Source organism: Musa acuminata, chromosome BXJ1-5 (assembly GCF_036884655.1).
Source record: "Musa acuminata AAA Group cultivar baxijiao chromosome BXJ1-5, Cavendish_Baxijiao_AAA, whole genome shotgun sequence".
In the NCBI taxonomy this organism is placed as follows: Eukaryota; Viridiplantae; Streptophyta; class Magnoliopsida; order Zingiberales; family Musaceae; genus Musa; species Musa acuminata.
In genome coordinates, this window is record NC_088331.1 from 28,177,997 (window position 1) to 28,250,085 (window position 72,089).

General features: G+C 40.2%; 1 protein-coding gene and 1 non-coding gene across 2 annotated transcripts; both read right to left on the bottom strand.

The window, feature by feature from the left end:
- Positions 1-1,727: 1,727 nt before the first annotated feature.
- Positions 1,728-38,088, bottom strand: LOC103974327 (uncharacterized). Its single transcript, XM_009389125.3, has 8 exons — positions 37,571-38,088; positions 36,671-37,012; positions 36,070-36,335; positions 7,103-7,244; positions 6,345-6,716; positions 6,076-6,207; positions 4,499-4,627; positions 1,728-4,343 (listed from the first exon to the last, which is right to left on the bottom strand). Exons 1-8 carry the CDS (start codon positions 37,691-37,693, stop codon positions 2,001-2,003), a joined length of 3,849 nt encoding a protein of 1,282 aa, XP_009387400.2. The 5' UTR covers positions 37,694-38,088; the 3' UTR covers positions 1,728-2,000.
- Positions 38,089-39,027: 939 nt separating this feature from the next.
- TRNAS-GCU (transfer RNA serine (anticodon GCU)) lies at positions 39,028-39,109 on the bottom strand. The gene has a single exon. It is a non-coding gene; the product is annotated as a tRNA-Ser (tRNA).
- Between the last annotated feature and the right edge of the window lie 32,980 nt (positions 39,110-72,089).

Below are 72,089 nucleotides of genomic sequence, written 5' to 3' on the forward strand. Positions count from 1 at the left end.
AACTCTCCATTTGAATCTTAAATTTTAACTCAAAATCTAACTATTTATTTTTTTAAGATAATTCAATATCAACCAAAAAAACAATCCCAAACTGGTCACAAGGTTGCTTTTTAAAGCTAAAAAAAATGTGCCATCCTCCCTAATTTAGAATATTTTATATGATACTAAATTTACAATTAGGTCCAACTTAAAATATGTAATCTATTTTTTTTTTTTTCAAATAATTTCAAAGGGTTTTTTGAGAATTTTTCAATGTCATCAACATGCATCATTGTGCCAACATTTGGCACATTGATACCGGGCAACATGTATCGTGACATCAACTGACCAACACATCGGGTCAGATCAGTAAGTCAAATTTCGCTGCACGAGCTATGTTTACTTTGAAAAGACAATAAAATGTAGTCGAGTTCAAAAAAATTGATAAAAAGTTCAAATGTGAACAGGCTGTAATTAAATCACATATTGCGCAAGAACTCTGCAAGAAATACTATCTGTAGCAGTCCCACTTTCATGTGCCACTAATCTTATGCTGCTCTTCTTTTTTTATCAATAGCATGGGATAGTTGATGGGTAAATTGTTTCCATGTTATAGATTTACAAAAAAATAAATAAATAACAGGTCTAGTTCACTTTGTCAAATACCAAGTTGTGCTCACGAAACAAGCCAAACAGATCAAGCTCGACAACAAGCGTTCAACACTTTTGAATCCTACAATCTGAAGTCCCAAACAAACAGGTCACTGCCAAGAACAGATAATTGAAAGTTACCCGGTGGAATTTGTAGATACGGCCAGGATAAGTATATATATATATATATATATATATATATATATATATATATATATATATAAATTCCACCGGGTAACTTTCAATTATCTGTTCTTGGCAGTGACCTGTTTGTTTGGGACTTCAGATTAATCACAAAGTCTAAACTTCAACAGGGTACAAAATGACAATATCATGCAATGATCAGTCAAGAAACGATCTACAATCAGGTGAGAAGCTAGACCCGACTGATTCAGTTCATGATCAACATCACAGCAAGACACCTACACTTTACCAACCTGTGAAGATACTCAAATAGAAACATGCCAGGAAAAGGCTAATGGAAAATTTAGTTCCAGACAAACATGGTTGAGAGATCCACAATAAAGCAAAAAGGCATCAGAAGTACGGTTTTGGATGTTCACATATATCATCTTAAATGAACAACCTGAAGTGGATCAAATGGAAGATTATTTTAAGCAAATGCATCTGTGATCTGGGAAAAATCTCGAAAGACAGTATCATACATCCAAGTAGAAGATAAAACTCAAGTGGTAGCTGATACAAGTCAACTGACAAACAGGAAAAGATCCACTTGAGTGATCTGGAACTAGTGGTCGGGCAAACTGAGTAGTGAAAATTTTATCTGCATAAAGCATGACTCTGTGTGAACAGAATATTTTCCTTTGAAATGCTTGTATGGATATCTAAATCAATACTGGAAATCAACTAAGGCGCATATCTAAGCCAAAAGAAGACAAGTCAAATAAACAATCAAGGACAAGCTAACTATTTATTTTGCATCTTCCAGATTTAGAAAAGATCTTCATAGCTTGTTGATAGCTAATACAAATGCATCTTTAGGTAGAACCACTCAGTGATGACAGTGCTAAGATGACCATGAGCTCCTACAAAACAATGTTGGCTCACCAAGAACAAGTCTTGTGAAAGGAACAAGCTCTCGGTGCTAAGAATGTAATACTAGTAATCAAATATTCATCCATGATGGAAAATTTATCTCATTCAGTAGAGGTTTGGAGGGAAAAGGAAATACCCCACTATATCACTCACGGTTCTCATTTTTACAATCTGAATCAAGCACAAATTGTAAACACCAACAAATGAAGATATGCTAAAATTTTTCGCAAAGATTATTATAATGATTCCAATTGCTCACACTTTCACAACTGGAGCAGGAAAAGTCTGAAGGCATACCTGCCTGATGACCTGCACTAAAAGAATGAAAATCTTGTACTATTTCTAGAAGAAAATAAGCAATATTCTTCAACTTTTATTTCCTCTTTTGAGCAAGGCTGAGCATGAGTTGTAGTCAAGTTGGAAACGAAACCTCCAGTAGTTTCATCTTCCAAAGATGGAAGTTTCCCAATGAATTCATCATTAGTTCCAGCCATGGGACCACCGAAGTGAAACAAAGAGAAGGATGAACTTCCATTGTGTGATTTAGCACAACATTCAGCACTGCCATTTTGCTCTGCAGATTGTTTCGATGGTAGCTGTCTATCTGAAAATGACCTTTCAAGAAATCGCTGACTTCCTATTGGTTGAACAGAAGTGTTTAATTGATGAAACCCACAAAAACTGGGATGCTTGTTCTGATCTTCTGAGTTTCGAACATTCATTCTGTTACCTGTCTGATACATGAATTCTTTCCTTGCATCAAAAACAGGAACGTTTAAAGGTTGTACAATGTTGTAATGCATGCTGAGATCTGATAATCTGTTTGCCGGCAGACCACAGCCAAGAGTTGGGAGCAGATAATGGTTGGCCTGGGGAAATGGAATGAACCCATTGCAAGGAGAAGCTGCCCAAGAACTTATATGTTGAGTATGGTAGCCCACCATTGGTGAGGAAATAACTGGCACATGTATGCTATTATTTCGCATTGGTAGCATGCAATTTGGTGGAGGCGACACAACAAATCCAAATTGTCCATTATTAGAATCCTGAACATTCTTTGATCTCCCTCCTGACAAATCACATTCTACAAAGTTCTCAGCTAGAAATTCAGAAGTACTGTTTGCAAAAGATCCACCTCTATTAGTCATAATCTTTTTATCTGGAAATTGATCTAGATATTCATGGAAGGAATCATTATTACATGCATCTCTTGCACAAGATTGTTGGCAAGCATCTTCTGAATCTGAAGATAATGATGATTCTGCATTTTGAAGACTTGAAGAGCTGGTGCTGCTATCCCCCTCACTAATACATGAAAAGCAGTTATCTGAACTAGAAGAGCTCCTAACTGTATGAGAACAATTGATCTTAATGGGGCTGAGATTCTCTTCTATACCCTTGTTTGAACAATACTCTGTCTTTTTTACTAGGCCAAATTCATTCTGACAAGCAATATTGGTATCCAGACAATATCCGTCTGGAATATCATGATCCTTGAGAACCTGACAACCAATTAAAGTATCAACTTTGCCTGAACTGGTAGAGTGCTCAGATGAGCACATATTACCAACTGATTCAAATTGATTAGATTGCTGACACCCATTTTCACCTTTGTCAAAACAAATCTCTTTGGAGGATTCAACCTTACTAATGCATCTGAAGGTGATTTTAGAATCGGAGTTGCTTTTAGAGATCTTTTTGTGTGTATCCAGTGGCTCCCAAACCTGCTTTGTATGGAGAATCTCTTTGCCTGGAGTATCACCAACATGCTTTCCTTTTGGAACGACAAAATTATCTGAAAAGTAACAACCATTATTGTATCTAACATTGCGACTGGAAGACCTTGGCATATCCAGTTCGCGTTCAATTCTACTGGCAGTCTTCCTCTCCCTACCTGATCTAATCGTAGAAATGTGATACCCATCCTTTTCATTGTAATCATCCCTTTTATTACAGCTACAGCTACAACACTGAAAGTCGAATCTACCTTGAACTCTGGCATGTGCACAGTGAGATTTCTCATTGAATTTCAGAGCACATTTCCTATGATTGTTCATTACAAACCTTTCTCTTGATGGCCAGTGCAAGCCATTTATGCCCCTGGAACAAGACGTACTGATATCAGTTTCATCTTGCTGATCTCTGTTCTCATTGCTAATATAAAATCGATGTCTATCATAACAGTTGGATGACTGCTCTAAAAAGTTCTCTTTCCTAGATCTCAATTTCCGCCTCAATGATTTTGTACATTCAGAGGTAAAAGACAATCCACTCTTTGTATAGAATTTTCCATCAACATCAGATTGCTGTTGTAGACTATCATCAGTCTTCATATTGATACTTCCACCTGATGACTGTTCATCTGTAACATCAGGAAAAACAGGAAACTCGAGCAGAGAAATATCTCCTGTTACACCAACAAAATCTGCAGAATCAGGAATGATAATTGACTCCTCATAAGTACTTGGGGATGATTTATTTTTAGATTCAGGCAAAGCAGCATGAAGTGACTTTGATTCAATAAGCTTCCTTTCCCTCCCTTTTACTTTTAGCCTCTCCTTTCTTCTAAGCTTCTTTTCCCGTTCTTTTGTCCTCCTCCTCTCCTTGCGTTCTTCTTCTTTGCGTTTCTCTTTTTCCTCTTCCTCAAGAAGCTTAGTCTGAAATATTTACTAGATGAAAGTTAAAATGTAAGATAACATTGCCACTTCACATGGCGTTCCTGCCATTGTCGTTGGAAAAATGTGGTCTTAATCCAAACTGTGGAAAAATGTGGTCTTAATCCAAACTGTATAACCCAGCAACATTAGATTACCTGCTTTTCTAATGTAATAATTTCTTTGCAAGCAACATGAAGACGCTCTTCCAGCAATTCTAGGGCAAGACAAACAAATGTACAGTGTGCATTTTGCCGTGCCGTACCTTCTCTAAAAGCTTTTTCCACCTGGAAGAACATAATATGTTAGTTTCATAGGGACACTTGGATTTCGTTACATGTAAATTAGGGGACTTGGTACAATGTAATATTCATATTTTTTTCCTTCTTTATTTTTTCTAAGAATATACTTAAAGGGGTTTATCCGGTCAGACTCAGATCAAAGACTCCTAGGATCCCAAATCAGAATCTGACACAATGAGCTATTCAATCCAAAATGAGTACAATCTATAATCTAAAATAAGGATCCACACCCAAAATTCCAGGTCAGATTTATATTGTTCTTATAGATTCCATGAACACGCATGTATAATTTGCTAAGGTTTAAGTTCTAGCTACAAGGAAAAATAGAGATAAAATGCCTTCAGTGTGATACAGCCTAGGATTCGCGATGCTACAAAGTTATATAACATGTTCATTCCACTGGATGGCTTTTAAAAAACAAAGATCAATAATATGACAGGCACATGTACCACACAAAATTGAAGTAATAAATATAAGCATAAACTATACCTGCTTCAATGACTCATTATCCCAGAATTCTACTTTATCATGACCCCCAAAGAACAATCTCTTTTACCATAAGCATGGATTTCCTACAAACAAAAGTTTGTTTTGTTTCGAGTGCCAGTGGAGTCGATAGGCAGAGAATGCCACAATTAACCATAATCCTCAAAAATTACAGTTTAAAAACTTTCAAAAGAACTGTTTGCCATATTCGCAACTTATAACCATCCAAACTCCACCAAAGCCATCCACCAACAGTCTAAACTACAGTTCTATGCTAATATCTCAAAACCTTGACTTCACTATTTTTCTTACCCCAATTCCACCTATAAATGTTGCTAACATTGGTAAAATTTTAAGCAAAGCAAATAAGGAACTCATGCCATGTTTACATGAAGTGGTACTTTCTCTATTATATCACACGTTAATTGCCTAGTTTGCAACACCATTGTTACTTGGAGCTTCATGTTTTTGCATCCATGTATGCAGAAGAGTGAATAATGAGTGGTGTGTATGTGTCTCGGTTGAAAAAGATGATATCTAGAAGAATGTTTTCTTAAGTTATGAGGAATTCAAGTTTTGTCATCAAAGAGAATCTCATGCCGAGATGTGTTTCATCATACTTCATCAGCACCAACTATTTTCTACTATAGCTAGGCACTTCTGGCCAATTCAGGCCAGAACAGGGGTTGTGTTGACATATCATGCAAAGTTGTATTGTGCCAATGGAAATCCCATGTCATCAATATTTAAAACCTTGAGAAAATTTGATAGCAATCAGAGTCTCAAATGTATAACAGGATCCTAGAAAAACAACTTATTAAAGCTACTGCATGTCAAAGAAGTTTTATGATGGTAATAAAATTAAGGTTTCAGAAGCATATGACTAATGGAGAAATGAACCCCTAAACAGAAGAACCGAATTGTATGATATGACAACTGAGACATACCTGTTCCTTAAAAATAACGGTTGCAGCATCTAAAAGAAACTCTCTTGCAAGTTCAGGACTCTTAGCATGCTTCTGCGATCGGGAATTATCATCATCTAGTTCATTTTCATCCTTGTCCATTGCATCATCATCCTGTTATTGCACATAACGAAAGAGCCAGGCAATATAGAACATAAGGAACAAAAATAAATTTCATAAATATTAATAGTATCACTAACAAATATTTTTCTTCTAAAAATAATAAACATTAATTTCCCAGTGGCAAATACCTCTTCTTCCTCAGCTTCCTCAGCATGTTCAAAAAACCTTCTAATACTTTCCCCCTCAGTAATTGTCACAAAACCATCCCCTACTATGAGTCTACGATGGACACAATGTTGTCCCTTGAGTGCATGAGCCTTTACACAGAGTTCAATGCAACGCCCATCGAGCTTCCAAGCTCTCAATGTAATAAAGCATGCACCCAAACCACCCAGATTAAGTCCAGTTTCTTCAACTTTTCCATTCATGCCGACGTCTTTGAAATCTAAAATGTCAGTTTGTCCTTCTCCAGTCCCAATTGCCCATTCAAAATGGTGATAAGTTCCAACCATATCAGTAAAAGACTGGTTCCAATCAGCTTGAACAGTATCCTCTGACACCTGAACGTGCAAAAAATGTCAAATTCATTTGGTGCCTTAAGTAACAAAGAATACTCCAAAGTTTTTATCATGGATTAACATTTCAGGTACCAAAGCCATGCTGGTAACAGGCCGGACCAGTAGTCCGGTACACACTGATACCGACATATGGCATGCCAACATGTACCGTGGAACTTTATTCAAGTATATATGGTGTCGGAAGACGCATGCTGCGGTCTGTGTCACCGGCCTGACAGGCCATCAAACCAGCATGTACCGGTCTGGATGAAACATATAACCATGGTTTTTATATTGGTCTATGTAACAACCATGTATCTAACATGACACTTTGAAAAGGCAAGATAAAGACAACATAGATTATCACTGATGATTCTGGCAAAACAAACCTCATACTGGAATGCTAAATCCGCAACACAAAACCACCTAGTGCAGCGAGGTTCCTTCCGCATGCGCTTGAATTCCTTCAACTCTTTGAATTCACGGATGACATTTCGTCTACAATCTCTGCAAAACCTTTTGTTGTCAAACCTGCATCATTGAGATTGAATTTTACAACACTAGGAAGTTAAAGAATACTCAAAAAGGTGACTGTTGTAAGCAGGAGAGCCAAGTCCCTGCATAGTGCAAATGTGATTCACATTTAAACATTGTAAATGTTACTAAAAGAGCAACATCTAGTACCAAATAAAAGAATACAATAAAGTTCAAATAAAAGTAATAATAAGCAAAATTAATCAACTTGAATGATAAATAATAAGTAACGATCTAAGAGATTCATACTAGATCTATGCACTATTTCAAAATTACAGTTTGAAATATTGTTCAGACCCATATGTACCAGTCTTTACCAATCCAACCAAGAATATGCAGTATACCAACATCAAAATTGTCATTTATTGGTCAGATCAGTACATACCAATCCTTATCAGTCAAGATTAAGGACCAGTATCTGATCATATAAGTTGGCAAGCTTTTCTTTTTTTGGATGATACCGGGCTAAACAAGTCAGTGTACCGCTGGGTCTACCAGTTCCGTAAGGCATTCATATTTAAAATCACATATATGCTGCCTGGTACTTACGGTGTAATATATGGTTTATAGACCAGATAGAATAACAATGCTGAATACATCATATGAAAGGAAATCATGCAGCCACAGACTGTATATTAACACATTAGTCTTCCATATCCACAAACTCATTCAATCAATATATTGCAGGAGTTATTTTGGAAAGTTACAAAGATTTCAGTATTGATTTAAAGAATAGATTGCAGAGCTTGTAGAAGGAATCAATTATGCATAGACCACTTCACTTATAAGACCCATGATCAGTTAACATATTAAGACGTGAATTTTCATCAAACATCAAAGACTCTCCTCTTACATTCTTATTCATATCCCTCCAATTCTTCTCTCTTCTTCACTTCTTTCAAACTCCTTTCTTTTGAAATGTATCCAGATATTGCAAACAGATTTCTGTTGGCACATCAAGCTAATATGATAAAGGAAAATATTGAAAAGACTTCTAATATGAACATGAAAGTCAGAGCAGGAGTTAGTCAAATGTAAACTCTAAAAATATAAATAAATTAGGAATTTTCTCAATAAAACAAACCAGAAGATTCTTTTATCAAAAAAGCTTGAGTACCTGTTTCATAATTCATATCTCAAAGCATGGTTTTAAAAGTTAGTTTTCATTTTAGATATATTTCAACATTAAGGAGTCTTTATTTTAACCAATGGAGACCAAGTTTTGAAGTTTAGGCCAAAAGTCCAGAAAAGCAAATGAAGGTAAAAAAAGAAATAACTGGAGATCATTCTTAGCATGTTGAGTTTGCTAGGATCTAGTTTTGAAGTATAATTATTTATAGGATGAAGTTAGTTTCAAGGCATCAAATCGACAAAAATCATATGGAAAATGCATTATCAAAAGTTTCCATTCTACATATAAAATTAGGATCGCCATGATGAATGAGGAACATGTTCTAGTCTCAAGTCCATATTATTACGGACAAACTTCTAAACAAGATGTTTGATATAATGCTTATGTATGTCCGTGTCTTTTGGTATGTTCATACTTTGCCTAGCATGTAGAGGGATAGCCGAAGGCTTAATAGTCCCATTTTAGTTCGGTCTGTAATGGATCATTTTACCCTTTATTGTACAACTGTTCAGAGCTTGTAAAGTCTGTTTGTAATTTGCATTGTCTATGAAGTGTTTTCAGAAATGTTTGCTTGTGGATCCCGAATGAGGCGTTTTCTCTAACCCGTTCTCTCTTTTGTGGGTCCTAAGGGACATGGGAGGCTTCGGGGAGGCTAACCTTTGCGGACGGACACGCAAAGGTACCGCACGACTTAGGCAAAACCAGCTAAGTCCGTGACAGATGGTATCAGAGCGGGACAAGCACTCATAGAAACACTTAGCATGCAAATGTGGGGGACCTAGCGGGGCTGCGTTGAGGGCAGTCAGCACACGCGTGACCATTCGGGGGAAAACGGGCATGGAGATGTAGGGAAAAGGAGTCGCTCGGAGGAGCGGGCATCTGAGATTGACATTCAAAGGAATGGCCAACCCTTTGCGCAAGAGGCACCACGAGAACAGGTAAGGCTGGAAGAATACGGAGCGCACAAAGGTTGGGATGGCTGAGTTTGAGCTACGGCTCATCGTTGACAACTATACCTGATGGTGCTCAAGACAAGCGAGGCGCTTGGTAAAGGATGAGACCATCCAAGGTGGAATGAGTTGCTCAGCGACCGAAAGAGTTGTGCAAAGCTCACAGAGGTGAGGGGAATTGCTAACTCAATGAATTCGGTACTCATGCATGGGCTTGTATGTGGACGATGGAATGTTCGCAACCATCCCAAGGTGATCAAAACTCGGCGCCATGGAGCATTGAAACTTTCTCTTCAGCATGTGAAGGATACGTCCGTAGGAGGCTGAAGTGTGCAACGAGTTCAGCATGTTGCTAGGCCTTGAGTGGTGCAGCGGGGGCTATATTGACGTGGAGTCGCAATCTAGCAAGGGTGTTTGCAGAAGGCAGAACAATGCACAGTTTATTCAGCAGATCGGAGTAGTCCAAGGGGATGGTCTCCGAAACAAAGAAAGATGTTGCTCCAATGGGACAGTTATCCAAGAGGGGATAAGTCTCGGCTCTCCAGAGGGAGAATCATATGGGACGGACCTCACATGTTGAGGAGTACCTCAACAAACAACAACCCCACGAAGCTCAATGGACTGAGCAAGCGGCGAGGAGTCGTCGCATGATCTCATTCGAGAGAATGTATTGGTGGATGCATTGCGAGATCAAGTGGGGGAGCGACCCAAAGCAACACAAATAAAGGCACACTTGGAGTCGATATGGAGATCAGACTCAAGGGAGGGCTGACCCGTGGAATGGTGGGCACGAGGGCCACCATCAACTCTATGCAAAAACGAGGAGCGGAGCAACTTGGGTGTAACTTGACGATGTACCCAAGCCGCATGAAGGGAGCCAACATAGAAGATGGAACATGGAGCGGAGGCATAGTGCTTTCCTTGGACAGAGGTCAAGGACATGAACTCTTGCAAAGGCAAGAGCAGGATCATGTTGTTCCATGGGTCATTCATTCTGATGGAGCGGACTCATCTTACATAGTGCCAAAGACAAAGGGAGCTTCTAGGCACATGCACCTTATCTCGGAGGAGCATTTGATGGAGGAACTAAGGCGACTCAATTTGCGGAGGCGAAGTTGGGTTCAGAAGGCCTTAGCACGGGGCAAGAGGACTCAGAGGCGGGTACTCTTGAAGAATATGCCACAGTGTTGCCATTCAAGTTACTATGAAGGAAGCGGTGCGCAGCGGAGATTGTGCTGGTAGGGGCAGAGGCCCAGGATCCAGACAATGGTGCATTAATTACAGCGAAGTCGGTGAACTTCGGGAGCTACTAGGCGATGGACTGTCCTAGAGCGGGGCTTCATCTAGGTGTGACCTAAGAGTGGGTGGATGAAGGTCGATTGCCAAAGGAGCGAAAAAAATCGAAGGTGGAAGAGACCCTGCAATGTATTGGCAGAGGCCACACATGGAGGGATCACAATTCGAGTTCATCCCACAAGGATCAGAATGCAATAGAGATGTCACCAGGAGGCGACATGGTGCAGCAGATCGTGGTGGAACAGTTCGTGGCAAATGCGATACACACGATCTATTCCCGTGAGGGACTAGATCATATGGAGGTATGATCGGGAGCTACTGAAAGCTCCACTTCGGTGAACAACACGACGGCAAGAAGGGGTATGGATTCAAGGAGTGAAGCCCATGGTACCGTAAAGGCGAGTCTTCCGTACGTGCATTGAATTTTGCATCGAATGAAAACCTTGGTCATCAGCATATGGGCCACACATGGAGGGATCACAATTCGAGTTCATCCCACAAGGATCAGAATGCAATAGAGATGTCACCAGGAGGCGACATGGTGCAGCAGATCGTGGTGGAACAGTTCGTGGCAAATGCGATACACACGATATATTCCCGTGAGGGACTAGATCATATGGAGGTATGATCGGGAGCTACTGAAAGCTCCACTTCGGTGAACAACACGACGGTAAGAAGGGGTATGGATTCAAGGAGTGAAGCCCATGGTACCGCAGAGGCGAGTCTTCCGTACGTGCATTGAATTTTGCATCGAAGGAAAACCTTGGTCATCAGCATATGTGGGCTGGGTTCCACCAAGGGAAAAGTTCGAATGCAAGTACCAGTGAGTCCCATGGGAGGGACTTGATCATACAGAGGTATGATCGAAGCAGCTGGAGTGTTGGACTGCTCCAGAGCTCATATTCGCTTAAGGGAGCCCGGCATGTCAGAGGACAAGGTCGAGTAAGCGAACGTTGCTACCAAGGAAGCTAAGGAGAACAGAATCGGTGCAAACCCTATAATGCGATGGCAGAGGCCATGCATGGGAGTTGCAGTCTGTCTTTCCATCGACCAAAAGGAGCTGCTTGGAGAACACAGAGGTGTTGAAGCAGGGGGTCGAAAGGGGCGAGGAAGCGACGACGAGTCCAGAGGGACTTAGCTACCCAAAATCAAGCATCAGTTAAAATGGAGGTGGACTCGGAGGAGTGCCACAGAGGCATATCTACTGATTGTGAAGAAAAGGGATGCAGATGCGAGGCGACGGATAGTAGTGCCATGGGCATGGCAGCGTCATGGTAACGCAGAGGCGAGACTTCCGTGAAAGTCATTGATCCCTTGCTCTCATGGAGGGAGAGCGCTTGGTAGTGAAAGGGGCCGAGGAGGTGGAGCATGCAGAGGCAAACTCCTAGTACCGAGACTAGGCTGAAGGGCAGAGGCAAAGGAACTTCGTAAGACCGGTGTCAACGAGCTTCTCATCAAGATAGCCAAAAGTGAAGGACTTCGGGTCAGGCAAGAGTGTATGACCAAGGAACGAAACAAACAGTACGCGGTGCTGTACTTTTGCTACTCAATGGAGTAGGCGGCAAGGTTGATGGAGAAGATGGTACAATCCCAGAGACGACCAAATCTATTAGAGAATTACTCCAAGTTGGGGTGAAAACTTCTTGCATTCCAGAAGTCCGATGGCATTGAGAAGGTGAATCACAGTAGCTAACTCAACGCAAGGAGTGCAAACACTTCAAGTGCTTCAGAAGTGTGAGTAAAGAGCAGGCGAAAGCCAGTAACCAGCTCGATGCATGGAGTACAACCTCGAGGAGGCGGGCGAAGTCAAGTAACCTTTGTCTTCTCAATCCTTAAGAGAATGGGCGAAACCGAGTACCTCAATTCTCTTATCTATCCAGCAGAGGAGCTCTGCACAAGTTCAAAGACTCTTCGAAGATAATGAAAGACAATAGTTGTCAAATCCTCACCAACGATGATCAGTGCTACTGAGAGTAGATTGTCCGCTTTATTTCCCAACGAAATGTCAATCGAAAGCGAAAGTGATGCGAACCTACTTGGAAGTGACAACTAAGTGAAAGAAGAGTCAATGGGCAAATTTTGTAGAGGAAGGACACAAAACTTCAGAAGTTTGCGAGACGATGCTCGTTAAAAGCTCCAACAAGCATCCATCCAGTTCAAGCAGCATGAGGCGTTTGAGAGACTGGCGTAGTAAGGATGGTCTTTTCCTTCATTTGGAGGATCCGCAGGAATCAACAAGGATCAACACAACTCAGCCAACCCCACACCAGAGTCAGAGTCATTGGTGAGTTGAAGCAGCATGGCGGATCAAAGGTTCGACTACTCAAAAACAGCAGCGGAGAGCAGCTGGGAGCCAAGAGGCGCATTGTAGCTGGAGCAGAAGATTGAAGACTCAGCAAAGACGAGGAGTTGCAGTGTCAACAAAGGCTTCAACGAGGACGTCGAAGGAATAAGTGGGGGAGAATGTGACGGACAAACTTCTAAACAAGATGTTTGATGTAATGCTTATGTATGTCCGTGTCTTTTGGTATGTTCATACTTTGACTAGCATGTAGAGGGATAACCGAAGGCTTAATAGTCCCATTTTAGTTCGGTCTGTAATGGACGATTTTACCCTTTGTTGTGTAACTGTTCAGAGCTTGTAAAGTCTGTTTGTAATTTGCATTGTCTATGAAGTGTTTTCATAAATGTTTGCTTGTGGATCCCGAATGAGGCGTTTTCTCTAACCCGTTCTTTCTTTTGTGGGTCCTAAGGGACATGGGAGGCTTCGGGGAGACTAATCTTTGCGGACGGACACACAAGGGTGCCGCACGACTTAGGCAAAACTAGCTAAGTCTATGACAATATGGTATAAGGCACAGACATGCACAATGTTATGCTTGTGCCAATCATGCACCTATGGAAATGCCACAATTTATATGTAAGTAAATCAAGCATTAGTCAGACAATTAGTGTCAGTAGCACACCAACCAAACATAGCATCACATGCATGAGCAATCCTTGATATCTGATAAGCTTTTATAGAAATTCATGCCCTTTAAGGCACTTTATTTAGCTCAGAATCATATAATGCGAAACAAAGTCAAGCATGCATCATCTCGAACTGTCAACTATCAATTTGAAAAATGAAAAACTCTTTTCAACTAAGCTAGTTACATAAGGAGCTTTTACAATCTTGAACATCACATTTCTCTTTAAACATCTGACAAATTTGATGACTGAAAATAGTTAGCAATCTCTAGTGTAATGACCGTAAGTATTTGATATGATCTACATAATTTGAATAAATGGTAAACTTAAATAAGTCAATTCTCAGGTACACAAAAACAAGTCAAAACCAAGCCACCCTTAGTTCCTAGGCTTTGAGGAGTGAAAAGTAGCCTATTATGAATAAAACTAATAAGAGAACCTTCCAAAAGTAGCTTAAGTGGGTTTGGGCAGAAACTGACAGGAAAAGAAACCTAATTTGACATTCAATGCAATCTAGACCAAAACAGATCAGTTTCCACCAAAATTGTATGACATATTCCTCAATTAGATTGGATATGATTTGAGAGGCTAACCAGCCAATTTAGCTGTATTGCTTTCAAAAATCATTTGAGGTACAAGTGAAGCTTCAATAATAAAATGCAAGTTTTATGATTTGTGACATAAACAACTAGAATGTAAAGTAATTTTTCTAAAGCATAGTAAATAAGAGTTATATGACAGATTATTATGTTGACTAAAATGCTTCACGATCATTTCTTAATTAAATCAAGTCAGAATACTTGGTGAACTTTGAGTGATTAGCTAAAACTGACATACTGTTTAGAGGAAAGAAGATCGATAAACAATGAGACTTCCAAAAACAAAGTAGACAAGGCAACAGCCATGAAGGAAGATGGCATGCCTGTGATATGTGCCAAGTTATAGCATCTCTAGAGTACATAATCAACAATGTTACAGGGTTTTAGAAAGTTCCAATAATGTACATTGTTCTGTCATATTCTTAAATATTTTCAATGAGTCCTCTTCCTTTCTATAGTAAAGGTTAAGGTGAATGACTTCAATTATGAGACTGCCACATAAGTTCTGACATAAAGTTTACCAATTCGATCTAAACTACCATCACATGAAACCTTTGGAACTAGTTGAGCAACTATATTGATAGCAATTAGATTTCCTTGTTTTCCTTTGCTGTAATTCAGCTATAGACATTCACTCAGTGTTTCTAATAGGTGCCTTGTCACGGACTTAGCTGGAATTACCTAAGCCGTGAGGCACCCTTGTGGCCAAGTCGCGAACTTAGCTTGAGTTGCCTAAGTCGCGACGTGACGTACCCTTGCGCCAACTTCTCGAACTTAGCTGGGATCACCTAAGTCATGAGGAGCCCTTGCAACATATGCGTCCACAAAGGTTCAGCCTAGTTGCAACCTCGTACAGGTCCCGAAGGACCTATAAAACATAAAGTTGATTAGATTGAAAACGAGCGACGGACAAGTCCCAACGTCTCGCGAAGAGGGAAGCTTTACAAGCAATTCAGCAAGCATCTTGAGTGCAAGAGAGAAAAAATATGAAGGAGAAAACAAAGACTTTAGAAGGTAGAACGAACAGTTGCAAGTCCATAAACAACTGCTCACCGAGTGCCAGGTGCCGGGCGTGAAGGCAAGTTCCCGTCAAGTTAACGTGCAAACTTATGAAGTTTTTTCAACGCACAACAATATATCGAAGCCCCATCCAACCCTATGCCACCCGGGGTGTTCTTGGGTGCTGAGATGGTTGACGTTTTGGGGTGCTGCTGCGGCTTGCAGAAAACAAGCCGTGGCACACGAAAACGAAAATATTTTGGGGTATTTCGGCCCGACACGACGAGCAATCGCACTACAACATTGCAATGTGTTCGAACATGCATTTTTACAAGCAAAAACACACAAAACCAAGGCAAAATAGGCTACCATGTCTTTGTACAAGCATGCAAAACGATGAACAATTCATTGAACAAAGTTGTTGCAAGTGCGCGATGACCGTTCGTGACATTCTTGCCCACTTAAACTGTCAACGCCCTCGTCGACACTTGTTGTTAGTTGTTGATGAATGCTTCTTCATGTCGTAGGGTGTCTTCGGGCTCCCAACTTGTCACAGACTTAGCTGGAATTGCCTAAGTCGTAAGGCACCCTTGCAGCAAAGGCGCGAACTTAGCTTGTGTTGTCTAAGTCGCAAGGCACCCTTGCGGCAAAGGCGCGAACTTAACTTGTGTTGTCTAAGTCACAAGGCACCCTTGCGGCAAAGACGCGAACTTAGCTTGCGTTGCCTAAGTCGCGCTTCGCCCTTACGATATGCATCCGCAAAGATCAGCCCACTTGCAACCTCTCGCAGGTCCCGAAGGACCTATAAAAGAGAAAGTTTATTTGTTCGAAGAACGAGCGACGGACAAGTCCCGACGTCTCACAAAAAGGGGAAGCTTTAGAAGCAATTCAGCGAGCACCTTGCGTGCACAAGAGAAAAGAGGGAGAGGAGGAAAACAAGGAATTTAGAAGGTTAAACAAACAGCTACAAGTCCACAAACAACTGCTCACCGGGTGCCGGGCGCAACAACAAGTTCCCGTCAAGGTAACGTGCGAACTTGCGAAAGGTTGTTCAACGCCCGACACAATACCGAAGCCCCATCCCCCATGGTGCCACCCGGGTGGTTATAAGGGGCTGAGATGGCTGACGTTTTGGCTGTAGCAGCGGGCTGCAGAAAACAGCCCGTGGCACGCGAAAACGGAGCCATTTTGGGCTGTTTTGCTTGATTCGGTGAGCGATCGTACTATAGCGCTGCAACTTGTTCGAACTTACATTTTTACGAGAAAACGAACATAAAACCAAGCCAAAACATGCTGTCAAGCAACTGTATATGTAGACGAGAGCGACGAACGGTTCGTTCAACGGAGTTGTTGCAGGTGCGCGACGACCGTTCGTGACATTCTCCCCCACTTAAACTGCTGACGCCCTCGTCGACGCTTGTTGGTAGTTGTTGATAATTGTTTTTCATGTCGTAGGGTGTCGGCTTCCAACTAGCTTCGGTTCGAGGATGCTTTCGCCACTTCACCAAGTACTCGGTCTGCTCAACTCCAGTGGGTAGCTTTATCTTGCAATCCGCTAAAATGGTTTCAACTCGCTTCTCGTAGGAGACTCTGGTGGGTGGTAGCCGTGTTGGAACACTTCGGGAAGCATCTTGCGGATCCGAGTGGTAGACTTTTAGGTTGCTGGAGTGAAGAACATTGTGAATTTTGAACCACGCCGGCAGCTACAACTTGTAGGAGACGTTGCCCACCCTGTTGATAATTGGGAAGGGCCCTTCATACTTGCGCACCAATCCTGTGTACTTTGTTCCTAAAGAATTAGAGTGATATTGGTTGGAGCTTTACCAACACCAAATCGCCGACCTTGAACTCTTGCGGTCGCCTTCCCAAGTCTGCCCACTTCTTCATCCTTTTTGTTGCCTTCTTCAAGTAAGCTCGTGCAATATTTGCATTTCAGTGCCACTCCTTTGCGAAGTGGTAGGCTGACGGACTACTCCCAGTATACTTGATTGCGATGGTGTGAGGAGTTAACGGTTGTTGTCCTGTAATGATCTCGAAGGGGCTCTTGTTGGATGTAGAGCTCCGTTGCAAGTTGTAGGAGAATTAGGCAATGTCCAACAACTTCACCCAATCTCGTTGGTTGGCACTCACGTAGTGCCGAAGATATTGCTCTAGGACCGAGTTTATCCTTTTGGTTTGGCCATCCGTCTGGGGGTGGAGGCTTGTGGAGAAGTATAATTTGGACCCCAACAATTTGAACAGCTCGGTCCAATAATCGTCCTAGGAACCGAGCGTCTCGATCACTAATGATATTGTGCGGGACTCCCCAATACTTCACCACATCCTTCATCATCAACTTGGCCGCCTCCTCTGCTGAACAATGTAGGAGAGCAGCAATGAAAGTTGCATACTTTGAAAATCAATCGACCACCATGAGTATCGATCCGAGTCTCCCTACTACGGGCAAGCTTGATATGAAGTCCAAGGAAATGCTCTCTCACGACCTTTCTGGTACAGGCAACGGCTCCAAAAGTCCCACCGGCTTCCGTTGCTCCACCTTGTCTTACTGGCAAGTGAGGCACATTCAAACATATTCCTCCATATCAGTCCTCATCTTCGGCCAATAGAAGGCCCTCTCCACGAGAGCCAAGGTTCTGTGAATACCTGGGTGTCCAGCCCAAAGGAAATCATAACACTCTCTTAAGAGTTCACGTCTCAAATTGTCTACTCGAGGAACATAAACCCTATTCCCTTTGGTGTAAATGAGTCCCTTCTGGACCCAAAACCATCGTGCCTTGCCTTCTTCAATGAGTTGTATCAGGGCTTCTGCCTAGGGATCATTGTACAGTCCATCCCTGATCCTGGAAAGAAAGTTGGAGTGCAACTGACTTGCTTGGCCTCTTCTCTCCAATTGTACGACATTCACACGCTCCACTTTCCGACTCAATGCATCAACCACGACATTCGCCTTTCCGGACTTGTACTCCATTGCCATATCAAACTCATCCAGAAAGTTCTACCATCGTGCTTGCTTTAGGGAGAGTTTCTTCTATGTTTGGAAATAGCTTAAAGTGATGTTGTCTGTCCTTAGTACAAATCGCGATCCAAGAAGGTTGTGTCGCCAAACTCGTAGACAGTGGATCACCATTGTCATCTCTTTCTCGTGCACTGGATACCGTCGCTCGGTCTCGTTGAGTTTGCGGCTCTCGTAAGCCACCAGATGACCCTCCTGCATGAGTACTCCCCCAATAGCGAAGTCAGAAGCATCTGTATAAACTTTGAAGAGCTCCCCATAGTTCGACAATTTAAGCACCGGTTCTTCCAATACAGCAGCTTTCAGATCTTGGAATGCAATCTCACATTTATCAGACCACCTCCAAGGCTGCTCCTTCTTCAGCAACTCCGTCAGTGGAGTTGCACGCTTCGAATATCCCGCTATGAAGCGTCGATAGTAGTTGACGAAGTCAAGGATCTCAACTCTGGCACCTTCTTTGGAGTTCGTCATTCCGCAACCGCTTGCACCTTCGATTTGTCCATCCGAATGGAGTCGTCACCGATTCGATGCCCCAAGAATAAGATCTTCGTTTGGGCAAAGTAGCATTTATCCCTTTTCACGAACAAAGTGTTATCCCTTAGAACCTTAAAAATTGTCTGAAGGTGCTTGACATGCTCCTCGCGCGTTTGATTGTAGACGACGATATCGTCCAAGTAGACAACCACGAACTTATCCAAATACTCCTTGAATAGTTGGTTCATGAGGGTGCAGAATGTGGCCGGAGCATTGGTTAAGCCAAAAGGCATCACCAAGAACTCAAATGCTCCATACCTGGTCACACAGGTAGTCTTCGCTTCGTTGCCTTCAGCAATGCATACCTGCTAATACCCCGACCAAAGGTCGAGTTTTGAGAAATACTTGGCATTGCCCAACTGGTCGAACAAGTCCGCGATGAGCGGGATGGGATACTTGTTCTTAACCGTCACTTTATTGAGGGCTAGGTAATCGACGCATAGTCGGAGGCTCCCATCTTGTTTCTTCTGGAAGAGAACGGGAGCTCCGAATGGTGCTTTAGAGCTGCGGATGAGACCACCGCTTAGCAGTTCGCCTAACTGCTTTCTAAGCTCAGCCAACTCAGGAGGGGGCATGCGGTAGGGTGGTCTTACTGGAGGCTTCACTCCTAGCTCCAGCTCGATGTGATGATCCACGCCTCTGCGGGGCGGCAGAGTCTTCGGCAACTCGAGTGGCATAACATCCGTGAACTCCTTTAGGACGTTCGCCATCACAGTAGGTTCATGAGTGGCCTTCTCGTCGAGTGGCTCTAGCTTCATAACAGCCACGAATGTTAGTTCGCCTTTTTGTACCCCTTTCTTTAGTTGTAATGCCGATATATGTTGGGGTTCCCTGGTTCCTCTCCGAGAGACAAGAACCACACAGGGGTCGTCACCTCCCATCACACATAGGGAGCTAAGAAACGACAATGGCAACAACTTCGTCGCGTGCATAAATTACATTCCAAGAATCACTTTGAAGTCATCCAGTGGCACCGCCATCATGTTTGTGCTCCCGCTCCATGTTCTGATCTTGATGGGAACTCCCTTTACCAACCCGGAGATTCGCCTGGCCTCCGAGTTCACCGCCTCCATTCGGCTTGGGCTCTTCTCTAAGATCAGTCCAAGTCGCTTTGCTTCTCGATCGGCAATATAGTTGAGGGTAGCGCCCGTGTCCACTATTGTATGAGTCGTTTGGCCATTGAGCTTAATATCTACGTACATCAGCTCGCCACTTTCTGCTTTTTGTAGCCTTGTTTTCGTGTTCTCCCCCACTTGACCCTGCATGGCATTCAACAAACGCATTGCTCCCATCTGAGGTCCTTGCGACTCCTCACCGTCGCTGTTGGATTCAGAACTACTTGAAATAAGAGCAACAGCCTTGCCCTTGTCTGATCGAGGGGGGTGGATGGAAGCTGTTAAAGCATTGAGTGCCTGTTTTTGTGAGCACTCTCTCACTATGTGCGGCCCTCCACGCAAGAAGCATCTGCTAGGTTTTGGGGCCTTGCCTTTCGGGCTTGGCCCTTTGTGGAAACTCTTCTTCCTTTGTTCGCCCCCAAGCTCCTTCCCTCGAGAATATTTTGTAGGGCGATTGCTTGAAGATTGTTTTCTTTTTCCCAGTTCTTTAGAGGAAACAAAGTCGATGAGCCTTTATGCAGCAGCAATTGCCCCGATCACATCGGCGACATTCCTTCGATGTAGTTCTTGTTGAGCCCATGGCTTCAAACCATCAAGGAAGCTGAACAGCTTATCCTTCTCGGACATGTCCTGTATGTCTAGCATTAGCGCAGAAAATTGCTTTACGTAGTCTCGAATGGAAGTATTTTGGCAGAGTTGTTTCAACTTCCTTCTTGCGACGAACTCTGTGTTCTCCGGTAGGAAATGAGTTCTCAACTCCCGCTTCAAGTCCTCCAATGTGTCAACTCGACACCAACCTTGTTGGATCTCCTCCCAACGGGTTCGCCACCAAAGCTTTGCATCTCCGTTCAGATACATGGTCGCTATAGAAACTTTGGTTTCTTCAGAATCAAGCCTCGTAGCTCGAAAGTATTGTTCCATGTCGAACAGGGAATTCTCGAGCTCTTTGGCATCTCGGGCACCTCCATAACAATGCGGCTCAGGTGCTCTCAAGTTTTGTGTCGGTGCAACGCGGGTGTTGCTTCCTGCCGCATTCAGTACCCTCGTGAGCATGGTCACCCTGGAAGTGAGTTCTGCCACGACATCCTGCAGGTGTTGTACAGAGTCTTGGTGTCATCTGACAATCGGTCGACTAGGGCCTCAACTCTGTCGATCCGTGACTCCGCTTCTTCTTGTGAGCTCTCTACCCCAACAAGCCTTCGTTGGCCATGGTAGAGTTCCTCCAAGCTCGCTTAAAGAACATCCAAGCGGGTTTCTGCCATTGTGAGTCTCTCCTTATGGCTCTTCTTCCCGGTTGGCGCTCCCGATTGCGCCTCCTCCGCTCGCGGAGAGTAGCCAACTTCTCGCTCGTCATGTTCGCTGTCGTGCTACACCTGAGTGGCTCCAATGACATGAGAGCGAGTATGCACTTGCAGCCCACCTGCGGCTGCTTGGGGCAAGGGTTCGACTTGCCCCGTCTTGCATGATTCGCCACAATGCTTTGCCATAACGAAAATGCGAAGTTCCTTTGCTGCTTGCTCAAATTGCTTGCTCGCTCTGATACCACAATGTCACGAACTTAGCTGGAATTGCCAAAGTCGTGAGGCACCCTTGCGGCAAAGACGCGAACTTAGCTTGTGTTGTCTAAGTCGCGAGGCACCCTTGTGGCAAAGACGCGAACTTAGCTTGCGTTGCCTAAGTCGCGCTTCGCCCTTGCGATATGCATCCGCAAAGATCAGCCTACTTGCAACCTCTCGTAGGTCCCAAAGGACCTGTAAAAGAGAAAGTTGATTAGTTCGAAGAACGAGCGACGGACAAGTCCCGATGCCTCGCGAAAAGGGGAAGCTTTACAAGTAATTTAGCGAGCACCTTGCGGGCACAAGAAAAAAGAGGGAGAGGAGGAAAACAAGGACTTTAGAAGGTTTAACGAACAGTTGCAAATCCACAAACAGCTGCTCACCGGGTGCCGAGCGCGACAACAAGTTCACTCAATCTCGTTGGTTGGCACTTACATAGTGCCGAAGATATTGCTCAAGGAGCGAGTTTATCCTTTCAGTTTGGCCATCCATCTATGGGTGGAGGTTTGTGGAGAAGTATTAGACCCCAACAATTTGAATTGCTCGGTCCAGAATTGTCCCAGGAACCGAGCGTCTCGATCACTGATGATATTGTGCGGGACTCCCCAATACTTCACCACATTCTTCATCATCAACTTGGCCACCTCCTCTGCTGACCAGTGTAGCGGTGCAACAATGAAAGTTGCATACTTTGAAAATCAATCGACCACCACTAGTATCAATCCGAGTCCCCCTACTACCAGCAAACTTGATATAAAGTCCAAGGAAATGCTCTCCCACGGCTTTTTAGTACGGGCAACGGCTCCAAATGTCCCATTGGCTTCCGCTGCTCCACCTTGTCTTGTTGGCAAGTGAAGCACGTTCGAACATATTCCTCCATATCAGTCCCCATCTTTGGCCAGTAAAAAGCCCTATCCACGAGAGCCAAGGTTCTGTGAATGCCTGGATGTCCAACCCAAAGGGAATCGTGACACTCTTAAGAGTTCACGCCTCAAATTGTCCACCCGAGGAATATAAACTCTATTCCCTTTTGTGTAAACGAGTCCCTCCAAGATCCAAAATCGTCGTGTCTTGCCTTCTTTGATGAGCTGCATTAGAGTTACTGCTTGGGGATCACTATATAGTCCATCCCTAATCCTGAAAAGGAAGTTGGAGTACAACTAACTTGCTTGGCCTCTGCCCTCCAACTGTATGGCATTCACTCGCTTCACTTTCCGGCTCAATGCATCGGCCACGACATTTGCTTTTCCGGGCTTGTACTCCATTGTCATATCAAACTCAGCCAGGAAGTCCTGTCATCGTGCTTGCTTTGGGGAGAGTTTCTTTTTAGCTTGGAAATAGCTCAATGCAATGTTGTTTGTCCTCAATACAAAACGTGATCCAAGAAGGTAGTGTCGCCAAACTCGTAGACAATGGACCACCGCTGTCATCTCCTCATGCACCGGATACCATCGCTTGGTCTCGTTGAGCTTACGACTCTCGTAGGCCACCGGGTGACCCTCCTGCATGAGTACTCCCTCAATAGCAAAGTCTGAAGCATCTGTATGGACTTTGAAGGGCTCCCCATAGTCCAGCAATTTGAGCACCGATTTTTCTAACACAACAGCCTTCAAATCTTAGATTGCAGCTTCACATTTATCAGACCATCTCCAAGGCTGCTCCTTCAGCAACTCCGTCAGTGGAGTTACACGCTTCGAATACCTTGCTATGAAGCGCCGATAATAGTTGACGAAGCCAAGGAAGGATCTTAGCTCTAGCACCTTCTTTGGAGTTCGTCATTTCGCAGCAGCTTGCACCTTTGATTTGTCCATCCGAATGGAGCCATCACCGATTAAATACCCCAAAAATAAGATCTTCGTTTGAGCAAAGTAGCACTTCTCCCTTTTCATAAACAAAGTGTTCTCCTTAAGAACCTTGAAATTTGTCCGAAGGTGCTCAACATGCTCCTCGAGCGTTTAGCTATCGACGATGAAATCGTCCAAGTAGACGACCACAAACTTATCCAAATACTCTTCGAATAGTTGGTTCATAAGAGTGCAGATCGTGGCCGGAGCGTTGGTTAAGCCGAAAGGCATCACCAAGAACTCAAACGCTCCATACCTGATCACGCAGGTAGTCCTCGCTTCATCGCCTTCAGCAATACGCACCTGCCAATACCCCGACCAGAGGTCGAGTTTGGAGAAATACTTGGCTTTGCCCAATTGGTCGAACAAGTCCGCGATGAGCAGGATGGGATACTTGTTCTTCACCGTCACTTTAATGAGGGCTCGATAATCAACGCATAGTCGGAGGCTCCCATCTTATTTCTTTTGGAAGAGAGCTGGAGCTCCGAATGGTGCTTTGGAACTACGGATGAGACCACCACTTAGTAATTCATCTAATTGCTTTCTGAGCTCTACGGTAGGGTGGTCTCGCTGGAGGGGACATACGGTAGGGTGGTCTCGCTGGAGGCTTCACTCCTGGCTCCAACTCGATATGATGATCCACGCCTTTGCGTAGCGACAAAGTCTTCAGCAACTCTGGTGGCATAACGTCTGTAAACTCTTTCAAAACGTTCGCCACCACAGCAAGTTCATGAATGGCCTCCTCGTCGAGTGGCTCTAGCTTCACAGCAGCCATGAATGTCAATTCGCCTTTTCGTACCCCTTTCTTCAAGTTGTAATGTCGATATCTGTTGGGGGTCCCTGGTTCCTCTCCGAGAGACGAGAATCACAAAAGGGTCGTCACCTCCCATCATACATAGGGAGTTTAGGAACAACATTGGCAACAACTTCGCCACATGCATAAACTTCATTCCAAGAATCACTTAGAAGTCGTACAATGGCACCACCATCATGTTTGTGCTCCCGCTCCATGTTCCGATCTTGATGGGGTTACCTTTGCCAGCCAAGAGATCCGCTTGGCCTCTGAGTTCACCGCCTTCATCCGACTTAGGTTCTTCTCCAAGATTAGCCCAAGTCGCTTTGCTTCTCGATCGGCAATAAAGTTGTGGGTAGCGCCCGTTGTTGAATCTCGGATTTTGATGATAAAATCAATTGATGGGTTAATTGATCTAATCCATATTATTGAGTTAAGTGTGCAGGATTAACTACGATAATTAGAAAACATAAAGCAAGAATACCGGAGTCAAGTTCGATGGACGTTTAAGAGTCCGAAGAATCGTCGAAGATGCTGCCGGAACCAACCGAGAAGAAATCAGGAACTTGTCAGAATTTTCGGAAGTTCGCTGAAGAGATCGTCGGAGGTTTGCGGAGATCACCGAGAAGGCTTGGCTACTCGTTGAAGTCGGAAGAAACCCGAGAGCATATCGGAAGTCCGCCGGAAGTTCATCGGAAAGCTCGCCAGAACAAGACTCGACATTAAAAACTTGCTTAGGATGTTTTTAGTTATGTAGTTCACATGTAATTAGGATTAGGATTAAAAGATAATCCTATATCCTGGTTAAGGGCCAACTGGGCCCAAAATTAGGATTAGGATTAGGTTGAAATTAAAGCCCAACCAGTGAACTGAAGGGTCTGGCGGTGGCACCGGCCAGCACCCGAGAGCCAGGCGGTGGCACCGCCAGTCCACTGTCAGTGTCAGACACTGACAGGCGGTGGCACCGCCAACATCGGGAACCAAAGAGAATTCAAATTTTGGAGCCCAAATTTGAATCCTTTTGAGGCCTATAAATACCCCTCAAATCTCAGCTAAGATTACAACTTTTTGAGTCGCAAAGATTGAGAAAAAGGTCTTAGAAAAGTCATAGCAAGTCTTGTTTTCAATTTGCTAGATTGTTCACCTCCTTTCTTGCTGAAAATTTGTAAGAGTGTGAACTGCTTGTAAAAGGTTGTCAGAGGGGTATTTGCCCTTCCCTTTCAAGATATTTGCTAGTGGAAGGTGGGAGCCTCATCGAAGAGGGCCTCGCAAGTGGATGTAGGTCATTTGACCGAACCACTTTAAAATCGGCGTGACCTTTAGTTTGCATTTTCTTATTGCTATTTACATTACTGCAAACCTTCTTACGTGCTTTATTTCATCATTACCTTTGCTGCACACCTTTACGAACACATGTTCAAGTTAAGTTTTTTAAGTTCGGTTTTTATCGTACGAAAGATTTGTCGAAACCAACGTTTTAATCCGCTGCACTAATTCACCCCCCCCCCTCTTAGTGCCGCTCCGATCCTAACAATTGGTATCAGAGCAAGGCTCACTCTCATATTTGGTTTGATACCCAAAAGAGATGGCTTACTCCAGCATACATGAGGGTCATTCTATCACACGTCCACCCATGTTTAATGGGTCGGATTATACTTATTGGAAGACTCGTATGAGAATCTTCCTCATTTCCATGGATTTCGAGCTTTGGACTATTGTTGAAAATGGATTTCAAAAACCTTCTCCTCCGATGAGCGAATGGAATGAATCGGAGAAGAAGGTTTCTGCTTTAAACGCAAAGGCTATGAATGTCTTGTTTTGTGCACTAGACAAAAATGAATTTAATCGTGCTTCAATTTGTGATTCGGCTTTTGATATTTGGAGAACTCTTGAGGTCACTCATGAAGGCACTAGCCGAGTGAAAGAGTCCAAAACCAACATTCTTGTGCACTCTTACGAACTCTTCCGAATGAAATCAAGTGAGTCCATCGGAGACATGTACACCCGGTTCACGGATGTCATCAATGGACTCAAAGCTCTTGGTAAAGATTTTACTAACTTTGAACTAGTAACTAAAATCTTAAGATCCCTCCCTAAAAGTTGGGATCCAAAAGTTACGACCATTCAAGAGGCCAAAGACCTTAAAACATTCCCTCTTGAAGAACTTATTGGATCTCTAATGACCTACGAAATGACATGTCAAGCTCATGACGAGCTCGAGAACCCCCTTCCAAAGAACAGGAAGGATATGGCACTCACATCACAAGAAGACCACTTGAAAGGAACATCAAGTGATGAGGACAGTGACAATGACATTGCACTTTTGACTCAAAAATTTAAAAAATATTTAAGAAAAAACAAATTTAAAAATAATACAAAAAATAAATTCGAACACAAGAAGGACCAAGTGATTTGCTATGAGTGCAAAAAACTGGGACACTACAAGAACGATTGTCCTCAAGCCAAAAAGAGAACATCAAAGAAGAAGGCGCACAAGGCAACGTGGGATGATTCAAGCGCGTCCGAAGAAGAGGAGTCCAACACCGAGCAAGTTGCTCATTACGCCCTAATGGCCATCGGAGAAGAGGTAACGGATTTAATTGATGCAGATTTACCATATCATAAATTATTAAATGTCTTCCATGAGTTATTTGATGAATGTAAGACAATTAGTAGAAAATACAAATTGCTAAAAAAGGAGCATGATAGTCTCACTTGTGATGTCGATAAATTAAAGACTGAATATCATGATAGTTTAGCTCCATGTATAAAATGTCATGATCTAAAAACTCTCCAAAAGGAGAACTTGCTACTTAAGGACACCTTGAAGAAATTCGAGGTTGGTAGTAAGTCTTTGAACATGATCCTTACAAATAAGGGTCATGTTCCTAAAAGAAGTGAAATCGAATTTGTGAGAAGTCCTCACCAAAATCCAACCACCTTCATTAAATGCCCTGTCTTACATGTTCGGCATCAAAGCAATTGCAACTTTTGTTGCAAATATGGACATAAAACTTATAAATGTCCATTCAAGAAAATTAGTCCGAACAAACTAATTTGGGTTCCTAAAGGAACCATGATCAATTCTATGCAATATGATGAACAAGTCAAATCAATTTTTAAGGCACCCAAAAGAAAATGGGTACCTAAAAATAATCCCTTCTTGTAGAAACATACACCATCACAAGCTAGGAGCAAGAGATGGTATCTAGATAGTGGATGCTCAAGACATATGACTGGAGATCCATCTCATTTCTCTATGCTCACTAGCAAAGAAGAAGGGTACGTCACCTTCGGAGACAACAACCAAGGCAAAATCATTGGCAAGGGAACCATAGGTAACAAATTAAATTTTTCTATTGATGATGTCTTACTAGTTGATGGATTGAAACATAATCTCTTGAGTGTTAGTCAATTATGCGATAAAGGTTATATCGTTAGATTTGAATCAAATGTGTGTATTATTGAAAAACCAAACCATAACATAACTATGATTGCATTAAAACAAAATAATGTCTACACCATCAACTTGATGAACTAAGTAATGAAATGTGCTTCTCCGCTTTAAATGATGATGCTTGGCTTTGGCATAGGAGACTAGGCCATGCAAGCATGAAACTAATATCTAAGATCTCATCTAGAGAATTAGTGCGAGGAATTCCAAATATAAAGTTTATTAAGGACAAAGTATGCGATGCATGTCAACTAGGTAAACAAATAAAAACTAGTTTCAAACCAAAAACTCAAATTAGCACCACTAGACCATTACAATTGATTAATTTGGACTTATTTGGACCAATTGACACGACAAGTCTAAGAGGAAGTAAATATGCGTTTGTAATTGTGGATGACTATACTAGATACACTTGGACCTATTTCTTAGCTCACAAAAATGATTGTTTCAAGTGTTTCTCTAAATTTTGTAAACTCACTCAAAACGAAAAAGGTTTCATGATTTCATCAATTCGGAGTGATCACGGTGGCGAATTTTAAAACCGTGACTTTCAAAATTTTTGTGAAGTTAATGGATACAATCACAACTTCTCCACTCCGAGGAATCCCCAACAAAATGGAGTAATTGAAAGAAAAAATAGAAACCTACAAGAAATGGCAAGAACGATGTTAAATGAACATAATATACTCAAATATTTTTGGGCCGAAGCCGTAAATACAACTTGCTACATCATGAATAGGGTTCTAATAAGACTGTCCCTATCAAAAACTCCCTATGAATTATGGAATAACAAAAAACCAAATATTTCCTATTTTAAAAATTTCGGTTGTAAATGCTTTATTTTTAATGAAAGGGATGCCTTAGGAAAATTTGATGCTAAATCCGATGAAGGCATCTTTCTTGGTTACTCTTCCGTTTCTAAGACTTTTCGGGTTTTTAACAAAATAACCTTAGTAATAGAAGAGTATATTCATGTAGTTTTTATTTAAATTTCTAATTTAAAGAAAAATAATTTTGATGATGATCTTGGTTTTGATAATTTGAATTTAAATGAACCCCCTCCTCAAAATAGCAACTTGGATGCACCTTCTTCCGAAATTTTCTTACCCAAGGAATGAAAGTATATAGATGCTCATCCAAAGGAGCTAATTATAGGAGATACATCAAAAGGGGTTCAAACTCGTTCCTCTTTCAAGAATTTTTGTGCTAACACCGCCTTCCTTTCTCAAATCGAACCTAAATGTATTGACGAGGTCATAAAAGATGATTTTTGGGTCATTGCAATGCAAGAGGAATTAAATCAATTTGAGAAGAATAAGGTATGGAAGCTTGTTCCTAGACCCAGTGAACATTTAGTCATTGGTACTAAATGGGTCTTTAGAAACAAGCAAGACGAAAATGGTATCGTGGTTAGAAACAAGGCTAGATTAGTGGCCAAAGGTTTCAACCAAGAAGAAGGTATCGACTACGAAGAAACCTTCGCTCTTGTGGCAAGATTAGAAGCCATTAGATGCTCCTTGCCTATGCTAGTAGTAATAATTTTAAATTGTTTCAAATAGATGTCAAAAGTGCCTTCTTGAATGGTTTTATTTCAGAAGAAGTATATGTTGAACAACCTCCCGGATTTGAAAATTCTCTTCTACCTAATCAAGTATTCAAATTGACTAAAGCTCTCTATGACTTAAAACAAGCTCCTAGAGCTTGGTTCGAAAGGCTTAGTTCCTTTCTTATTTCAAATAATTTTACCAAAGGCAAGGTTGATACTACATTGTTTATCAAACACTTTGAAGATAATTTTCTTATTGTCAAAATTTATGTTGACGATATTATTTTTGGCTCTTCGGATGAATCACTATGTGAATCATTTGCCAAATGTTTGAGTCATGAATTTGAAATGAGTTTAATGGGTGAATTAACTTTCTTTTTATGATTACAAATCAAAAAACTTAGTGATGGTATATTTCTTAACCAATCTAAATATACATTAGAATTGTTAAAACGATTTAACATGGATAATTCAAAAGCAACAAACACCCCGATGAGTACTTCGACTAAGTTAGATTTGGATGAAAATAGTGAAAATTTCGATCAAAAAACATATAGGGGAATGATAGGTAGTCTACTCTACCTCACCGCGACTAAACCGGATATTACGTTTAGTGTAGGACTTTGCGTTAGGTTTCAATCTAATCCTAAATTATCTCATCTTAAGAGTGTTAAAAGAATATTTAGGTATCTTAAAAGAACTCCAAATCTAGGATTGTGGTATCCAAAATCTGAAAAATTCGATTTAATAGCTTATGTAGATGCCGATTTTGGCGGATGCAGGATAGACAGAAAAAGTACATCCGGAACATGCCAATTTTTAGGACATGCACTTGTTTCTTGGACTTCCAAGAAACAAAATTCAGTTGCACTATCTACGGCGAAAGCCGAATACATTGCTGCAAGTGCATGTTGTGCACAAGTTGTTTGGATGAAAAATACATTAGAAGACTATGGAATTCACTTCAAAAACGTTCCCATAAAATGTGATAATACTAGTGCCATATGTCTTACTAAAAATCCAATTCAGCACTCTAGAACTAAGCACATCGACGTTAGGCATCATTTCATACGTGATTATGTCCTTAACAATAATGTTGTTCTAGAATTCATTGACACAAAGCATCAATTAGCAGATATATTTACAAAAGCTTTAAATGAAGACCAATTTGAATTCATTAGAAGGGAATTAGGTATGTTAAATTATCCCTAAGAATAAACTTGTTTGAATGGATTTTTCGTAAAGTTTTTCATCCTCTCTCCGTTCCTCGGTGAATTTAATCCTTCTCTTTCGATTCTAAATGACACGTTAAATTACCTTATCCTATCTTGAGTCAAACACCGCTCCCATCTGATCAAGATTAATGATTTTATGATATTTTGTGAATCTCGAAATTGATTTTGATGGCTTGATTATGAGTTTCAAGTTGACGATTTGAATTTGAATGAGTTTGTATTCGAATTATGATCTTGACTTATTGGAGTTACTACTTGAAATTTTTTTTATCACAATCTCTTCCTTGTACACCTACAATTTTTGTTATTTATAGAAAGAAGAGATTTGATAAAATGGATGAATGCTGAATTTTCCTTTAAGATGAACTCTACGTAAATATTTTAGCATACTTAATTTTGAATGATAAATTTTTGTATGATCAATGCTGAATTCCTGATATTATAATTACAAATTATGTGCTTCAAGTCTCATTCCCTTTTTGTTGATAACAAAGGGGGAGAAGTGATGACTAAGTGATGACTTATACCACTTCGATAGCATGACTTAATGAAAATGTCTTATGCGCATCGATAACATGACTTATATGAATTACAAAAGCTTGTGTGATATGAATGTCTTATATGCCTTGCAAAATCTTTAAGAATATCGCAAGATTGATTGATCATATTGAAAGCATGCCTTATATCTATATCATGAAATTCATGTTGAAAATCTTTATCTCCTGTCGTAGTAAAAATCGTCCCTTATCATTTGACTTGAAAATGATTTTCATCGAAGTTTCGTATTTACTATTGCTTAATGAGAATAATGATAAGTTCTACGGTTAGAACTTATCGATTTATGCTTGAATTCAATGGGATGGAATTCAAGTGTTTTTTATCTTCTCATAATATGGCATATAGATAAGGGGAGTTATGTTTAACTCCGTCATCAATTGATTGTCATCATAAAAAAAAGGGAGATTGTTGAATCTCATATTTTGATGATAAAATCAATTGATGGGTTAATTGATCTAATCCATATTATTGAGTTAAGTGTGCAGGATTAACTACGATAACCAGAAAACATAAAGCAAGAATACCGGAGTCAAGTTCGATGGACGTTTAAGAGTCCGAAGAATCGTCGGAGATGCTGCCGGAACCAACCGAGAAGAAATCAGGAACTTGTCGGAATTTTCGGAAGTTCGCTGAAGAGATCGTCGGAGGTTTGCGGAGATCACTGAGAAGGCTCGGCTACTCGTTGAAGTCGTCACAAGATCGGGAGGTTGCTAGGAGTCCGTCGGAAGAAACCCGAGAGCATATCGGAAGTCCGCCGGAAGTTCGTCGAAAAGCTCGCCGGAATAAGACTCGACGTTGAAAACTTGCTTAGGATGTTTTAAGTTATGTAGTTCACATGTAATTAGGATTAGGATTAAAAGATAATCATATATCCTGGTTAGGAGCCAATTGGGCCCAAAATTAGACTTGGTTTGGGCTAAAATTAAAGCCCAACCAGTGAATCGAAGGGTCTGGCGGTGGCACCGCCAGACTGGGCGGTGGCACTGCCCAGCACCCGAGAGCCAGGCGGTGGCACCGCTTGGCTGGGCGGTGGCACCGCAAGTCCACTGTAAGTGTCAGACACTGATAGGCGGTGGCACCGCCACTGACGGGCGGTGGCACCGCCAACATCGGGAACCAAAGAGAATTCAAATTTTAGAGCCCAAATTTGAATCCACTTGAGGCCTATAAATACTCCTCAAATCTCAGCTGAGATTATAACTTTTTGAGTAGCAAAGATTGAGAAAAAGGTCTTAGAAAAGTCTTAGCAAGTCTTGTTTTCAATTTGCTAGAGTGTTCACCTCCTTCTTTCTTGCTGAAAATTTGTAAGAGTGTGAACTGCTTGGAAAAGGTTGTCAGAGGGGTATTTGCCCTTCCCTTTCAAGAGATTTGCTAGTGGAAGGTGGGAGCCTCATCGAAGAGGGCCTCGCAAGTGGATGTAGGTCATTTGACCGAACCACTTTAAAATCGACATGATCTCTGGTTTGCATTTTCTTATTGCTATTTACATTACTGCAAACCTTCTTACGTGCTTTATTTCATCATTACCTTCTTACGTGGATATTACCTTCTTACGTTCAAGTTAAGCTTTTCAAGTTCGATTTTTATCGTACGAAAGATTTGTCGAAACCAACGTTTTAATCCGCTGCACTAATTCACCCCCCCCCCCTCTTAGTGCCGCTCCGATCCTAACACCCATGTCCACCATTGCACGGGTTGTTTAGCCGTTGAGCTTAATATCCACGTACATCAGTTCACTACTCCCTGCTTTCAATGGCTTTGCCTTCATGTTCTCCCCCACTTAACCCCACAATGCATTCAACAAACGCATTGCTCCCGTTCGGGGACCTTGTGACTCCTTATCGTCGATGCTGGATTCAGAACTACTTGAACTGAGGACGACGACTTTACCCTTGTCTGATTTGGGGGGATGGATGGAAACTATTAAAGCATTGAGTGCCTGTTCACCATGTGCGGCCCTCCACACAAGAAGCATTCGCCAGGTTTTAGGGCCTTGTCTTTTGAGCTTGGCCCTTTGTGGGAACTCTTCTTCCTTTGTTCGCCCCCAAGCTCCTTCCCTCAAGAATATTTTGGAAGGCAATTTCCTGAAGATTGTTTCCTTTTCCCCGAGTCCTCCGAGGAAACAAAGTCGGTGAGCCTTTCTGCAGCCGCAATTGCCCCGATCATATTGGTGACATTCCTTCAATGTAATTCCTGTTGAGCTCATGGTTTTAGGCCATCGAGAAAGCTGAACAGCTTATCCTTCTCGGACATGACATTTGTGATTATGTATCTAATGAGATAGTATCCTGAGAGTTCTTGTATTTTACCTTGCATTGTAATACCTTATTTGTTTGAAGCTATCTCTTTTCATTCTATATATATTTTGTCACTTGCTGAGCTGATTTTAGCTCACTTTGATTTTAGCTCATGGTTTTAGCTCATGGCTTTAGAACAAGAAATTCTCGAGTTCTTTTGTGTCCCTAACACCTCAATCGCGATGAGGCTCAGGTGCCCTCAAGTTTTGTGGCGGCACAATGCGGGTGTTGCTCCCTACTGCATTTAGTGCCCTTGTGAGCGCTGCCACTCTGGAAGTGAGTTCTGCCACAACTTCGTGCAAATGTTGCACGAAGTCTTTGGTATCATCCGTCAATCAATCGACTAGGGCTTCAACCTTGTCGATTCGAGATTCAGCTTCTTCTTGCGAGCTCTCTACCCCAAGAAGCTTTCATTGGCCTTGGTAAAGTTCCTTCAAGCTCGCTTCAAGAACATCCAAGCAGGTTTCCTCCATTGTGAGTCTCTCCTTATGGCTCTTCTTCCCGATTGGAGCTCCAGATTGCGCCTCCTCCGATCACGAAGAGTAGCCAACTTCTCGCTCATCATATTCGCTACCACGATCCACCAATGTAGCTCCACCAATATGAGAGCGAGTTTGCACTTGCAGCCCACCTGCGATTGCTTGGGGCAATGGTCCGACTTGCCCCGCCTTGCTCGATTCGCCACGATGCTTGGCCATGGTGAGATTGTGAAGTTTCTTCGCTGCTTGCTTGAATCGCTTGCCTTCTCTGATACCATATTGCCACGGACTTAGCTGGAATTGCCTAAGTCGTGAGGCACCCTTGCGGTTAAGTCGCGAACTTAGCTTGAGTTGCCTAAGTCGCAACACACCCTTACGCCAACTTCTCGGACGTAGCTGGGATCGCCTAAGGTCATGAGGCGCCCTTACAACATATGCATCTGCAAAGGTTCAGCCTAGTTGTAACCTTGTACAGGTCCCGAAGGACCTGTAAAACAAAAAGTTGATTAGACTGAAAACCGTTACTTTACAACGGACAAGTCCCGATGTCTCGCGAAGAGGGAAGCTTTACAAGCAATTCAGCAAGCACCTTGAGTGCAAGAGAGAAAAGAGAGGAAGGAGAAAACAAAGACTTTAAAAGGTAGAACGAACAGTTGCAAGTCCACAAACAACTGCTCACCGGGTGCCAGGTGCGAAGGCAAGTTCCTGCCAAGTTAATGTGTGAACTTTTGAAGATTTTTCCAATGCCCGACAATATACCGAAGCCTCATCCAGCCCTGTGCCACCCGGGGGGTTCCAAGGTGCTGAGATGGCTGATGTTTTGGTGTGCTGCTGCGGCTTGCAGAAAACAAGCCGTGGCACGCGAAAATAGAGCTATTTTGGGGCATTTCGACCCGGCGCAACGAGCGGTCGCACGACAACATTGCAACCTGTTCGAACATGCGCTTTACAAGCAAAAACATACAAAACTAAGGCAAAACAAGTTGTTATGTCTTTGTACAAGCATGCAAAAGCGACAAACGATTCGTTGAACGAAGTTGTTGTGAGTGCACGACGACCGTTCGTGACAGCCTGGGCACTGAAGTGACGCAAGGCCCGAGTGCCTCACATAATCTGGGTGACATGCTTCAATAAAGCATCGTTTGGGTGGTCACCTGAGCCTAGGCACCGAGCGCCTCGGGCGAGTTCTGTAGTGAATGTGAGCGTCGTTCCAGTTGAACATATAGCTTGGTTCAATCAAACCAACTAAACCTATCACTGAACCCCAACCCCAAACCCCCCCCCACCCCCGCCCCTCGACACCACCGACCCAGTGAAACCCTAGACCTATGTCGCCGCTTGACCCACCTCTGGTACGTCGCTACTGCCTTCGTGCGCAACTCCCTCTGCCATCGACTTCCCAATCCCATTCATCATACTTCCTCCGCCACTGCTTTTCTCATGCGCAGCTCCCTCCGCCAACGTTGCCATCCACAGCTTCTTCCACCGCCGCTGCCTTCGTGCGCAACTCCCTCCGCCAACGAGGGACATTTTCAAAAATTCCTTCGCCATCATCAGCAAGAAGCTACAAACTTGCCCCTAATGGGAAAGTTGATTTTATCTTATATTATGATTTTTTGTAATTTCACTAGTTAAAACAATATCAACAACATACCAATTTGATAAAATTTAAATTAGTTGACCTTGCACTAATAGGTTCCTCTAATATATGACAAAATTTAAATTGGCTTCCATAAGAAATATTTGATGAGATTTCATTTTAAATCATATTTATCAATTGTAATATATATTTTTTATATTTTAATATTCGAGAGCACTTCGCTTCTCTTGGGCGAGGGCTTAGCGCCTCGGGTGTTTTAGGACCATAGCGCCTAGTGTTTTTCAAAACACTGCATTCATTTCCCTTTGCTGACCTGACTTTTCTCCTAAAATCCTTTTCCATTTTCAATTTTCTGCAACCAAATACACCTACAGTTGGTTTCAGCTATTTGTATTTAATGTCATTGTCGACCTAAGAGCCAAAAATCTTGTACATAAAAGCTTCATTTTCTGCTCTGTTTCCATTGGAAACACACTTAGGATCCTATACTTCGACATCCAATATGCATAAGCTTGATCTTAAAGGTTCTGCGGTTCAGTCTAGCAAAGGCCTCCCTTTTTCCTTTTTTCATTCAAAAGAATATCTTCTGTACCAAAACCAACTATCAAATTACTTAGATTCTTTGGTGGAACAATATTAAAAGCTATAAGCTATAGCAACATTATTTTATCTAAATACTTTTTAGACCATAAATGTAAGGATTTGTGTACTACTATGTTTATAGCAACTAAGGACCAACCAACTCCTTTCTTTTCTATTTTGATACTAAATTATCAAATCATTTATCCACTATGAAAAAGAAGTTCCCAAAAAGAAAGCCAAAACTTAAAGGAAAACAAAAAAAAATCCCACCTGTACATAAGCCTCTCGATGAAATCCTCCTCCTTCATCCGCAAGAGGGATGATCTAGTTTCCTCACCTAGGGCAGACCAGAAATCCACAAGTGTATCGCATGAAAGCCTTGCAGTATGCAAAGCACAGGTTTCGCGGGCTCCATGTCCATGTCCCCTGCCATAATTAGCCATCCCTTGGCTTATCCAACCCCTGCCTCCGACACCACATGCATCAGGGTAAAGCAATTCCCGTTCACGTTCCCTAGCTCGAGCATTATCGAATACCTACAGAACGACCAAAAAATGAAAGGCCATGCATTTCCAGAATATAATAATAAGAAAAGAAAGTCGGCAACTCATATGGAATCTTAGTCTACCATTTTGAAACTAATAACATTCTTGGTGGGATTCAGCATTAACTACAAAAGCCTAACCAGATTAAAGATATATGTAGAAAAGCATGCAATAGAAGACCAGGAGTAAGAAAGAGAAAACTTCACAGATAAAGAGGATCTGAAAAGTTTACAGACATTAAATATGAAAAAAGATAATCAGCAATTTGATTGTTTGAAACATAAAATTATGTTTCAGAAAGGATCACAATAGCATGGCATGCATACATTTTGGAGTGTCTTCAGTGATCTTGCACACATAAAGCAGTCGAGAACTGTCAGAATTCCATGCTTAGTCGTTGTCAGGCCTCCCCAGGGATGCAACGATGGATCCAGCACCTCAAAATCATTGGTGTTCTGGGATTGGCGGGTCCCAGCTCTATCAGATTGCTGAAAGCTGGGATCTTCCTGCTGCAATGACTTCCCATAAGTGATTATCTGTGAGAAGCCTTCCAGAAGCAACCCATTACACCTTGAACAGTAGAGGTTCCTCCTAGATTGTTCAAATAGGGTCTGTTTATCTAGCCTCAGCAGCTCCTTTCGTGCACGAAGTGGTAGCTCACTCCAAAACTAATTCAATTGCATTGATGAAAATATTAATGCTTAGAATATAAGAATAAAATAATAAATTCATTAACCAAGAACAAACAGAAAACAAAATTTTCTCAGTTGGTGAATTTCTCTATCAATAACATAGGAGTTGCAAATTAGACATCTTTTATTTTCTCTGTTCATCGTTCACTGAATGTTAAAAGATGCATGCCAGTCTATTCAGCAATTAATATTTATCAACCACAAGCAAAAGAGACTGTTGGTTCCGAATTTGTACTAAGCATACAGTGAACACATTCGGATATGCTAATAATTTCTTGCTTCGGCCCTAGGTCTTGGGCCATTTTTTCATAAAGGAAGCGCATTATATGATGCAAAATTGAATTCCTAATCCAATCCAATAAAAACAAGCTTGAAACAAAACTAGATCGATTCGCATGAAGAACTCAAACAATCAATGCACACCTCACAGAAAAAAAAGAACAACAAAATGATCCAGACCAAAACCGGATCAAGGACTAGGCACAACCGACAACAACCCAAAGCAACACCAAAACCGTCGATCCGACGGATTACCTTGTGCAGCTGATCGAAGGTGATGCTATCAAGGTGCTTGGACCAGATGCCATCGGGGGAGGCGGATCGGACGGGCGGCGGGGCACTGCCGAATTGAGCACTCCTCGTCGAGAGGCCGGGCATCTTCTCCTCTCAACCCCTCTCCTCAGCAGCAAAGCCTCGCGGATCCGACTCTCCTCGATCTCTCCATCCACGGCGGCCGAGGGATCCGAGGCGGACAGGAGGCGAAGGGACCGTGGGCGATGGCGGTGGCGGTGGCGAAGGCGGCAGCGAGGGAGCAGGGATCCGGACGGCGATCGGAGGGCCTTCAGATAGGAATCGAAGGGATCGGATTGAATCCTTGTGGCCGGCGGAGGCGATCGGAATCGGAGAGGCGGGGTTACGAGGGCGAGATGGACGGTGTGGGGGAGGTGTTTGTTGGCGAGACTTGATCTCGTCTCATTAATCCCTGGGAGAAAAATGATAATTACAAGTCCTCGTAACCGACCAATGTTATATCATTCTACTCAGTCTCTCGGATTTCATCGATTCACGGGGGCGTTGCAGCAAAAGAGGACCCGTACGTTAGCCGCTACTCTGCCACGGTCGTGAATGCACGAACATTGATGCGTACGTGGCGGTCCTGTGATGCGCGATGGCATGATTTCCACGTGCGGGATCAACGGGGATTGAGCGGCCTCCGTTAGCCGGTGCTCGAGCTGGAGCGATGCCCCAGGATGATCCTGACCATCGAGTTTTACAGAACGGAGAATAGATGGTTTCGATCATCTTTGAGAACAGGGCCACCATTCTCTGGAGGATGCGATTAAGATCCCTAAGGAATGGGTTATTGCAGATCCCTCGTCAAGATTCAATCCCCACTAGCCGCTTGCCAATATTAAAATGACTATTTTGTCATCCATATTTTCCATTTGACGAGAGTGATTTGGTCATTTTAACGTAGCCTTTCAGGAATGTTACGCAGAAATAATTGAATGTCAACCTATTTTTAATAAGCTTTACCCACAGCGCTCGAATCTACCCGGCGTCCGCTCAAGAATAATGGTCCGTTTGCCCAACGTGTCCTCCAGTCGGAGAACGGGTAAGCGTAAGGTCTACAAACTAACATGGGCCCAGAGAGAAGAATTGCACTTACAAGTCGAATAGGGGCGATGACGCTATCATACGTAAAAGTGTGGCCATTTAAAACAAGAAAAATTAAAGGAAAAAGGAGAAATCGCGTTAATTTGAGGATATCATTTCGTCATCCTACCCGATCCCAAAAGCAAAATAGAGAAAATAATCGGAGGGGTTATTTTCAAGATTTATTTTCTTTTTATAAATTTGCAAAAAAACAAAAATCTACGAATATCATCGATCAAAGCACCCATGATCATGTGATGTCTCACGAGTTGAAATAGACAAAGCGCAGATTAATGATTTTAACTAAAGTTTAGTTAAATAATTAAAAAAAAATTCGTCGCCTGAGAGATTCGAACTCTCGCGGGGAAACCCCATGTACTTAGCAGGCACACGCCTTAACCACTCGGCCAAAGCGACGAAAGATATTTCGTTTTGTTATTTTTCCGTAATAAACATCTAATAAAATAAAAATACGTAAAGTATAATGGATTTTAAAAGAAAACTGATGATATAGTTTTGGATTGAAAATATAAAATAAATTTTGAAAAAAAAAAATAACAGTAGAACTATGTTTGTTGGAATGAGTATTTCGGATAGAAAAATCATAGTAGATAAAAAACAAACTCTTGAAAAAAAGTTACAGTTATATTTGCTGGAATGAGTGTTTGAAATGAAAAAGACATGAACTCACGATAAGACTTACATAAGATCAAAAAATAGCTCACCACCAAGTTAAAATCATAAAGGGATATAGAAAGTTCACCACCCCAAGGATTATAAACGATGATACAGAACTGAAAACAAAAAGACTCACTACTCAAAAATACATCCAAGAGATATAGAGTTTAAGAGAGTACTCCAAAAGAGCTTCTGCAAAATATCATCAGTTTCTAAAATCTTTTTTAAGCCCTAAATACTAAAATAAATACTAGTATATGAAACATCCCCTCATGCATAGGAAATTTCGAAATTAAGTGTTTTACAAATGCTAACCAACTCCTTTAATGCATTCCTTAGTCATGAAGAAAAGTAACTTGAAACAACTTTAACTTTATATAGGGAATATGCTGATGAGTTGTCATTTTTTAGTGGGCTGAGTTAAAGATTATGAAGCAATATTATTGGCTGAAAAAAATATCATATCATCAACAAGGTCCATATGAGTATATTGTAGCAAATTAGGCACTCTCGTGTCAATCTCCTCTGGTTGAAAAAGACTAGTCCTCAAGTCTTTATTTATTTCGTCAACATAATTATGAAAATGACTTAAATCAACAACATTAAACATTGGGGATACTCCATAATCTTCAGGTAGCTTGATCTTATAAGCGTTTTTACCGATTCTCTTAAGCACTTTGAATAGACTATTAGCCTTTGGTTTCAGTTTTCTAAATTTACCTGGTAGAAACCTCTCCTTCCTTAGATGAATCCAGACTAAATCACTAACATTAAACTTCATATGTTTTCTATGTTTGTTAGCAGCTTCTATATACCTCTCATTTCGCTTTTCTATATTTGCTTTAACACCCTATGTAGCTTCTTTATCTGCTTTACTCTCTCATCAGTATCTCCACTAAATTACTTAGTTGTCGAATGAGGGACGAAATCTAAAGGACCAATAGGATTAGTACCATAAACAACCTCTAAAGTACTCTTACCAATGCTATGATGTATAGAACGATTGTATGTAAACTCAATTTATGGAAGAATGAGACCCCAGTACTTAATATTCTTGCCAACATAGCTTCTAAGCAAATTTCCTTAGCTTCTAAGCAAATTTCCTAAGCTTCTGTTCGTTACCTTAGTTTGCCCATCGGTTTATGGATGATGTGAGCTGTTGACATTCAAAGAAGTACCTAGCTTCCTCCAAAGAGTTCTCCAAAAATAACTAAGAAATTTTGAATCTCAATCAAATACCATAGTTCTTAGATACCATACAATTTAACAATCTCCTTAATATACAAATCAACAATATGAGATGTACCATTAGATTTATTGTAGGGAACAAAGTGAGATATTTTTAAAAATCTATCAACAATAACCATGATAGAATCCTTGTTCCTTTAAGTCCTTGATAGTCCCAAAACGAAATCAAGACTCATATCCTCCCATGGAGCATTTGGCATAGGCAATAGAGTGTACAATCCAAAATTTTAACTTTGTGGTTTTGCCAAATGACACACTCGGCATTGCTTTACATATCTCTCTACATCTCTAAACATCTTAGGCCAATAGAAGTTTGATTGTACAAGAGCTAAAGTCTTGTCTCTACTAAAATGTCCACCCAAAACATTACCGTAAGCTTTAACTATAATTACTTATCTCAAAGAACAAGATGGAACATATAAAGCATTAGCTCGAAAAAGAAAATCATTAAAGATAAAAAAAATTATTGAAAGGAACCTGATTTGTAATTCTATCATATTGAGCCGAAATCCGCATCATACTTATAGAGATCTTTGAATGTTTCAAATCCAACTACTTTGACTTTCATTGCTGATAATAAAGAAATTTTTCTGCTTAATGCGTCAGTAACTATATTTTGAACACCTGATTTGTACTTGATTATAAAGTTATAAGATTGTAAAAAGTCCACCTAAGGTGCATGCCTCTTGTTTAGCTTGTGCTAGTGATTAATTAATGTCTCATGATCAGAATATAAGACAAATGGCTTATCAAGAAGATATTAACTCCAATGAGATAAAGCTTGATAAATGGCATAAAACTCCTTGTTATAGGTAGAATATTTCTTTCTCGTATCATTTAGCTTTTCACTAAAAAATGTAATGGGCTTTCCGTCTTGACTCAAAACAGCATCAATTCTCACATTAGATGCATTACATTCAACCTCAAACACATTATCAAAATTTGGTAGAACTAAGATAGGAGCTTTGGTCTCCTTTCTTTTTAAAAGCTCAAAAGCATCATTAGCCTCATTAGTCCATTTAAATTTATTACATTTCAGACATTCGGTGATTGGAGCGATAATAGAGCTGAAACCCTTGATGAATCTTCTATAAAAGGAAGTTAAGCCATGGAAACTCCTCACATCATGTACTGAAGCAAGTGTTGGCTAATTGAGAATAGCTTCTATCTTACTTTGATCCATCATGATTTCATCTTTTGAAACAACATACTCCAAAAATATAACACTAGAAGTAAATAAATCACACTTCTTTTAATTAGCATAAAGATTTTGCTGCCTCAAAATAAGAAAGATCTCTTTCAGATGATTCATATGCTCCTCTTCGCTTTTGTTGTATACCAATATATCGTTAAAGTAAACTACAATAAATATTTAAATGCATGGCTTAAGTATGTGATTCATAAATCTCATGAAAGTGCTAGGAGCATTAGATAGCCCAAATGGCATAACCAATCATTCATATAAGCCTTCTCTAGTTTTAAATATTATTTTTCATTCATCTCCGGGCCTCATTCTTATTTGGTGATAGCTATTCCTCAAATCAATTTTAGAGAAAATATAAGCACCACATAATTGATCAAGTAAATCATCTAACCTTGGAATAGAAAAACAATAGTACATTGTGATTTTGTTGATGGTGCGATTGTCCCCACACATTTTCTAAGAACCATCCTTCTTAGGCACCAACAAGATTGGAACTGTATAATACATTCAGTCCACCGATTCCTCTTTCGTCGATGCCACCGACATCCACTATCGATCTTTGTTTATAGGCGAAGATCAGCCTCCTTCTTACAGCTCTTTCTCCTTTTACCATGTTTAGGAGATAACCCTTACACCCCCACTCACTTCTCTCTCAAACTATTCTAACACTTAAAACTTTGAGAGGAGTTTCACACAAGATTACAGTAGTGTTTATTTCCTTTTTACTCAAATACTTGTGTTATTAACCAGGGATGAGAGGGTATTTATAAGCTTCAAGTTGATTTAAACTTGGAGCCTAAAAACATCTCATCTTGGGTTTCCTGGGTTCAGGCGGTACCACCGCCAATGTCAGTCTGACATTGATACTGCATTGGGTGGTACCACCGCCCAGTCTAGAGGTACCACCGCTTGGCACTAGCCCACTGGGTGGTACCACCGCCCAAACTGGCGGTACCACCGCTTGACATAGTCTCGAAGACTGTGCCACAATGATGCCACTTCTTGGGTCACTATTTGGGCCTTTCATTGGGCCTAACTCAGTCCTTATATGGGTCCAACTGGCCCCTAATTAGATTGGCCCAATTCCAATCTCAATTATGTGCTAACTATAAATTCTAATACATTTCTTAAGCTAAACAAGTCGATAAGTCTAGTTTCTTCCGACGAGCTTCCAACGATCTTTCGGCGAACTTCCGACGATCTCTCGGCAATGTTCTAGCGGACTCCAAACAAACTCCTAGACTTTATGACGATCTTCATGGTGAGTTCCATGAGCTTCTTTGGCAAGCTCCTGGACTTCTCGGTTGGTTCCTGTAGAATTTCCGAAGAATGTTCAGACTTCCGACGAAATCACGTTATTGACTCTGGGACATCATTTTGCTTTATGCCTTGCTATCGTAGTTAATCCAGCACATGTAAAAACACACTTCGATCTAGACAATTAATACTAAGCATGAATCATATTGTCTTGCATGTCATTGGTCCATTGACGCTTCGTTTGATTCTTCGGTGCATCATCCTCTCTTGCGGCCTATTGCCCAATCAGCCAGTTGACTCTGTAACTCCGATATCCTTGGCACAATATCCGCTCTTCTTGGCCCGATGCTTGAATCCATGGCCCGAAGCTTTCTGTCACTACGTCGACCAATCCTCCATCTCGATGTCTAATCTTCTAACATGTTCCACTGGTCCAACATGATTCTTCCTGCTTTAATTGTCTAATCCTGATCGAAGCATCATGCATCACTAAAAACGTAGATCAAATCATAAACACTTATCAATTGGTTTCATCATCAAAATACGAGATTCAACAATCCCTAGACCTATGAGTTTCTCTAGCCACTCAATCATCTTTTGGACATGGATCTGAACCGATAGCCTCTCAGGCATCCTAGCACGGAAGAGACTCTTGGACATCTCATGTCATTGAGTCTTTCCCTATTCCTCAAACAATTTTTGGAGATATAAAACAATGGATCTGACATCCATCTTTTCATGTTGTTTTTGTAACTCAGAAGTCATAGAGCCTAACTATAACGTTAAGCAAGAGTGGAGTCATCTATGTACTTTATATAGCAAGCAATCTCATCCTCGCTTGCCCCTTTCTCGAGCATTGGTATCACTATATCAAGGACATACACGATTTTCTCCGCCGTGAGAATGATTCTCAGGTTACGAAGCCAATTAGTGTAATTTAGACTAGCAAGGCGGTTGACATCAAATATGTCATATAAGGGATTTGATTGTGACATATTTTTGAAAATAAAGATGTAGTAGAAATAAATAATATATAGATTTTGTAGAAAAATAAACAATAAAGGTAAGGACTTATATCTTAATCTACTCTCACTATTTTCTCACGAATCACACAATTCCCTCTAATATGTGAATCGAAGAACCTCGACAGATCTCTAGTGACAATCGGAATCCAATCGGCGTCTTAATGTAACCTCGAGTGATTCGACCAACTACGCTAAGCTTGGAAAGGTAAGCGATTCTTGCCAATCACAACTCCTTGTGATTCCTGTCCTATTCGACTTCCAAACCACTAAGGCCTCGAGTTGTAATATCTTTCATTTCTGAAATTTATGTAAGGGACCTATTTATAAATTAGAGGACCTATGTGTAAATATAGAAATTTCAAGGACTAAACTATTAGGTTAAAAAAAAAAGAAAACAAAAGGGGGCCGAAAGGGTGGTGGTTTTATCCCACCACTTCCCACGCTCTCTGTTTCCCATGCCCAAAGAGAGAGAAGCTATAGGGCATTGGGGAGAGAAGAGAAGAAGAAGAAGAGGGAGAAGAAAGGGAAGAAGAATAAAAGAGGAGAGTGGCTGCAGAAAGGGCTGCAGCGAGGAGGTGTTGGGCGTCGAGAAGGAGAAGGGAAGAAGAAGAGAAGAAGAAGAGGAAGAAGAGAAGAAAAGAAGAAGAAGAAGGAGAAGAGAGGGAAGATGGAGAGGAGAGAGAGGTGGTAGCAGTTAGGGCTGCAACACCTCTGTTTCCCGTAGGAGGAAATAAAGGAGAGGATGTGTGTGGCATTGGGGAGGAGAAGGGAAGAAGAGGAGAAGAAGAGAAGAAAAGGAGGGAAGAGGTGGCTGCGGCACCTCTATTTCCCGCAGGAGGAAACAGAGGACAGGAGGTGCTATGCGTTGGGGAGGAAAGGGGAAGAAAAGGAGAAGAAGAGAAGGGAAAGAAGAAGAGGCTGGCACTTGGGCTGCGGCGGTGGTAGCTGCAACTCTCCTTCCTCTCTTCTACCTCACCTTCTTTTCTTCCTCTCCTTCTCTTCTAGCTGCAGCTGCCACCGCCGTAGCCCCAACGCTAGCCTCTTCTTCTTTCCCTTCTCTTCTTCTCCTCTTCTTCCCCTTTCCTCCCCAACACACAGCGCCTCCTCTCCTCTGTTTCCTCTTGCGGGAAACAGAGGTGCCACAACCACCTCTTCCCTCCTCTTCTTCTCTTCTTCTCCTCTTCTTCCCTTCTCCTCCCTAATGCCACACACATCCTCTCCTTTGTTTCCTCCTGCGGGAAACAGAGATGTTGCAGCCCTAGCTATTGCCACCTCTCTCTCCTCTCCATCTTCCCTCTCTTCTCATTCTTCTTCTTCTTTTCTTCTTTTCTTCTCTTCTTCTCTTCTTCTTCTCTTCTTATTCCCTTCTCCTTGTGTTGGGAAAAACTTATTAAAGCGGAATAATTCTTTTCCCTCTTTGTGTATCAAAATGGGTTCCTCATCAAAATACCAACTTGATATTAAAATACTAATATCAACCAATATAGCATAAACAATAGAGCAATAAATCAATCACACAGTGAGACCAAATCTTTTAACGTGGAAAACCTAATGTGGGAAAAAATATGGGACCGTAGTCCATCTCAAACTTCTACTATCAATAGAAATGATAATAGGTTTACAATAAATCTTCTCTAGAATAACTAGAGGATCACAATAACATCAAGAATATAGATCTTGACTCAAGGATAGCATATCATCATCATATAGGATGAGTCTCCTTGTAAGAAATTCTAAGTCTCACAAAGTGGGTATAACAGGAAAGTACCTTAGAGAGGGTAAATTATATATCAACACCGTTAGGATTATAGAGTTTGCTGTAAGGATTCTCCACATAAAATTTAGGCTAAAACTGATAATGTTTGACCACTGATCGTCATGTAGAAAACTCAAAATCCTAATTTTTCTCTCTCCTTTTTTTCTCTCTCTCTACGGGCCGTCGTTGCTCGCTGCGTGCTCACCTCGTTCACTCGTTGCGCTCTCACAGAAAACCCTTTTCTTTTGCTTTTAATTACTGATTTGGGCTCAAAAAGCCTAATTGTCCAAGACCACATATGGGCTAGACCCAACAATTCTCCCCTCTAGCTCATATGGTGGGTTGTACCAAGCCCGCTCTTCGCTTACATGCTTTAAGCTTCTCCTTAGGCAAAGACTTTGTCAACATATCTGATCCATTCTCATTAGTATACACTTTTTCCAACTGTAATTCTTTCATCTCAAGCACATCACGAATCTAGTGATATCTCACATCAATATGCTTGGATCTAGAATGGTATGTTGAATTCTTAGAGAGGTGAATGGCGCTCTGACTATCACAGTAAATAGTATATCTATCCTATTTCAAGCCCAATTCTTATAGAAACTTTTTCATCCATAACGTTTCCTTGTAGGCTTCAGTAATTACTATGTATTTTGCTTTTGTGGTTGATAGAGCAATACAATACTGTAATTTAAATTACCAAGAGACTACTCCCCTTGCAAATGTCATCAAGAACCCCGAGTGGACTTCTTGGAATCAGTATCACCTGCCATGTCTGCATCTATGTAGCCTTCTAACATAGGTTCATCATTGCCAAAATATAAACATAACCTGGAAGTACCTCTTAGATATCTTAATATCCATTTCACTACTGCCCAATGTTCCTTTCCAGGATTAGAGAGAAATCGATTGATAACTCCAATTGCATGAGCCATATCTGGCCTAGTACAAACCATAGCATACATCAAACTACCTACTACAGATGAGTAAGACACTTTAGACATTTCTTATTTTTCTTTCTCGCTTGTAGGATATTATTTTGAACTAGGCTTGAAATGACCTACAAGTGGAGAACAAACTGCTTTGGCTTTACTTATATTAAATCTTTCAAGAACCTTTTCAATGTAAGTCTCCTAAGATAGCCAAATCTTTTTTTTCTTCCTATCGCGAAGAATCTTCATGCCAAGTATTTGTTTCACCGATCCTAATTCTTTCATGGCAAAAGACTTACTTAGCTCTCTTTTAAGCTTTTCAATTTTTCCTATATCATGGCCAACAATCAGCATATCATCAACATATAGCAGGAGAATAATGAAATCATCATCTGAAAATTTCTTCATAAACACACAATGATCAGATGTGGTTCTATCATACCCTTGGCTCATCATAAAGGAATCAAACTTCTTGTACCACTATCTAGGTGCCTGTTTGAGTCCATATAAGCTTTTCTTAAGCTTACATACCATATTTTCTTTTCCCTTGACTTTGAAACCTTCTAGTTGCTCCATGTAAATTTCTTCTTCTAAGTCACCATAAAGAAATGCTATTTTCACATCAAGTTGCTCAACTTCTAAATTCAAGCGGGCAGCTAAACTAAGAACAACTCAGATAGAGGACATTTTCACAACTCGAGAAAATATTTCTTCAAAATCAATACCTTTTTTCTGACTGAATCCTTTTATAACTAGTCGTGCCTTTTATCTTTGTTGTGAGCTATTGTTTTTAGTCTTTAATTTGTAGACCCATTTATTCTTGAGAGCTTTCTTTTTAGGCAACTTTACCAAGTCATAGGTGTGATTCTCAAGCAAGGATCTCATCTTTTCTTGCATGGCTTTAACCCACTCATTCTTATGCTCATGTAGAATAGTTTCTTGGTAAGTTTCTAGCTCTCGCCCGTCAGTAAGCATAACATACTCATGTGGAGGATATCTAATAGATGGTTGTCGCTCTCTAGTGGATCTTCTCAATAGAATCTCAACTGGTAGTGGAGGTGCTTGTTCAGTTGGTTCAGCATCATCAACTGTAGGAGTATCATCATTGACATTCTCATCACAATCTTCTTGTTCATCTCCCCCATGATCATCATGAACTACAGGTGAAGGAATTGGACCCAGACTCCAAGGAACATAAACTGAGGTTTCTGGCTTCTCAACATTATTACCATCATTAAACAATTAGTCTTCAAGAAATACAACGTCTCTGCTTCTGATAATCTTCTTGTTCATTGGATCCCATAATCTGTACCCAAACTCTTCATGAACATATCCCAAGAAGATACATGCTTTTGCCTTATTATCAAGCTTGGACCTCTCATCTTTGGGAATATGAACAAATGTTTTACACCCAAAGACTCTCAAATAATTATAAGATATATCTTTTCCTTTCCATACTCTCTCTAGAACATCATCTTTCAGAGGAACTGATAGAGAAAGATTTATCAAGTCAATTGTAGTTCTCATAGCCTCCCCCCAAAATGACTTTGGTAACTTGGCGTGAGAAAGTATACACCTAATCCTTTCTTCAATGGTTCTGTTCATCCTTTCTGCCACACCATTCTATTGAGGAGTTTTAGGAACTGTTTTCTCAAGCCTAATATAATGGAACCTGCAATAATTCTCAAAAGTACCCTGTACTCGCTACCATTATCTGATCGAACACACTTGAGTTTTCTGCTAGTTTCTCTTTCAACACTGACATGAAACTCCTTGAAAACCTCAAGTACCTGATCTTTAGATTTTAAAGCAAAAGCTCATACTTTTCTAGAATGGTCATAAATAAAAGTAACAAAATAAAGAGCACCTGCAAGAGTTCTAGTTTACATAGTACAAACATCAGTATGAACTAAATCAATAATATTTGATCTTCTAGATGATGAATATACATTAAATGCAACTCTATGTGTTTTTCTAGCTATACAATGATCACAAGATTTAAGAGATGTACCTTGCAACTTTGGTAAAAACTGCTTTCTAGCAAGAGTTTGAAGTCCCTTCTCGCTAATATGACCAAACCTCTTGTGCCAAAGATCTATACCTTCACATTTTTGAATTGCGTTAATCTCTCCTTTGTGTAGCTTAGCTTTCATGACATAAAAATAGTTAAGCTTCTTTCCTCTTTACATAATTAGAGAATCTTTAGTGAGTTTCCATTTGCTTTCACCAAAATAATGTGCAAAGCCCTCATCATCAAGTTTGCTTGTAGATATCAAGTAAGACGAATATTTGGAACATGCCTTACATATTTGAGTATCAATTTGCTCCCAATACTGGTCTCCAAGCACATATCTCCAATGCCCACAATCTTAGATGTACCTTTGTTTCCCATTCTGACATTGCCAAAATCACCAGTAGTGTAAGATCTAAAGAAATCACCATGAGAAGTAACATGAAATAAAGCACCAGAGTCAATTACCCAGTTACTGTCCTGAGCTGCAAGACTAACACAACCGTCATCACAAACAATAGTGATATTACCTTCAGTAGCAACTATATTGGTCTCTTTCTCATTTTCTTCATTTCATTTTGTTCTCGCTTCCAAAACCTATACTCTTTCTTCATGCGACCTAGTCTATTACAGTGAAAACATTTGATATCTCTTCTAGACATGGATATTCTTCTATAACCATGTAGATTTCTGCTATGACTTCTTTCCATGTATTTCTTGTTTTTCAGTAACAAATGCCCCAAAAAAAGATTCACCCTGTTCTTTCCTTCTAGCATCTTCAATTAACAAACCGTCTTTTGTTAGGATCAACAGCACTAAGAAGGGGGGGGGGGGAGGGGGGGATGAATTAGTGCAGTGGAAAACTTTCGACGATTTGAAACAACGTTCGTTCGTTTAAATCTGATTTCGACGTAAAAGTCGTTTCGTGCAGATAATAACTTTGAAAGCTTTCATAAACATATTTGAAGTAAAGTAAGGAAGGCAATTTGTAGTTAAGATACATAGCATAAAGGAAATACAAACCAGATTTTAGAGTGGTTCGGTCAAACGTGACCTATATCCACTTTTGGCTTCCTTCTCCAATGAGGTCACCAGCGTCTACTAGAGGCCTTCCTTCAATAGGCGAAGGGTAATCACCCTTTTACAGTTTCACTCCTTTTGATGGGCTTAGGAGACAACCATTACAAAATTTTCACTCCTCTCTTGAATGATCAAAATATGGAAGAAAAGAGGGAGGGAACTTTTGGCCTTTACAACACTTTTGAGCTCTAAAATCATAAACTAAGATCAAGCTTTCGGTGCCCTTTCATACAGGAAAGGGTGGGGTTTATATAGACCCCAATTGGTTTGAATTTGGAGCTGAAAATTGTCATCTCTCGGTTTTTCGGGGTCCTGGCAGTACTACCGCCATAACTGGGCGGTACTACCGCTTGTCATCTGTCACTGAGTGATACTACTGCTCAATCTGGGTGGTACTACCGATTGACATCGTTCGGAGACCGAGCTCAGACGGTGCCACCGCTTGATAGGGGCGGTACCACCGTTGGTAGTAATAACTGCCGGCAGTACCACCGCCTGACAGGGGTGGTACTACCGCCCAGAATTCCTGGGAGACCAAGTCTCCTAGGCAGTGTCACCGCCGGCCCTAATAGTGCCACCACTTGGCAGGAATTTTGGGTCCGAATGGGCTAATCCATTCGGCTCAATTTGGGTATGTCAAGGGCCCAATTACCCCCAGATTAAGTTAATGGGATCACCTCCCATTCCTAACTTAATCTATATGCTAACTACGATATTTAAGACATTAACACTGCAACTTGCTCCGGTGCGTCAATCGCTTCTTTCGGTGAGCTTCCGGCGAACTTCCGACAAACATTCGACAAACCCTCGACAATGCTCTGGTGGACTTCCGGCAAACTCTTGGACTTGCGACGATCCACTTGGCGAGTTCCAACGAGCTTCTTTGGCAAGCTCCTAGACTTTTCGGATTTGTTCCTCCAGAACCTTCGACGACCGTCCGGACTTCCGTCGAACTCTCGAACCCCCAACGTGATCATGGTCTTGACTCCGATGCAACTCCTGCTACATGTCTTACTGCCATCGTAGTTAATCCTACACACTTATCTTAACATATGGATTAGATAACAAATGACAATTGAGTCATCATCAAAATCCGAGATTCAACAATCTCCCCCTTTTTGATGATGACAATCTATTGATAATGGATTTAACCTTAACTCCCCCTATCTATATGTCATACTTGAGATAAGTCATTCTTGAATTCAAAGCCTTTGAATTTAAGATACATATTGATAAGTTAAGATCATTTAACCTTATCAATACTCCCATCATGATTCCTATTCTGATGTATTTCTCTGAAAATGATGTCAAGGCTTGACATCCATTTTTAGGTTTTACATTTCAAATGTGAAAGATAGCAATCGTAGCAATTCATCATATGGTAAGATATCAACATATAAAACTACGATATAAGTTCTTGATATCTTAACATAATACAAACATTTCAAGTGTTTAGCAATCATAGCATTTCATCACATGACAAGATATCAATTTGTAGAATTGCGATGTAAGCTCTAGATATCTTAACATAGTGCAAATATGGCAATAACATAGTGCAAATATGGCAATCATAGCAATTCTATCACCAATCTATCATATATTTTGATGCAAGCTTTTGATATCTTAACATAATTCAAATTTAAATATGGCACTCATAGCATCAATTCATATAGCATTGAATTCAAATATGGCACTCGTAGCATCAATTCATATATTTCTCATTCAAATATGACACTCATAGTATCAATTCATATATTTCTCCCCCTTTGTCATCAACAAAAAGGAGAACGATATAAGCAAATTTTAACTAGGTATATGTCATTTTTCAACAATGAGTGGTAGGATACCAATTATACAAACATCTCAAGGAAAACATGACATGGAGATAACTTTCATTACTTCTTCCTCTTTATTTGTTATTATCTTTTTGCATGAAGGAGGAAAGTCATTTGTGAGCTTACTCGAATGAAGTTAAAATTGATAAGATATTAAAGCATGCTTTATTTTTACAAGAATCAAGATATGTGTGTGAATCAAATCCTTGCATATAAAACTATTTCTCAAAAGATATAAGAAGGAATCATCAAATCCATTTCTCGAAAGATATTTTTCACATGATAAGTCTATGAGAGATACATTTGCTAGTTGATTCCATATGTCAAAAATCAATGATGTGAATCAAAACTCGATATGACATATGTTTATTAAGTCCGGAAGAGAATAATGTATCAAGAAAATCTGATTGTTAGGATCAAGAAGATCCGAAAATGAAATTTAACACTTTCATGCATTTGAACATGGTTTTGCTATAGATTTTCAAACATAATCATAAAGATAAAACATGCTTATCATCATGAAAATTTTTGTATCCAAAACACATAATTTTCAACATATTATTAATACATGTAATCGTAAAAATTCATCATGGCAATTAAGTGATTTGATCATTAAATCAAGAAAGTTCGAAAAATAATCTTAACAAGTTCATGTATTTGGACACATTAACATTCTTAATTCTCCTCTAATGAAATCAAATTGTTCTTCACTTAGAGGTTTTGTAAAAATATCAGCTAGTTGATGCTTAGTATCAATGAACTCTATGATTACATTATGATTAGTGACATGATCTCATATAAAGTGATGTCTAATATCAATATGTTTTGTTCTTGAGTGTTAAATGAGATTCTTTGTTAAACATATTGCACTTGTGTTATCACATTTAATGGGAATATTTTTAAGATGGACTTTATAATCTTCTAAGGTGTTTTTTATCCACACAACTTGTGCACAGCATGCATTAACTACAATATGCTCAGCTTCAGTTGTTGATAGTGCAACCGAGTTTTATTTCTTAGATGACCAGGAAACAAGGGAATGTCTCAAAAATTAACATGTTCCTATTGTACTTTTTCTATCTAGTCTACACCCAACAAAATCCGCATCAGCATAAGTAATTAACTCAAAATTCTTGATTTTTAGATACCATAATCCTAGATTTGTGGTACCTTTAAGATATTTAAGTATTCTTTTAACCACTTTGAGATAAGATATCTTTGGGTTCGATTGAAACCTAGCATAAAGTCCTACACTGAATATGATATCTGGTATAGTTGTAGTGAGGTAAAGTAAACTTCCTATCATACCCTTATAGGTTTTTTGATTGAAGCTTTCTCCACTTTCATCAACTTCTAACTTAGTGGAGGTGCTCATAGGAGTGTTAATAGCTTTTGAACTATCCATATTGTTAGGATCAAGAGCACTAAGAGGGGGGGGGGGTGAATTAGTGCAGCGGAAATCTTATAATAATTTAAGAACCAAAAGCTGCGTTCGTTCAAAAACTATTATGATGCAAAAGCAAATTCTCAGTTTGTATCTAAGTGCAGTTTGCGTCTAAGCGCAGATTGCGTTTAAGCGCAGTTTTGCGTCTAAGCGCAGTTTTGCGTCTAAGCGCAGTTTTGCGTCTAAACTCAGATTTACGTCTAAATGCAGATTTACGTCTAAACGCAGATTTACGTCTAAACGCAGTTTTACGTCTAAACGCAGTTTTACGTCTAAACGCAGTTTTACGTCTAAACGCAGATTTACGTCTAAACGCAGTTTTACGTCTAAACGCAGTTTTACGTCTAAACGCAGATTTACGTCTAAACGCAGTTTTACGTCTAAACGCAGTTTTACGTCTAGACGCAGATTTACGTCTAAACTTTGAAACTCGTTTGTATATTCGCAGAAGGCAGTATGCAGTTGAAATCAAGACGTAAACGTAAACTGAAATCTGATGATTGAGCGAAGAAAGCCGATTTACGTCCGAATGCAGTTTTACGTCTAAATGTTGAAACTCGTTCGTAAAATCGTAGAGGACAGATTGCAGTTATTAATAGGATTAAAATGTAAGCGTAAACTGCAAGGAAGCTCGTTCGTAAAAGCGCGGAAAACAGTTCTGCAGAATCAAACGTAAACGTAAACTGTAATGTACGAAAATACAAGTTTACGTCTGAATGCAGATTTGGAAGAACAGCACTTAGAACTTGTTCGTGAAAGCGCAGAGAGCAGTAGTGATGAGGGAGGTTTGCAGTAATGATAAAGTGCTCGAAAATAAACGCAAACCAGAGATTTAGAGTGGTTCGGTCAGCCTTGACCTACTCCACTTTTGGCTTCCTCCACCGATGAGGTTGCCGACGTCAACTAGGTGCCTTCCTTCAATGGGCGAAGGCCAAACTTCCCTCTTACAATTTCTCTCCTTTTGACAGGCTTAGGAGACAACCTTTACAGATGTTTTCTCTCCTCTCTTTTCAACTCAAACTTGAACAACAGAAGGAGGAGGAAAACTAGCAGTTTTGAGCTCTAAGAACCACTGAAAAGATCAAGATTTCGGGTCAGTTCTTGCTCAATTCAGTGCTGAATGGGTGGGGTATTTATAGGCCCCAACCCAATTCAAAATTCGAGCTCAAAACAATCAAATCGATCAAATCCCAGAATTCTGGGATCAGGCGGTTGCACCTCTCGACTGGAGAGGTGGCACCGCCTGGCAGAGCTCGAAGACTGAGCTCTGCCGATTGCTCCTCTCTGCCAGAGCTCGAAGACTGAGCTCGATGGTTGCATCACCTGGCAGAGCTCGAAGACTGAGCTTGGTGATTGCATCACCTGGCAGAGCTCCAAACTGAGCTCGGTGGTTGCATCACCTGGCAGAGCTCCAAGCTGAGCTCAGGCTGATCCACCTCTCTGCCAGAGCTCGAAGACTGAGCTTGGTGAATGCATCACCTGGCAGAGCTCGAGACTGAGCTCAGGCTGATGCACCTCTCTGCCAAAGCTCGAAGACTGAGCTTGGTGGTTGCATCGCCTGGCAGAGCTCGGAACTTGAGCTCAGGCGGTGCAACCTCTTGGCTGGGGCGGTTGCACCTCCCAGCCGTGCAGCCCTGGCGGTTGCACCTCCTGGCTGGGGCGGTTGCACCTCCCAGCCCCACAGCCCAGGTGGTTGCACCTCCTGGCTGGGGCGGTTGCACCTCTCAACCCCACAGCCCAGGCGGTTGCACCTCCTGGCTGGGGCGGTTGCACCTCCTGGTGCAATCAGGGTCCGAATGGTTCACTCCATTCGACCCACTTTGAATCTTTTCAGGGGCCCAATTGCCCCAAGATTAAGCTAATGGGATCACCTCCCATTTTCATGCTTAATCATCGTGCTAACTACGATTATCTCTAAGACAACTTCTGCAGCTTGCTCCGATGCGTCAATCGCTTCTTCCGGCGAGTTTCCGGCCAACTTCCGTCGATCAACCGATAACCCTCGGTGATCCTTCTGCGGACATCCGGCATACTCCTGGACTTTGCGACGATCCACTTGGCGAGTTCCGACGAGCTTCGCTTGGCAAGCTTCTGGACTTCTCGGATCTGTTCTCTCTGAACCTCCGACGACCGTCCGAACTTCCGTCGAACTCTCGAACTCCCAACGTGATCATGATCTTGACTCCGGCGCAACTCCTGCTGCTTGTCTTACTCTCATCGTAGTTAATCCTGCACAACAAATCAAAACTTCGATCGAGACAATTAATCCTAAGCAATTAACCAAGTTGTCCGACATGTCATTGGTCCCTCGACGCTTCGTCCGATTCTTCGGCGCATCGTCCTCTCGTGCAGCCTATTGCCCAATCGGCCAGTTGACTCCGCAACTCCGATATCCTTGGCACAATACCCGCTCTTCTTGGCCCGATGCCCGAGTCCACGGCCCGAAGCCTTCTGTCGATACGTCGACCGATCCACCGGCCCGACGTCCAATCTTCTGACATGATCCTTCGGCACAACATGATTTTCCTGCTTTAATTGTCTCATCCTGATCGAAGCATCCTGCGTCACTCAAAACGCAGATTAAATCATAAACATATATCAAGTAGTTTCATCATCAAAATACGAGATTCAACAATCTCCCCCTTTTTGATGATGACAACTACTTGATGACGGAGTTAAACTTAACTCCCGGAGTTTAAACAAACTCCCCCTATCAATATGCCATATTGATAGAACCTCTTAGATTCAAAAATCTAAGCAACATGTCATCATAAACGGAGTTAACCTTAACTCCCGGAGTTTAAACAAACTCCCCCTATCAATATGCCATATTGATAGAACCTTGAATTCACACTGAATTCAAGTCATTGCAATATTCATCATGAATACTTGCAACACGTCAACATGAACTTATGCATAAACTTATGCATCACATGTCATGTCATCAACATACTTCTCCCCCTTTGTCATCAACAAAAAGGAGAAGTATCACAATCAAGTGTGTGTGATATTGGTTCAACTCATTGCATGAAAATCATAATATCAAGTTTTATCATCATGCAAGTTTGCTAATATCAAATACCAATATGAAAAATTGCGATGTAGGCTTTTGATATCATAATGCAAACATTTCAAGTGTTTATCAATTATAGCATTTCATCACATGGTAGGATATCAACGCGTAAAATTACGATATAAGTTCTTGATATCTTAACGCATGATGAAAACATGGCATAATACAAGTTTGGCAATCATAGCATCAATTCATATATCTCTTAATGATGCAAGCATTGCAAATATGGCAATCATATCAATTCATATATCTCTTGATGATGCAAGCCTAACATCATCAATTCATATATTTCTCCCCCTTTGTCATCAACAAAACGGAGAACGATATAAGCAAATTTTAAGCATAAGTGCTTGTTGTTATGTATGTGAAATAAATCCTTGCAAGTAAAAACACTTTCATCCATATTCATCAAATCCATTTCTCAAAAAATATTTTTCACATGATGTGTGTATGAGAGATGTATTTGCTAGTCAATTACATATGTCAAAAATCAATGATATGAACTAAACTTGATATGGCATATGCTTGTTAAGTTTGGAAGAGAGTGAACTTGATATGTTAGACTCAAGAGAATCCGAAAATGAAATTTGAGTCTTTCTTCCATTCGAACAAGGTTTTGCTATAGATATTCAATTACAATCATGAAGGTAAAGCATGCTTGTTATCATGGAAGTTTTGTATTCAAGCACATAATTTTCAACATGTAATTGTGTAAAATCATTATGCCAGTTAAGTGATTCAATCATAAAGATAAGACATACTCATCATCATGATAGTATGATAGCAGGTTTACCATATACAAGCTAGCAAAAAAAAAAAAAAAATTGTACATTTTAAGGCCCGCAAGCTAGCAATTTTGAGATGTTCAAGAAAGCAACTCTTGCTTCTTGATATATGCAAATTTGTCAAGTTTTGCTAGATGTACAAGTTAGCATTTTTGCCTCTTGAGATAGGCAAGCTAGCAATCAAGTTTTTTCATCTTCTTGACTTGTACAAGCTAGCTATCTCCCCCTTTATCATTGTCAACAAGGGAAAAACCCTTTACATCAATTTCTAAATCATGACAAAGGTAAGTAATCATTTTTATTTGTGCATCATTATAGTTTCAATGCACAGATTCATTAACATTACATTTCAAAAAATTTATGCATGATACCGAAAAATCAATCATCATCATGAGCATATCAAACATGATATTCAAGCATTCGTGATATATCATTTTGGCAGCATGATCATAGATATTCAAACGATGGTATCTAGAATTCATTACATCCTATTATGCATGATTATTAACTCCTCATTTGTATTTCATGCATTATTTCATTTCATCTCATAAGGAATATCAAGAAGAGTTATTGGATGATGAGATAAATATTTTATGAATACACAGAAAATCATAAGTGTTTCATGTATCCATATTATCACATGAAGCATATTATCATTTTTAAGATTCATAACATGAATAACGTTATTACTATTTCATCAAAATCAGTTTCGAGATTCACATAATATCATGAAATCATTAATCTCGATAAAATGGGAAAAACATTTTCTTTTTAAGTGATTCTTTTAACACATCATAAAAAAGAAAAACTCATTCATAATTCAAGTGATTTACAAGATATCATAAATGAATTTATCACTTGTATTTCACCAAAATCGAAAACTCTTAGAGATAGAAAATGATTGAAGCATTTAATCTGATTGAAGAACGATTCATATTTAAAGTGTAGCATTTGTCAAATCTGAAATCATCAAGTATAACTTTAATATTTTCATTGCAACATTAAGCAAGGTTTCATTGAACATAATTTTGAATGATTCTTATAAATGCCTAAAACTTCTTTAGTTTTAATTTATGATTGACTTTATAATAGCATGCTCAAATATTTATTTTTATGTCAAAACCATACATTATATTTAATAAACGAAGATAATGAAAAATATCAAGCCTTCCAGACAAAAGCCATGTATCGTCATTGAAAAGCAATATGAAAATCATCAAAATATACATTCTTGCTTCTATAAGATTAATCTCACTAGGTGTAAAATCATTAGATTTCTATCTTGCATTAACATAAGACATGCAATTTTCATTATCATTTTCAAGATTACAAGCATGATCATATTTTTGCATTGTTATAATTTTCAACAAAATTTAAAGAAAAAGAAAAGTGCATCATGAAAAGCATCATGTAATTTCGAAGTAAATTAGGGGGATTTCGATTACCTCATCATTGTAGGCTGTTAAGGCGTAGTTTGCCGCCTTGCTTTTGTTGACTTTCTCTTCTTCGGAGGAGCTCGATTCATCCCAATTTTTGTTCTTCTTCTTGCGTTTAAAGCAAGTAGTTCCATTCTTTTTGCTTTTTAATTTTCGTTTCATTTTAAGTTCACCATCACTTGAGCTTATGCTCGAGTGGTCTTCAAATGTTCTATGTCCCAAATCCTTCCTGTTCTTTGGAAGGTTGGTTTGTTCATCATTGTCCTCATCACTTGAGTCATCGCTCAAGTGGCATTCATTTGTCCAGAGTTCCAAATCCTTCCTGTTCTTTGGAAGGTGGTTCTCAAGTTCTTCACGTGCATTGCACGTCATTTCATATGTGATCAATGAACCAATTAGTTCTTCAAGTGGAAAATGGTTCAAGTTTTTCGATTCTTGAATAGCAGTTACTTTTGAATCCCAAGTTTTAGAAAGTGAGCGCAAAACTTTGTTAACGAGTTCAAAATCCGAAAAGCTTTTACCAAGTGATTTTAAACCATTGACGACATCCGTAAAACGGGTGTACATGTCAACAACGGTTTCGCTTGGTTTCATATGAAAAAGCTCGAAATCAAGCAGTAGAATATTAACTTTCGAGTCTTTGACTCTACTAGTTCCCTCGTGCGTGATTTCAAGAGTGCGCCAAATATCGAAAGCCGTTTCACACGTAGAAATCCGATTGAACTCATTTTTGTCCAATGCGCAAAATAAGGCATTCATAGCCTTTGCGTTTAAAGAAAAATTCTTCTTCTCCAAAACCGACCATTCGTTCATCGGTTTGGAGGGAAGTTGAAAACCGTTTTCAATGATATTCCATAAATCCAGATTTAGAGAAATTAAGAAAACTCTCATTCGAGTTTTCCAATAAGTGTAGTCCAATCCGTTAAAGAACGGTGGACGAAAGACCGAACAGCCCTCTTGAAAAGTCATTTCTCTCGGGTGTAAATCCGAAATGAGAAAAACCCCGCTCTGATACCAATTGTTAGGATCAAGAGCACTAAGAGGGGGGGGGGGTGAATTAGTGCAGCGGAAATCTTATAATAATTTAAGAACCAAAAGCTGCGTTCGTTCAAAAACTATTATGATGCAAAAGCAAATTCTCAGTTTGTATCTAAGTGCAGTTTGCGTCTAAGCGCAGATTGCGTTTAAGCGCAGTTTTGCGTCTAAGCGCAGTTTTGCGTCTAAGCGCAGTTTTGCGTCTAAACTCAGATTTACGTCTAAATGCAGATTTACGTCTAAACGCAGATTTACGTCTAAACGCAGTTTTACGTCTAAACGCAGTTTTACGTCTAAACGCAGTTTTACGTCTAAACGCAGATTTACGTCTAAACGCAGTTTTACGTCTAAACGCAGTTTTACGTCTAAACGCAGATTTACGTCTAAACGCAGTTTTACGTCTAAACGCAGTTTTACGTCTAGACGCAGATTTACGTCTAAACTTTGAAACTCGTTTGTATATTCGCAGAAGGCAGTATGCAGTTGAAATCAAGATGTAAACGTAAACTGAAATCTGATGATTGAGCGAAGAAAGCCGATTTACGTCCGAATGCAGTTTTACGTCTAAATGTTGAAACTCGTTCGTAAAATCGTAGAGGACAGATTGCAGTTATTAATAGGATTAAAATGTAAGCGTAAACTGCAAGGAAGCTCGTTCGTAAAAGCGCGGAAAACAGTTCTGCAGAATCAAACGTAAACGTAAACTGTAATGTACGAAAATACAAGTTTACGTCTGAATGCAGATTTGGAAGAACAGCACTTAGAACTTGTTCGTGAAAGCGCAGAGAGCAGTAGTGATGAGGGAGGTTTGCAGTAATGATAAAGTGCTCGAAAATAAACGCAAACCAGAGATTTAGAGTGGTTCGGTCAGCCTTGACCTACTCCACTTTTGGCTTCCTCCACCGATGAGGTTGCCGACGTCAACTAGGTGCCTTCCTTCAATGGGCGAAGGCCAAACTTCCCTCTTACAATTTCTCTCCTTTTGACAGGCTTAGGAGACAACCTTTACAGATGTTTTCTCTCCTCTCTTTTCAACTCAAACTTGAACAACAGAAGGAGGAGGAAAACTAGCAGTTTTGAGCTCTAAGAACCACTGAAAAGATCAAGATTTCGGGTCAGTTCTTGCTCAATTCAGTGCTGAATGGGTGGGGTATTTATAGGCCCCAACCCAATTCAAAATTCGAGCTCAAAACAATCAAATCGATCAAATCCCAGAATTCTGGGATCAGGCGGTTGCACCTCTCGACTGGAGAGGTGGCACCGCCTGGCAGAGCTCGAAGACTGAGCTCTGCCGATTGCTCCTCTCTGCCAGAGCTCGAAGACTGAGCTCGATGGTTGCATCACCTGGCAGAGCTCGAAGACTGAGCTTGGTGATTGCATCACCTGGCAGAGCTCCAAACTGAGCTCGGTGGTTGCATCACCTGGCAGAGCTCCAAGCTGAGCTCAGGCTGATCCACCTCTCTGCCAGAGCTCAAAGACTGAGCTTGGTGAATGCATCACCTGGCAGAGCTCGAGACTGAGCTCAGGCTGATGCACCTCTCTGCCAAAGCTCGAAGACTGAGCTTGGTGGTTGCATCGCCTGGCAGAGCTCGGAACTTGAGCTCAGGCGGTGCAACCTCTTGGCTGGGGCGGTTGCACCTCCCAGCCATGCAGCCCTGGTGGTTGCACCTCCTGGCTGGGGCGGTTGCACCTCCCAGCCCCACAGCCCAGGCGGTTGCACCTCCTGGCTGGGGCGGTTGCACCTCTCAACCCCACAGCCCAGGCGGTTGCACCTCCTGGCTGGGGCGGTTGCACCTCCTGGTGCAATCAGGGTCCGAATGGTTCACTCCATTCGACCCACTTTGAATCTTTTCAGGGGCCCAATTGCCCCAAGATTAAGCTAATGGGATCACCTCCCATTTTCATGCTTAATCATCGTGCTAACTACGATTATCTCTAAGACAACTTCTGCAGCTTGCTCCGATGCGTCAATCGCTTCTTCCGGCGAGTTTCCGGCCAACTTCCGTCGATCAACCGATAACCCTCGGTGATCCTTCTGCGGACATCCGGCATACTCCTGGACTTTGCGACGATCCACTTGGCGAGTTCCGACGAGCTTCGCTTGGCAAGCTTCTGGACTTCTCGGATCTGTTCTCTCTGAACCTCCGACGACCGTCCGAACTTCCGTCGAACTCTCGAACTCCCAACGTGATCATGATCTTGACTCCGGCGCAACTCCTGCTGCTTGTCTTACTCTCATCGTAGTTAATCCTGCACAATAAATCAAAACTTCGATCGAGACAATTAATCCTAAGCAATTAACCAAGTTGTCCGACATGTCATTGGTCCCTCGACGCTTCGTCCGATTCTTCGGCGCATCGTCCGATTCTTCGGCGCATCGTCCTCTCGTGCAGCCTATTGCCCAATCGGCCAGTTGACTCCGCAACTCCGATATCCTTGGCACAATACCCGCTCTTCTTGGCCCGATGCCCGAGTCCACGGCCCGAAGCCTTCTGTCGATACGTCGACCGATCCACCGGCCCGACGTCCAATCTTCTGACATGATCCTTCGGCACAACATGATTTTCCTGCTTTAATTGTCTCATCCTGATCGAAGCATCCTGCGTCACTCAAAACGCAGATTAAATCATAAACATATATCAAGTAGTTTCATCATCAAAATACGAGATTCAACACATATTAAATCTTTTCAGTAGATCTAAAGTATATTTAGTTTGACTAATAAAGATGTCATTGCTTAGTTGCTTGATTGATAAGCCTAAGAAAAAGGTTAATTCTTCCATCAAACTCATTTCAAATTCGAGACTCATAGTTTTAGCAAAAGATTGACAAAGAGATTCATTCATAGAACCAAAGATAATGTCATCAACATAAATCTGAACAATGAGAAAATTATTTTTAAAATTCTTGATAAATAATATAGTATTGACCTTGCCTTTTTTGAAATTATTTTCAATAAGAAAAGAATTAAGTCTCTCGTACCAAGCCCTTAGGGCTTATTTTAAACCATAGAGAGCTTTGGTTAATTTAAACACATAATTATGGAGGTTATTATTTTTAAATCCGAGAGGTTGTTCAACATAAACTTCTTCGGAAATAAAGCTATTAAAAAAATACTTTTAACATTCATTTGAAACAACTTAAAATTGTTATTACTAGCATAGGCAAGGAGCATCCTTATGGCTTCTAATCGAGCCATAGGAGCGAAGGTTTCTTCAAAATCAATACTTCTTCTTAGTTGAAACCTTTGGTCACTAATCTAGCCTTGTTTCAAACCACGATACCATATTCATCTTGCTTGTTTCTAAAGACCCATTTAGTATCAATAACTAAATGGTCATTTGGTCTAGGAACAAGCTTCCATACCTCATTTCTTTCAAATTAATTTAACTCATCTTTCATGGCTTTGTCAATACATTTAGGTTCAATTTGGGAGAGAAAAGCAGCGTTGACACAAAAATTTTTAAGAGAAGAACGTGTTTGAACCCCCTTAGATGTGTCTCCTAGGATTAGCTTCTTAGGATGAGCATATACATACTTTCAATCCTTGGGTAAGGATGTTTCGGAAGTGGATGTATCCAAGTTGCTAGTTGGAGAAGGGGTTTCATTTAAATTCAAAGAATCGTAATTAACATCATCATCAAAATCATTTTTCTTGATTTCGTAAATCTCATTAAAAACAACATGAATGGATTCTTCTATAATTAAAGTTCTTTTATTGAAGATGCAAAAAGATTTAGAAACTGAAGAATAACCAAGAAAAATTCCTTCATCGGATTTAGCATCAAATTTTCCTAAGGCTTCTTTTTCATTCAAAATAAAACATTTACATCTAAAAACTTTAAAATATGAAACATTGGGTTTTTTGTTGTTCCACAACTCATAGGGAGTTTTGGTGAGTAAGGGTCTTACTAGAACTCTATTCAAAATATAGCATGCAGTGTTTACAGCTTCGGCCCAAAAGTATTTGGGTAGGCTATGTTCATTCAACATGGTTCTTGTCATTTCTTATAAATTTCTATTCTTTCTTTCTACTACTCCATTTTGTTAAGGATTTCTTGGAGTAGAGAAGTTGTGGTTGTATCTATTAGATTCATAAAATTCTTGGAAATCACGGTTTTAAAATTCACCACCGTGATCACTTCGAATTGATGAAATCATAAAACACTTTTCATTTTGAACAAGTTTACAAAACTTGGTGAAATATCTAAAGCATTCATTTTTGTGTTTCAAGAAATAAGTCCATGTGTATCTACTATAGTCATCTACAATAACAAATGCATATTTGCTATCTCATAGGCTTGATGTAGAGATTGGTCCGAACAAGTCCATATGGATCAATTGCAAGGTCCTAGAGGTTCTTATTTGATTCTTAGATTTGAAACTACCTTTAATTTGTTTTCCTAGTTGACAAGCATCACATAAATTATCTTTGATTAACTTGATAAGAGGAATTCCTCTTACAAGTTCTTTGGATGATATTTGAGTGATTAGTTTCATACTAGCATGACCTAATCTCCTATACCAAAGCCAAGCATCCTCATTCAAAACCGAGAAACACATTACATTATAAAGATCATTGATGTCAATGGTGTATACGTTATTTTGTTTTAATGTAATCATAGATGTGTTTTTGTGTAGTTTTTCAATGATGCAAGCATTAGATTCGAATTTGACAATATATCCTTTATCATATAGTTGACTAATGCTCAAGAGGTTATGTTTTAAACCATCAACTAACAAAACATCTTTAATAAAGAAGTTTGATTTATTACCTATGGTTCCTTTGCCAATGATTTTATCCTTGTTGTTGTCTCCGAAGGTGACATAGCCTTCGTCTATGCTAGTGAGCTTAGAGAATTGAGATGGATCTCCGGTCATATACCTTGAACATCCACTATCGAAGTACCATCTCTTGCTCCTAGCTTGTGATGGTATATGTTTCTACAAGAAAGGATGATTTTTAGGTACCCATTTAATTTTGGGTGCCTCAAAAACTAATTTAAATTATTAATCATATTGCATAGAATTTATCATGGTTCCTTTAGGAACCCAAATCAGTTTGTTCGGACTAACATTCTTGAATGAAAAATGATAAGTTCTATGTCCATGTTTGCAACAAAAGTTGTATTTGCTTTGGTGCTGAACATGCAAGATAGGGCCTTTAATGAAGGCAGTTGGATTTTGGTGAGGACTTCTCACAAATCTAATTCTATTTCTTTTTGGAATGTGACTCTTATTTGTAAGGATCATATTTAAAGACTTGCTACCAATCTCGAATTTCTTCAAGGTGTCCGTAAGTAATAAGATCTCCTTATGGAGAGTTTCTAGATCATAGCATTTTATTCATGGAGATAAACTATCATGATATTCAGTTTTTAATTTATCAAAATTACTAATAAGACTAACATGCTCCTTTTTTAACAATTTATATTTTCTACTAATTATTTTGCATTCATCAAATAAGTCATGGAAGACATTTAATAATTCATCAAATGATAAATCTGTATCAATTAAATTTGTTACCTCCTCTCCGATGGCCATTAGGGCGTAGTGAGCAACTTGCTCGGTGTTGAACTCATCTTCTTCGGATGCACTTGAGTCATCCCATATTGCTTTGAGCGCCTTCTTTTTTGATGTTCTCTTCTTGGCTTGGGGACAATCACTTTTGTAGTATCACAGCTTTTTAAACTTGTAGCAAATAACTTGGTCCTTTTTGGGTTCAAATTTAATTTTTGTGTCATTTTTAAACTTGTTTCTCTTAATGAATTTTTTAAATTTTCTTGTTAGAAGTGCCAAGTCATCGTCATAGTCCTCATCACTTGAGTTTTCTCTCAAGTGGTCATCTAAAGTTCTAAGTGTCATATCCTTCCTGTTCTTTGGAAGGACGTCTTATTGCTCTTCATGAGCCTTGCAACTCATTTCATAGGTCATTAATGACCCGATTAGTTCTTCAAGAGGGAAGTTGTTTAAATCTATAACCTCTTAAATAGCAGTGACTTTAGAGTCCCAACTCTTAGGAAGGGATCTTATAATCTTATTTACGAGCTCAAAATCCGAAAAACTTTTGCAGAATCCTTTTAGACCATTGACGATATCCGTGAAACGGGTGTACATGTCGCTAATAGTCTCACTCAGTTTCATTCGGAAAAGTTCAAAAGAATGTATCAAAAGATTGATTTTTGACTCTTTCACTCTACTTGTGCCTTCATGAGTTACTTCGAGTATATGCCAAATATCAAATGCGGTTTCACAAACTGAAACACGATTGAACTCATTTTTATCAAGCGCACAAAATAAGGCATTCAGAGCCTTTGCATTAAGAGTGAAAGTCTTCTTCTCCAATTCGTTCCAATCGATCATTGGAAGAGAAGACTTTGAAAATCCATTTTCGATAAGATTCCAAAGTTCAAAATCCATTAAAATAAGGAAGATCCTCATTTAGGTCTTCCAATAGGTGTAGTCTGTCCCATTGAGCATGGGTGGACATGTAATAGAGTGGCCCTCTTGGTTTCCGGCGTATGCCATCTCTCTTAGGTTTTAATCTGTTTGAGAGTTAACCCCGCTCTGATACCAATTGTTACGATCAAGAGCACTAAGAGGGGGGCAGGTGAATTAGTGCAGCGGAAAACTTTCGACGATTTGAAACGACGTTCGTATGTTGAAATATGATTCTGATGTAAAAGTCAATTCATGCAGATAATAACTTTGAAAGCTTACAGAAATGAATTTGAAGTAAAGTAAGGAAGGCAATTTGCAGTTAAGATAAATAACATAAAGGAAATGCAAACCAGATTTTAGAGTGGTTCGATCAAACGTGACCTACATCCACTTTCAGCTTCCTCCTCCGATGAGGTCACCAGCGTCTACTAGAGGCATTCCTTTAATAGGTGAAGGTCAATCACCCTTTTACAGTTTTACTCCTTTTGACGGGCTTAGGAGACAACCCTTACAGAATTTTCACTCCTCTCTTAAATGATCAAAACTTGGAAGAAAAGAGGGAGGAGAACTTTTGGCCTTTACAACACTTTTGAGCTCTAAAATCACAGAGTAAGATCAAGCTTTGGGGTTTATATCGACCCAAACTGGTTTGAATTTGAAGCTGAAAAGTGTCATCTCCCAATTTTTCAAGGTCCTGGCGGTACTACCACCATAACTGGGTGGTACTACCGCTTGTCATCTATCATTGAGTGGTACTACCACTCAGTCTGGGTGGTACTACTACCTGACATCGCTCGGAGATTGAGCTCAGGTAGTACCATCGCTTGACAAGGGCGGTACCACCGTTGGTAGTAATAATTACCGGCGGTACCACCGCCTGACAGGGGCGGTACTACCGCCCAGAATTCCTGGGAGACCAAGTCTCCTGGGCGGTGCCATCGCCGGCCTTAGCGATGCCACCGCTTGGTAGGAATTCTGGGTCCAAATGGACTGATCCATTCGGTCTAATTTGGGTCTGTCAAGGGCCCAATTGCCCCCAGATTAAGTTAATGGGATCACCTCCCATTCCTAACTTAATCTATATACTAACTATAATATTTAAGACATTAATACTGCAATTTGCTCTAGTGCATCAATTGATTCTTTCGGCGAACTTCCAGCGAACATCCGACGAACCCTCGGCAATGGTTCGGTGGACTTCCAACAAACTCTTAGACTTGCGACAATCCACTTGGCGAGTTCCGATGAGCTTCTTTGGCAAGCTCCTAGACTTCTTGGATTTGTTCCCGTAGAACCTCCGACGACCATTTGGACTTCCGTCGAACTCTCGAACCCCCAACGTGATCATGGTCTTGACTCTAGCGCAACTCCTACTACATATTTTACTACCATCGTAGTCAAATGTTAATCCTGCACACTTATCTTAACATATAGATTAGATAACAAATGACAATTGACTTCATCATTTGACAATTGACTTCATCATTAAAATTTGAGGTTCAACATCTTTAACTATATCTATAGTTAGAGTCCCCTTTGGCATGGAATTACAAATAGTCACCACATACATTTCCCAACTTTCTGGTAAAGAGCTGAGAAGTAGTAATCCTTACATCTCATCATCTATATTTATTTTCATTGCAACCAGCTTGTTTGTAAGACTTTGAAATAGGCTTATTTGCTCAATAATATTACCACCATCTTTATTCTTCAAATTTACAAGCCTTCTAAGGAGAGAAATTATATTTCCCGCTATCTTTTTCGTAAAGATATTTTCTAACATTTGCTGAATAATATTAGCTCTGGTTTCATCATAAATATGCTTATGCAAGTTTATATTTATCCATCTTCTAATATAAGCAATAGCTTTTCTATGTTGAACTTCTCATTCTTCATCGTCCATAGTAGAAGGTTTATCTTTAATCTTGATAGGCTTATACAAATCTTTGCAAGAAAATAAATCTTCCATCATATGCCTCCAAGTGGAATAATTTGATGAGTTCAATTTAATTATACCATCTGACTGCTCCATTTCAATTACACAAGAAAACTAGCACTAAAAAACCTGTTGCTCTAATACCAATTGTTGGGAAAAACCATTTAAAGCCGAATAATTCTTTTCCCTCTTTGTGTATCAAAATGGGTTCCTCATCAAAATACCAACTTGATATCAAAATGCTAATATCAACTAACACAGCATAAACAATAGAGTAATAAATCAATCACATAGTGAGACCAAATCTTTTAATGTGGAAAACCCAATGTGGGAAAAACCATTGGACCATAGTCCACCTCAAACTTCCATTATCAATAGTAATAATAATAGGTTTATAGTAAATCTTCTCTAGAATAACTAGAGGATCATAAAAACATCAAGAACATAAGATGGATCTCCTCGTAAGAGAATTCTAGGTCTCACAAAATGGGTATAGCAGAAAAGTACCTTAGAGAGGGTAAACTATAGATCAACACATTAGGATTGTAGAGTTTTCTACAAGGATTCTCCACATAAAATTTGGGCTAAAATTGATAATATTTGGCCACTGATCATCAAGTAGAAAACTCAAAATCCTAATCTTTCTCTCTCTTTGTGGGCCGCCGTTGCTCGTTGCGCGCTCACCTCATTCACTCACTGCACTCTCACAGTAAACCCTTTTCTTTTGCTTTTAATTATCAATTTGGGCTCAAAAAGCTCAATTGTCTAAGCCCATACCTTCTCGATTTGGACCCAACACCTTCTCGATGCCCCACACCTCCTCGCTGTAGCACCTTCTCGATGCCCCACACCTCCTCGCTGTAGCCCTTGCCACAGCAACTCTCCTCTTTTCTTCTTCTTCCCTTTCTTCTCCCTCTTCTTCTTCTTCTCTTCTTCTCTTCTCTCCCCAATGCCCCATAGCTTCTCTCTCTGTGGGCATGGGAAACAGAGAGCGTGGGAGGTGGTGGGATAAAACCGCCACCCTTTCGCCCTCCCCCCCCCCCCCCCCCCCCCCCTTTTTTTTAACCTAACAATTTAATCTTTGAAATATCTATATTTATACATAGGTCCTCCAATTTAAAAATAAGTCCCTTACATAAATTTCAGAAATGAAGGATATTACACTCTCCCCCCCTTAAAAGAAAATTTAGGCCTCTAAATTGGTTATACCTCAATCGATGAAAAGATGATGATACGTTTTATTCATTTCTTCCTCCAGCTCCTAAATACATTAATATAATACAATTACACAATCATCCAAGAGTGATTGAAATATCCTCTTCCTTAATCTTCAATAGATGGTAACCCGATATCCGATCAATCTTGGAAAATACTTATGCACCCTATAATTGATCAAACAAGTCGTCACTTCTGGGTAGAGGATACTTGTTTTTGATAGTCACCTAATTCAATTGTCTATAATTAATGTAAAGTCTCAATGTTCCATCCATCTTCTTAACTAACACCAGAGCACCCGATGATTTAACACTGGCACAAATAAAACCCTTATCTAATAGTCATTGTAGTTGCTTTTTCAATTCCACTTACTCAAATTGTGTCATTCTGTAGAGAGGCTTAGATATTGGAATTATCCCAAAGACCAAATCAAAAGCAAATTCACCCTCTCTGTCTAGAGGTAATCCAGACAAGTCATCTTAAGATACATCAAGCAAGAAGGTAAATCATGCCCAATACTCTCAAAATAATAGATGGGATGATCTAGTATGCAAAAAGTGATCATTTTGTATAACAATCTATACTGGTATAATTGGAAGATAGTTAATCTATACTTAGTATAATATCAAAACTTCAAATATCTAGGAGAACCAAATCAGCATGAAGTTTGTGTTCTCTAATAGAAATCAAACAAGATGACCAAATCGAGTTTGTTATCAAACAATCCCCAATAGCCGTATTTACATATAGTATATAATATAGTGGTCTAGGTTGAATGCCCAAGTGATAAGTAAAATATTGTGAATCAAATCATAGATGAGACACATGGTCAAACAAATATTTGCATTCTTTCATAAACATGAATAGTACATTCGACCATTAATTCAGAAGCTTTAGAATCATATTACGTGATAACATACACTCTAATATGGACTGATGATTTATGAGACAGTGATCGAATTTTTCACAAGCAAAATAGGCTCCAGTCACCCATAAATATAAACTTGTTTTATAATTTAACTTGCACCTTACACAGGATTGAATCTTTTGTGATGACTTTCCTTTTCAAATCGATGATGTCTTGACCCTCTTGTTATCACTTTCTAATTCATTTCTAATCTTTTTTTTTATTATTATTTTTCATTAGGACTCAGCCTCTACTTCCAACACAAAGTGGCAAAATAAATCTTTTGATCGTCAGAACAATTTCGTATATCAAATATTTTCTTCATTCACATCACATATTACTCTGCCACTATTCTGCCACCAATGGGTTATGTTCACCACACTTCCACTGTGCCACTCTAATTTAATACCCTCGATCAACCCTTTTATCCCTTTTAATTAATCATAAGCAGATGAAGTAGGAGGACCAAATGTTCTCATCATCCTAGATTCCTAAAAAACATCAAAGAACATTTTCACTAATCACTATTATTTAATAGACCACAATATATTTTGCACATCAAACAAATCAAATATCTCAGTGATCCTCAAACCATGCTCTTATACCACCTCTATCACACCCCCCTGAATTTAATTCTTATTTAGGAGGTGTGAACCTAACTCAAAATTGATAATATTATAATTCAATAATAATCTAGGATCCAAACTAACATTTGAGGATACTGAAAAATATTCAATCAAATTCACATCCATAAAACCTGTGTAGTTTATAATCATATATCACATCACTCGATAATTCACATTTATGGAAACCCAAGCCAACTTAACAAAATATTAGCAACACTTATAAATCCATAAGTTAAACAATTTATACAATCAAGACTCCAACCATTTACCACCAATTCACATCATTGTAAACTAAACTTAACATTCCGAAATTCTAAATAAGAGAGATTTTTTTAACACTTTTACACAACGTATCAATTCAGATTCATCGACAACATTTCATTTCATACAAAATGCACTTATACAACAATAACATAACAATCAACAAGATTTGCCCACAATTCTGAATAGCTCTCCACTGCCTCAACACAATACAAACATCTCAGAGTGTGACAAGCTGATCTAAAAGATTTATATAACAACAGAGTGAGCTAAAATCAGCTCAGCAAGTGACAAAATATATATAGAATGAAAAGATATAGTTTCAAACAAATAAGGTATTACAATGCAAGGTAAAATACAAGAACTCTCAGGATACTATCTCATTAGATACATAATCACAAATGTCATGTTATTCAAAATATATTTAGTTTATAACAAATCGAGCATACAGTAATTGGAGCTTATCAATAGCGTATGAAATGTTCCGAAGCATATCAATGACATATGGAATATTTCGGAGCATATCAAAAGTGTATGAAATGTTTCGGAGCATATGAATAACAAATGAAACATTTCGGAGCATATCAAAGGCGTTTGAAATGTTTCGGAGCATATCAATAACAAATAAAATATTTCAGAATATATCAATGGTATGTGAAATATTTCAAAGCTTATTAACGATATATGACTCATTTCGGAACATATCAAAGAATGAATACGGAACAAAATCTCAAACGTCAAATTTGACGTTACATTCATATCATTCTCATCCAAAGCACATATATAAACATATAACCAAAGCTCCGGATATCATATCAAGCAGATAGAAGGTGAAGTGAGACCATAACATAATATGGTATATCCATTTCTGAATGACTACCAAACATAAGTCTCCCACATCTGGGAGCTCCATCCACCCACATCTGAGTTAAGTCATAGGGGGCCGGTAGAGCATCGCGGGCTCTATGCATAACTCCCTTTACCATTTCTAGCAAAGGTTTATAATATCCCATGAACACCAGAGTATAAAAAGATGGTATAAATAATAAAATTAGCACATATCGAAGTACATGGGGAACAACGAAACATACATGTGCCTTTTGAGTCAATACGATGCAAACATAATCTTTCATAAATGTGTTCAGATTTGAAAGGAAATGAAAGTAAGAGAATACAAGGATTCCAAGCAATCATATATAGCTCAATTGA

Coding starts and splice junctions, on each gene's coding strand:
- LOC103974327 (XM_009389125.3), bottom strand. CDS start 37,693: ATGCCCGGCCTCTCGACGAGGAGTGCTCAATTCGGCAGTGCCCCGCCG. Junction 36,336..36,670: donor CACTGAAGACACTCCAAAAT/GTATGCATGCCA, acceptor GTCGTTCTGTAG/GTATTCGATAATGCTCGAGC. Junction 7,245..36,069: donor ATCGAGAGGCTTATGTACAG/GTGGGATTTTTT, acceptor TCAATGATGCAG/GTTTGACAACAAAAGGTTTT.